The 54,854-nt window shown below is 41.2% G+C and overlaps 1 protein-coding gene across 1 annotated transcript; it reads left to right on the forward strand.

The window, feature by feature from the left end:
• Positions 1 to 18,253: 18,253 nt before the first annotated feature.
• G3BP1 (G3BP stress granule assembly factor 1) lies at positions 18,254 to 49,634 on the forward strand. Its single transcript, XM_065873186.1, has 12 exons — positions 18,254 to 18,497; positions 33,367 to 33,479; positions 35,486 to 35,567; positions 36,041 to 36,214; positions 39,041 to 39,131; positions 40,069 to 40,162; positions 41,352 to 41,553; positions 43,363 to 43,464; positions 43,917 to 44,028; positions 44,247 to 44,375; positions 44,749 to 44,858; positions 48,544 to 49,634. The coding sequence occupies exons 2-12, from the start codon at positions 33,385 to 33,387 to the stop codon at positions 48,748 to 48,750; spliced, it is 1,398 nt and encodes a 465-aa protein (XP_065729258.1). The 5' UTR covers positions 18,254 to 18,497; positions 33,367 to 33,384; the 3' UTR covers positions 48,751 to 49,634.
• Positions 49,635 to 54,854: the final 5,220 nt, after the last annotated feature.

The following is a 54,854-nucleotide window of genomic DNA, read 5'->3' on the forward strand; positions in this document are numbered from 1 at the left end:
AAGAGCTCATTCATGTAATTTTATTTTTTTTTAATTTTTATTTTTTATATAGCAGGTTCTTATTAGTTATCTATTTTATACATATTAGTGTGTATACGTCAATCAAAATCTCCCAATTCATCCCACCACCACCACCGCCGCCCCCAGCCACTTTCCCGCCTTGATGTCCATACGTTTGTTCTCTACATCTGTGTCTCTATTTCTGCCCTGCAAACCTGTTCATCTGTGCTATTTTTCTAGGTTCCACATGTATGCGTTAATATACGATATTTGTTTTTCTCTTTCTGACTTACTTCACTCTGTATGACAGTCTCTAGATCCATCCACATCTCTACAAATGACCCAATCTCGTTCCTTTTTATGGCTGGGTAATATTCCATTGTATATGTGTACCACATCTTCTTTATCCATTTGTCTGTCGATGGGCATTTAGGTTGCTTCCATGACCTGGCTATTGTAAATAGTGCTGAAATGAACATTGGGGTACATGTGTCTTTTTGTCCGATTCATCCTTTTTGCCTGCTTGTGAAAATCTGGACCCATTAAACATTGTTTTTTCATTGCCTGATGGCAGGATGTCAAGATTTGCCAGTAAAGGCTCTGGAGAGACACTAGAGGAGAAAAGCTTTTCCTTTCTGATTCCAGTGTGCTCGCTTTCCAGGCTCTTGCAGGATGTGTGACTGGCCTCTGCCTAGCTTCTGAGGATGGCTTCCCCAGCACCAGGCTCCTGCTGTGTATAGGGACCAGCAGCACCTAGCAGCCAGCACCTTCTCCCAGTACCTGCCCTGCTTATGCACTTTCATAGAGTAACTACAGTGAGATGATTCTCTGTGAACAGCTTTCTCCAGCATCCTAGAGGGCAGTTTTCCAGCTCAGAGGGTGAATTTCTAGCAAGTTCCACCAGCATGGTACCATAGCCACTCCTCTGCCATTCACAAGAGTTGGATCTCAGCCTGGGTGTGTGGGGTGCAGGATTCTTCTTTACTATTTTAGCCTTGTGAGCAGTGGCTTCTCCCCGAATCTGCTACTCCTATATTCTTTAGAGTTCTGTTTACTTCCTACTAGCCAATCCTTCATTACTCTAGCTCCATTATAATCTTTAAACTCTTCTATTTCTAATTATGGTGTGGTTTCCCTCTCCTGATTGAACCCAGACTGATTCAGGGAGTGACAACTTGCCTACTTCAGTTTAGGAAAGAGGATAATGTTTCCACCCTTAGTCTAAGTTCAAGGAAAACAGGACATCCCTGGTGGTCCAGTGGTGAAGACTCTGCCCTTCCGTGGTTAAGAATCCGCCTGCCAATGCAGGGGACACGGGTTTGATCCCTGGTCTGGGAAGATCCCACATGCCGCAGAGCAACTAAGCCCGTGCGCCACAACTACTGAGCCTGCTCTCTAGAGCCCGCGAGCCACGACCACTGAGCCTGAGTACCACAACTACTGAAGCCCATATACCTAGAGCCCTTGCTCTTCAACAAGAGAAAACACGACAATGAGAAGCCCGTGCACCGCAACGAAGAGTAGCCCCAGCTCGCCGCAACTAGAGAAAGCCCGCGCGCAACAACAAAGACCCAACGCAGCCAAAAATAAATAAATAAAATAAATAAATTAAAAAAAAAAAAAAAAGACTCTGCCCTTCCACTGCAGGGGGCACGGATTTGATCCCTGGTCCGGGAACTAAGATCTCACACGGCCAAAAAAAAAAAAAACCTTAATTTTTACGTTCGAGGAAAACAGAAGGGGTAAGTCTAAACCAGGACCAGTCGCTGACTCACACTGACCCTAGATGACCAGGCCCACCAGCATGGTGAGTAGAAGGGGCATGGATATTACAGCCCGTCCTAATCTGCTCAGGCTGCTGTAAGAAAATACTGTTATCACAGACTGGATGGCTTAAGCAACAAAAAGTTATTTCTCACATTTCTCACAGTTCTAGAAGCTGGGAAGTCCAAGATCAAGATGCCAGCCCATTTGGTTTCTGGTGAGAGCTCCATTCTTGGCTTGCAGACAGCTGCCTTCTTGCTATGTCCTCACAGGGTCGAACTAGCTAGCTCTTGTGTCTCCTTCTCCTCTTACAAGTGCATCAGCTCTACTGAATTAGGGCCCCCCCTCTTTTAACCTTTACCACCTCCTCACAGGCCCTGTCTCCAAATACACTCACATTGTGTGTGTGGGGGGGCTTAGGGCATCAACTATGAATTTTGGGGGAACACATTTCAGTCCATAGCAAAGCCATGTATACCAGAGTTTGAATCTTAGCCCTATCATTTACCAGCTGTCTATCCTTGGACAGATTACTTTACCTCTCTAAGGCTCAGTATCCTCACTTACAAAAGGGAGCAGTTTGGGACTTCCCTGGCGGTCCAGTGGTTAGGACTCCGCGCTTCCAGTGCGGGGAACACGGGTTCCCTCCCTGGTCAGAGAACTAAGATCCCGCGTGCCGTGCGGCACGGCCAAAAAAGTAAAAATAAAGTGTTTAAATAAAAGGGAGTAGTTAAGATAACTATATACTTTTTTATCCAAACCTCTAGTTGGTGAAAGGGGATACCGTTAATAATGTTGTCAGGACAACAGGCATATACCATGACTGTTCCAGGGCGTATGCTTCCCTCAAAGAAACCTACACTGAAGTATTGTTTGGAGGAATATATATGGTAATGTATGCATATTGTCTAGCACATTGCTTGGCACAGGGTAGGCATCAAAAAATATTAGAATTCTTCTAATTGCTAAAATCTCTGCTGGCCTCCCTGGCACTGGGTCTTCCCCTACTTGGCAAAATGCTCACCTGTTAACCCTCCACCCCCTCCCTACCTGCCAGGTGTTTCCTAAAGGAGGGAGGGAGGGAGGGAGGGTGAGAGGGAGGGAGGGAGACCAGTGAAGGTAGCACTGGGGACAACTGTTTACTGAGACTGGGGAAAGCCAGATCACTGTAGGAGGCAGAGGAGGGAGTAAAGGAAAGACAGAGGAAGAGTGAATAGCTCAGAGGATTGGGGAGGAGAGGGTTAAGCAGAGAAAGTACAATTTAATGATAAGCAGCATTATGAAAACTCCCTAGAGATAGCAAATGAAGACCTATCAAAGAGGAGAGGGAAATGTCCAGGACTATCGTTCCTATATATGAATATATACATAAATTCCATTTATTTACATGAAGATAAAGCCTGAAATGAACTACAGCCAGTGTTACTAGAAGTTATCTAGGATGGGTGCAGGATTACAGGCAAAATCCCAATGTACATATTATTTTTAAAATTTCGAATAATACAAAAAGATACGGAGGGAAAAGTCAGTCTCTGTCCTACCCTAATCCCCTCTTTTAAACAAAAGGCATACTATATACAGTTTTGCCCCTTGCTTTTCTCACTTTACAAAATATCTTAGAGATTGTTCTTTACTAGTACATGTCAATTCCCTTCATTCTCTTTAGCACTACATGGTGTTCTACTATTCAGTTGTACCATAAGTTATTTAGCCAGTCCCTATGGCAGAAACCTTTGGTTGGTTGATCCAGCACTCATTCCCAGTCGTTTTACTCTAGCTACTGTAGAGGCTGGAATCCCTAAATACTTGCTTTCCCATCCTCTCTTGCAGCCAAGTGCACCCACATGATATGACTTAGGCCAGTGAGTCAAAAGCAGACTGCTGGGAGGCTTCTGGGAAAGCTCTTGCTTTCCTCACAAAGGGAACAGATACCACTCCTTTTCCTTTCCTGCCTAGAATGCTGATAAGATATCTAGAGCACACGTGCACCATCTTGCAACCTTGAAGAGAATCTAGTTCTGACTGTGTGGTCACTGAACTGATGCCAGCTGCAGCTTGGGCCTCCGCACTTGTTATGTCAAAAATGTAAGCCCACCTTTATTTTTAGCTACTAGTACTAAGACTTCCCGCTGACACATTCCAGATACAGTCCCTTACCACTGGACATATAGGTTGCTTCTGCTCTTTTATTGCTAATAACAGTGATGTAATGAATATCCATATCCATACATCTTTGCTTAAAATTTTGTATAGAATTCCTGGATGTGAAATTGCTATTCATTTTTAATTTTGATATAGCCAGATTGCCTCTCAAAGTTTTATTAACTACATTCTTCCCATCTCCAGATCTCTGTGTATTATTCTTACCCTTTCCGATATTATAGATCATTTTTATTTCCTTTTAAAAACTTTGTCATATTTTCAAGAGTGAATGTGTATTAAAAGAAACACAGGGAAAAGTATTTTTAAAAAGCAGACTTCAGGAATTCTGAGTTCCAGACTGCCCAGCAGCAGTCTCATTACTAGCCTTGTCAACTTGGGTAAGTCATTTCATCACTAAGCCTGTGGGCTTGGGAAAGACTACGGTCATGTGTACTGGTGGGTTCTCAGACAGTGATTGGAGCCTTCTTCCAGGGATACCCTACCTCTAGACTCCACCTACTGGAGTGACCCTTTGGTGGATGCTTTCCAGTCAAGCTTTGGAAAGAGAGGCTTTTATAGCTGCTGCCTACTCCCTCCAGGAGACCAAGTGTTTATTTTCTGTGTTATAATACAGCTTTGCACTAGCTGCTTCACTGCTTTATCCACTAAGGAACCCTTAACCTAAGATCAAAGGTTCTGATCTGAAAGGGCCTGCAGAGAAACCCAGGCATGAGAAGAGACGGGCTACAAAGCCAAGGGAGCTTGGGCTGCAGGCTTGGGAGAGGGAGCATAGCATCTGGCAGAGTTGCAAACTGGCTCAATCTGGCCTGTAGACATATTTTATTCAGTTCCTAAAGTATTCAAAATATTTTTAGAGTGGTTAACATTTAAGAACATTGAGTGTGGTTGCACGATATTGTGAGTATACTACGTGCCATTGAATTGTACACTTAGAAATGGTTAGATTGGTAAGTTTTATCACAATTAAAAACAAATCTATTTGTAGAATGGCATGTGAAATTAGTTGCTTCTTTATTACAAGAACTAAGAAAAGCATTTAAAAAATTAACATTCCAAATAATGTTTAAAAAAGAATGAATTTAGTTATAGTACTCTTAGAAAGAATATTTCATTACATTTTTTAAAGCGAGAGCAAAACGTTTTTATACCATTAATAAAATGTTAAGAAAAAAAAAGAATGCTGAGTGATGTCACGTGATGACCCAGATTTTGAGTATCTCCTGAAAAACTGGAAGATCTGGAAACCTATCTATAATTGGCAGGATAGGTCAGGTAATGCTGTGGTAACAAACAATCCCCAAACCTCAATGGCTTGAAACAGATTTATTTCTTGCTCATGCCATATGCCCACTGCAGGTTGGACACCTTGGAGGAATGGCTCTGTGCAAATTGTTTTTGCCCAGGGATCCACATCGAGACTATCCATATAGGACAACATTGAATATTGGAGTGGGGTGGGGAGGTAAGACCTTGGCAAAATAATCACAGGCTCCAAAGACTGCCTGGAAGAGATCTCTGTCACTTCTGCTCACATTGTTTTGGTCAAAGCAGAGCACATGGTCATGCCTATTTTTTTTTTTTAATTATTATTATCTTTTTGGCCATGCTGCTCAGCTTGTGGGATCTTGGTTCCCTGACCAGGGATTGAACCCACACCCTCAGCAATGAAAGTGTGCAGTCCTAACTGTAAGGTCGGATCTTAACAAACGGCACCGCGAAACAGAGGAAAGCTTCAAGTGAGCTTTATTAGGGAGTGCTCCCGGGCAAGGGTCACTGGTCCGAGAGAAAGGGGCCAGAGAAGTCGCACCCGGGCGAGGGTTGGGCAAGATTTTATAGGGGAAGAAGGGAAAGGGGTGTGGTGAATCTGGGAGGGCTGGGCTGGGTTCAAAGTCCCCAGGTCAGTTCCTGGAACTGGGTGGTCCGGAGATTTCGGTCTGATGCAACCTGTGAATCTGATCGTGTTCCCCTGCCTCGGGCCAGTTGGCCTTACATCCCGACATCTTTGGTGTAATGGGGCGGCGTTCTGATCTCTGGCTACTTCATGCCGAATGGGAGCGTCGAAAGGGAAGTCGGGCGACCAGAGGTCCGAGGCTTAGGGGAGACCAGTGGGGGGTTCTGTAGGAAGAAAGGTGTAAGAGTCGAGGAGCATTTGGTTTGTGGCCACCCGAGAGACTTCCTCCATGCGCCTGCGAAGGAACCTAAGAAAACAGGGAGCAAACGTGAGCAAGATACAGATGAGAATTAAGGGGCCTAAGATTGGTGTTAGCCAGGTATAGAGGGTGGATCGCCACCAATCGGGAATTGGGGAGGCGGACTGTTGGTGTTTGCGTTGGAGTTCTTCTCTTACGCGATGGAGGGCTTTTACGTTGTCTTCGACGAGTCCTGTTTCATTGATAGCAGCATTCCTCCTGTAGGAAGAGGCATGTACCTCCTTTGTCGGCCGTCAGGAGATCCAGGGCTCGTCGATTTTGGAGGGCAACTCGGGCTACTGAGGTGATCTGGCGCTGGAGGGAGGTGGTGCAGCCGGCAGAAGCCTCGATGGCCAGCTGGAGTTTCTGTTCTAGGTCACGGGATGTTGAGACACTGTGTGTTAGGGCTCCTCCCCCGATTCCCGCAGCGACCAGGGAGGAGGTGAGAGAGATGCCTGCGACGAGGAAGAAAGATGGCCCTTTGGCCCTTAGGTTGAGGGCCCACGTGAGTGCTATCAGTTCAGCCCTTTGAGAGGTTGTCCCTTCTGGGAGGCTGTTAGCCTTGATAATAGTTGAGATAGTTACCACCGCATAGGCTGTCCGTCGGCGTCCGTCAGGACCGAGTATTGAGCTACCGTCCACAAAGAGAGTGCGGTCCGAATTTGAAAGAGGGGTGTCAAAGAGTCCCTCTCTTGGTGGTTTGAAGGCTTCTATGACATGAGGGCAGGAATGGGATGGAAAACCCCCGGTGCCAGAGATAGGCAGGAGGGAAGCCGGGTTCAGGCGAGGGGAGAGATCAAGAGAAATAGCAGGGTTTTCAATGAACAGGAGGTGGAACTCCTGGATGTGGGAGGGGCCCAGGAGGGAGAGAGACTTGTGGCCTAGGAGGTCGACCAGCCGGTGGGAGGAAAACACGGTTAGTGGGTGGGCCAGAGTCAGTGTGAGTGTTTATTTGGTCAGTTCGGCTGCCGCTGCTAGGGCCCAGAGGCATGGTTGCCATCCCCGCATTGTTGGATCTAGCTGTTTGGAGCGGTAAGCCACGGGGCGGTAGGCAGGCCCTACAGGCTGGGCAAGGAGTCCAGTGGCTATTCCGGCCCGTTCATCCACAAAAAGGTGAAAAGGTCGGTTTGGGTTGGTCAGAGAAAGGGGAGAAGATATCAGAGCATTACGGAGGGTGAGAAAGGCCTGTCGAACGGCGGAAGGAGAGGTGAGGGGTCCTTGAGGGGTTTCTTTAGCGGCTAGATATAAGGGTTTAGCGAAGAGAGCAAAGTTAGGGATCCAGACTACTGGGTGGAGAGGAATTATGGCCTCATTGATTAGTCGGAGGTCCTGGACCAGGCGATAATCCCCAGAGGCCTTGCGGACAGGCAGGATGGGAGTGTTGCAGGGAGAGTCCGTGGGGATGAGGAGTCCCTGGTTTAGGAGTCTGGTGATAATAGGTTGTAGGCCCCTAAGGTGAGTCTCAGAGATGGGAAATTGGGGCCTTGATGGAAATTTGGAGGGGTCCTTTAGGCGGATGAGGACGGGGGAATGGTGTGTTGCTAGTATGGGCTTAGAAGTATCCCAGACTTGGGGATTGATTGGGTTCGGTGTGATTGGAAGAGGGGGATAGGAGGGGGAGGGTTCTAGAGACAGGCCGAGAAGAGGAAGCAGGAGTTGGGAGGAGGGGACCTTAGGGTCAAGTCTCACCAGCTGGAGGGAGGCCCCTAAGTGGAAAAGGACATCTCGGCCTAGCAAGGGAACTGGGCAGGATGTTATGACTAAGAAAGAATGAGTAAAAGGGAGTCCTTCGATATGACATGGGAGTGGACCGGTCTGGAGTGGGAAGGATGGTTTGCCATCAATACCCATGACCGAGATCTGGGAAGGAGAAACTGGCCCGGAATAAGTAGGCAGGACCGAATAGGTAGCCCCCGTGTCCACCAGAAATGAGATGGACTTTTACCCGCTACCTGTAGCGTTACCCTGGGCTCGGCGAGGGTGATGGGGGTCTTCGAGTCCGGGCGCGGTCAGTCGTCAGCCAATCCCAGCAGTTCGAGTGGTAATACCTTTGGGTCGGCCTGCCCCCCGCGTGGAGACGCTGAGGGAGGGCCAGTCGTAGGGCAGTCACTCTTCCAGTGGCCCGTTAGCCCACAGCTGGAATAGGGCTTAGAAGGGGGTTGGGGATTGGGACATTGTCGAGCCCAGTGGCTTTCTTTTCCGCATTTGAAGCAGGGCCCCGGCGGGGTTGCCTTTTGCGGACCGCGTGGATGCTGTGATCCATGGGAGATGGCCGGCCTTAGGGCGGCTACAAGAGCTTGGGTTTGGAGGATCACCTTCTGGTGCACCCGAGCCTGTCGGCTGGATTCTGCCAAATCCTCACGGCCATTGTAGACTTTTAAAGACCATCTTTACCAGATCTTGAATAGGGGTTTGAGGGCCGTCTTCTGCCCGTTTTAATTTCTTTCAGATGTCCGGGGCTGATTGGATGATAAAATGGGTGGCTAGGACCGCTGCCCCTGCCGAGGTGTCGGGATCCAGCCGGGTGTAGAGAGTTAAGGCCTCTGTAAGGCAATTGAGAAAGATAGCTGGATTTTCGTTAGGTTCTTGGGTTATCTCTTTTAGTTTTTCAAAATTGACTACCTTATGAGCGGCAGCCTGCATGCCAGCCAGGAGGCGTTGTATCATGAGGTCGCGTTTACGACGGCCATCTTGGCCATCCTGTTAAGTCCAGCCTGGATCGGTGCCAGATACGGCAGTCGCTTCGACAGGCATGGAGTTGTCGGTAAGGTGAACCTGATCTGCATGGTTTCGGACAGCAGTTTGAATTCTTTCCTTTTCGTCAGGGGTTAAGGTAGAGGACAGAACCACGAAGATATCGTGCCAGGTTAGATCGTAAGCTTGAGATAGGTAGTGAAATTCTTTGATGTAGTGGGAGGAGTCGGTAGAGAAGAAGCCTAATAGTTTTTCAATTTGAGAGAGGTCCTGGAGAGAGAAAGGGACATGGACTCTGACCAGTCCTTCCGCTCCTGCTACCTCCCTCAGAGGGCACAGGAGATTTGAATCTTGGGATTCGTGAGAGCGTGTATGTGCACTAAAGGGCGAAGCAAGGGTCGTGGGAGGAGAAACCGTTGAGGGAGGCGGGGGAGCGGTTGGAGGGGCCGGAGCGGGTTCGGGAGGAGGAGGGACCGCTTCAGGGTAGGGTGGAGGTTGGAGAGGAGTTCTGGAGTGGGGAGAGGCGAGAGATTCGGGAGGGTCGGTTAGTGGGGAGGAATCCAAGGGGATTGAGGTTTTGGATGGAGGAGATGTTGGTTTGGCAAGGAGGATTTGAGAGGTAGAACAATTGATGCAAAGGGAGGGGCGGGAGCGCAAATACCAAAAAACCTGGACATAGGGGACCTCAGACCATTTGCTCATCCTGCGGCAGTAATTATCTAGATCACGGAGGATGTTAAAATCGCAAGTCCCTTCAGAACTGAGTGTCTAGAGGATATTGTGGCCAGGCCACAGTGGAAAGGAAAAGAAAATAAGCCGTCGGCGACGTAGATCTTGGGAGAAACCGAGGGCTGTAAAATTGGCTAGGAGACACCCCAGGGGCGTCTTAAAATCTGGTTTCGATTGTGAGGTTCCCATGATCCCCAGTCTGTCCCTGAGTGAATGGAGAGGGAGAGAGGCGTCCCTGGTCTCAGTCTCCAATTCACGGCAGGTCGGAGGGCGGTCAGGCGATTGGGACGTCTCCACAGTTGCCCGAGGCCCGGAGAGAGGACGGAGGAGTCCCTGACGCGGCCGCAAGTAAGACAGGGAGTCCGGTGGGCAGGGACTCTGGGGGTCGGAGGGAACGAAGGGGACTTACCCCGTTTTCTGCTGGATCGGGTGGATGAGTAGAGGTTCCCTGGTTGTCTCCTGGAGGAGCGGCCCGCGCGGTAACCCGCGGGGCTTGGTACCCCCCTCCCGGGTTTCGGCACCAAATGTAAGGTCGGATCTTAACAAACGGCACCGCGAAACAGAGGAAAGCTTCAAGTGAGCTTTATTAGGGAGCGCTCCCGGGCGAGGTTCACTGGTCCGAGAGAAAGGGGCCAGAGAAGTCGCACGCGGGTGAGGGTTGGGCAAGATTTTATAGAGAAAGAAGGGAAAGGGGTGTGGTGAATCTGGGAGGACGCAGGGTATTCCTTATTTGGTGGTCTTTTCGGGTATTCTGGGGGACGGTTAGTCCCGCCCCTCGAAAGGCGGGAAGGCTGGGCTGGGTTCAAAGTCCCCAGGTCAGTTCCTGGAACTGGGTGGTCCGGAATGTCTCCAGGGCAGTTCCTGGAACTGGGTGGTCTGGAATGTCTCCAGGGCAGTTTCTGGAACTGGGTGGTCCGGAGAATTTCTGTCTGATGCAACCTGTGAATCTGATTGTGTCCCCCTGCCTCGGGCCAGTTGGCCTTACACTAACCACTGGACCGCCAGGGAATTCCCATTCATGCCTGTCTTTAAAGGCTACAGTAAAGTATAATCTTGCCAGGCATGTGGAAGGAGGAGAAACAGCATTGTCAGAAAACAACACTAATGACTGCTAGGGACTGTTTAGACAAGGCACGAACTCTTTGGGTCACCACAGTCCCCAGCATGCTTTAGTGGACTCCCAGCACTACAGCCAAAGGTCAGAGGACATTTGTCACACCGTCCTTTTGTTCCTTTATTTTCTGCCAAACTACTCTAGGCTTCCAGGATTTAAAGCTGTGTTCAGTGAGATAATCCAGACAAACCTGGGTTCAATTCCTGGCTGTTTTGGACAATTAACCTCTTCAAACCTCAGTTTATTTCCCTGTAAGATAAAGATAGTAATTAGACCTATCTTCATAGTGCAGTTGTGAAAAATAAGACAATGCTCACAAAATAGTTCACTGCCTGGTACACAAAAGCACTCAGAAGCTATTCTTAGGGTTATGACAGGTTATTTTTTAAATTACACAATATATGAGAAGTTTCTTAATGTAAAAAAAATTAAAAATAATACAGATAAAGTAAAAGTCTCCTTCAAGCTCTTAGGTCACTATCTTCCACAGAGGTAGTAACTATTATCAGATTGCTCTACATCTTTCCAGATATTTACCTATGCATTTACCAACACTGACAAACACATGCAAATAATAGTTGAGATTTTTTAAGCATATATGACATACTGTACATAATTCGTAAGATGCTCTTTTTAATGAATATGCTCTGGAGATTTATGCTATATAATATTGCAATATATACTTAAAATATCAATATCTATGTATATAAACACACATATATACACATATTATAAACCAGGTCAATCTTTAAAATTACTGCATAAAATTCTCTAGTATGGATTTATTATTGTAAATTTAAATATTCCCTTATTGAGAGATGTTTCGATTATTTTTCAATATTACAAACAACTTTATAATGAACATCTTTGCTCACTGTATACATGTGGGAGAGTTTCTTCAGAAGGGATATAAAAAAGTATAATCTCTGGGTCATAGAGTGTATGGATTTTAATTTTAATGGATACATTCAAATAGCGCTTGGAATGGTTATGCTAATTTATATTTTCTACTAGTAGTATATGAGAATAACTACTTTTCCACACTCTTGTCAACATTTGATTTTAGCAAATTATCATTTTCTCAATTTGACGAGTGAACAGTTATTCAACTTCTTTTTGCCTTGGTTTCCCCCTGTGTTAAAGTGAGCAGTTTGAGGATTAAATGAGCTGTTGTATGTATTTTATTATTGTTCCCTTTTTCCTTATTGGGCTTTGGATTTAGAGTGCTATTATCCTGAATTTGAATACCAGCTCTGCCACTTCCAAGCTATGTGACCTTGGGCCAGTCATTTAACCTTTCTGAGCCATAGTTTCTACTGCTGTAAAATAGAGTTAATATTTTATGATGTTTATGAAGAATTTTTGTGAGGAGGGACTCAAACATGGTGCCTAGAGCACCATGCCTATCATATAGTACGTGCTTGATACATGCTACGTTATTTAGACTTCAAGTTTTTGTCCCTCTTCTAAGCCGCAGGAAGTGAGGACACCTAGGTCTATAGATCGTACTCGAGTGTGCTCCTTTTGCAAAGAGCTTTGGCTGCAGATTACCAGGATTTGCCATGGATTAAATTCTCAAACCACCTGGAAAGCTGTCTATGCAGCAGTACCTGGTGCTGTGCCTGAGAGAATGAAAGAAAATCCCAGCCTCTCAGGGGTTTCTGAGAAGGTCCTGTCCCTTTTCCCTACTTGGGGCTGTATTATCCTGCCCTGGGCAGTACTGACAAGTGGGTAAAAGAACATGGACTTGAAGTCAGAGAGTCCTACTTTCTAGCTCTCGCTGTGTGACCTTGGGCAAGTTGCTTACTCCCTCTGAGCTTGTTTCTGAGAAATGGGAAATAGGGTTGTTGTGACTATTAAATTAAATGATCTTTGTAGAGAACATTAGTAGGGTGCCTGGCTGAGGCACTGGTCAGAGTTTGAGGAGGTGATGTGTTTGCAGACAGTCAATGCCAAAGGAGAGAGGGATCCAATTAGGCATGCATTTCTAAGCCAGTAAAGGGTCTCTTTGGATCTTTGTATGATTTTTGTAAGGTAAGGAGAAAAAGGAAAAGAGGTTAGCAGTCTGGGAGGGAGGCAGATTAAAACATTAATGCTTCATTTCCAAAAGCCCTCATATACCTAAAGGGGTAATGTAGTATTCCATCTGTTTGTTTTAAAGATCAAAGTTTTCATATGTGTAGTTCCTCATATCACTATTAAAATCTATACTCAACATTGAATTTTTGAAAAATACATGCACATGTTTAAAAAAATTATAAAGTACCAAAGGGTACTTTCAATGAATGAAAACTAAGCCTTCTTCCAAATCAGGTCCAATTCATCTCCCTGTTAGCAATCATTGACAGTTTCTTATGACTCCTTCCAGGTATTACCTGTGCATGTACAGCAAAACCATACAGGATTGTGCATGGATAACTGTAGCAATACAGAGTATCAATAGAAATAATTGCCCCATTAATAATGGCCCCCTACCCTGTTTTCTTTTTTTCCTATCTTCATTTATTGATATCTCTTGGAGATCTTTATAACCATACACATAGATCTGCCTCATTTTCTCTATGTTTGCATGACAGTCCACTGTAAGAGTGAAACAGGAGGGAAGGGGGCAGGGCACAACTTTTAGAAGAATGACGTAGCCCAAGGACATGACATAAACTGATTAGAATCAAATAGGTCCAAGATGGCGGATGAGCCGACTTTCCACTAGACCTTGAGCCTCAGCATACGCTCATTGTAATACATCAGCAAGCTAAATGACACACCCACAGGCGCCATGACAGTCCCAAGGCTGACCCTAAAGGTCGAGAAGTGGGTGGTGGCCCAACTTCTGGAAATCCCCACCCCTTCCTCAAAATAGCTGGAATACTCCTCCCACTCATTAGCCTATGAAATTACCCACCCCTATAAAAACTGACAACCCCGTATCCTGGTGCCTTTCTCACCTTCTGAGATGGCCCACACTCTGTGGAGTGTGTTTCTCTCTAAATAAATCCACTTCTTACCTATCACTTTGTCTCTCGCTGAATTCTTTCTGTGACGAGACATGGAGAACCTGAGTTTCATTAAGTCCTGAGAACAGGTGTGTGGTCTCAGTTAAAAGACCATGGGTTCAAGTACCAGTCTGAGTTGCACGGTTTCAAGAGTGCAATGTATTGTTGTATTGTATCTACCCAGTCCCATATAGCTCGACATTTGGGTTGTTTCCTGTCTACTGCAAGTAGTGCTTCAGTGAATAATATTACACTGGGTCTTTGTTCATAGGTGGAAGTTTAACAGTTAAAGGTACATACAGGCACATATATATATATATATTTTTTTTTTTTTTTTTGCGGTACGCGGGCCTCTCACTGTGTGGCCTCTCCCGTCGCGGAGCACAGTCTCCGGACGCGCAGGCTCAGCGGCCATGGCTCACGGGCCCAGCCGCTCCACGGCATGTGGGATCTTCCCGGACCAGGCACGAACCCGTGTCCCCCGCATCGGCAGGCGGACTCTCAACCACTGCGCCACCAGGGAAGCCCAGGCACATATTTTTAATCACCCTTCCTGAGTGATTAGCTTTGTTTGGGAAATACTGATTCAGGTGATATTCTTAGGAGCATTCCTTACCCAATACACCACCCATCCATTCTCTCCACAAAAGTGTATTTTCTGGGGTCTTGCCCATGCTTTTTTCTGTTACTAAACACAAGTCCGTGTGCCAGATGCACAATGAGGCTAAACAAACTGAAATGTCGGAGTTTGGAGCACAGAAAGGTTTATTGCAGGGCCATGCAAGGAAAATGGGTGACTCAGGCTCAAAAACCACCGAACTCCTGACGGCTTTCAGGGACAAATTTTTACAGGCAAAATTTGGGTTGAGGGCTGTAGAGTGTGTGACTTTTTTCTGATTGGCTTGGTGGTGAGGTAACGGGAGAGTTTGTTCTTACTTAGTTGAGGCATGCATCGTTAAGGTGCCTGGGCTCTTCGCTGTGGAGTGCAGGTTTCTCTAGTTGTGGCATGCGGGTTTCTTCTCTCTCTAGTTGTGGTGCGCGGGCTCCAGGGCACATGGGCTCTGTAGTTTGCATCATGCGGGCTCTCTCACTGAGGCGTACAAGCTCAATAGTTGTGGCTCTCGGGCTTAGTTGCCCTGCAGCATGTGGGATCTCAGTTCCCCGACCAGGGATCCAACTGTGTCCCCCTGCACTGAAAGGTGGAGTCTTTACCACTGGACCACCAGGGAAGTCCCAGTTCCAGGAATCTTGTGCTCAGCCTGAAGTTATCATCTTCCACCTGGGCAGAGGGGCCTTAGTTCCTGCAGAAGAACTCAAAGATATTGTTATGTATCTTCCTTCAGGAAGAACTAAGACCCTGCCCCAAGGCTGCACTATTGTTTCTTGACTTCTCCTTTATCTCTGCATTCCCTCCCTTCCCTGACTAGCAACTGAGTTCCCCTTTGGAACTCAAGGAAGGTCAAGGAGGCCGAAGTCTTTTTCCAGCAAATAAGAAACGAGACATGGAAAGGATTTGTACCAGAGAGGGCCCCACAGAGTCTCACTCCATTTCATTTCCACCTCCATTCTCAAACCTTTGGGAGAATTGGCAGAAACAAAAAGTTGAAGTTGTGTTCTGGAGGGGTTTGCAGAATTTGTTTGCCAGTAGAAAGACTAGTAGGAGGCCGGGTACTCTCCCTTAGATGACTACATCAGGGCTCTCACCGCTGGCACTATTAATTTGGCCCCCTTCATCATGGGGGCTCTCCTGGGCTTCCCAGGCCTAGGCCTCCATCCATTAGATGCCAGTAGCCCCTCTATCTAGTTGTGAAAAGATCATGTCTCCTGGGGGCAAAATCTCCTCCATCTTGAGAACAAGCGCTCCAGACACTTCCATGGTGGTAAATTACTCACTGAACATTTACTAAGTATCCAGCATCTGGATCCTGAGGTAAATGACCACAGGAAGATGCCAGCTTGTTCTCTCCTGTGGAAGGCAGTCACAGCCACCTGAAGGGTCTTGTCCACATTCTCACTCTGGTAATCCATTTCCTCTTCCTTTCTTCCTACCCACTATTAGACAGCAAAACCATACAGGATTGTGCATGGATAACTATAGCAACGCAGAGACAACACAGTACATGAACACAGTCACATTGTAAAACTTTCCAATAATATATTATCCTTGTTGCTCCCACCCTAGGGGAATCCCTAAGGGGAATGGCTTGTTTTAAATTTAGAATTCTTCCCCGGTGCACTTACATATCTATTTTAACATACAGAAATCAGGCGTTTTGGTTTTTCGTTTTTAACATAAGTGGGAATTCACTGTGTGTTTTGTTAAACTTGATTTTTGTCAGTTAACAATCCCATTAACAACTGGAGACAGGCTCATATCAGTGTAGTTCGACCTTTCTCTTTTAAACTGCTGCATAGTATTGTATACTATGGGCATATTACCGGTTAATCAGTTTGCAAATTGATGAGCAATTACGTTTTCAGTTTTTAAATATCATAACACAGCTGACAGTGCTGTAATGAACACGTAGTACGTGTCTCTTGGTAAAAAGAAAACACATGGCTATCAAGCAAGAAGGGAGATATACACAATTTTAACAGACTGCCAAACAGCCCTACAAAAAGAGCTGTTATCACTTAAAATTCCCTCCAAATGTGATTAAGAATAGCTTTGACCCCCATCACAGGCCACCTGGGTTAAATTACCAATCTGAATTTGAAGTGTTGCCAATCCGCTCTCCTTAGCGTTTCAATTTGTAAAGTCTTGTTGTAAAATGCAAATTTCTTAGTTCACCCTTTAAGAAACTTTTCAGGGGCTCTCCAACGCCCTCAGAATAAAGTCCAAATTCCTTAGCAAGACTAACGTAATCCTGGAGGTTCCTTACTCCAGAAAACCTCTAGCAGCTTCTCTCCTCTGAGCCGAGTTCCCTCCAGTGCCCCCATAGCCCCAAACGCCCGTTCCCCAGTTTTGGGAGCTCCCGGCACGGCGCAGAGGCACTGTTTGTTGAATGGGTGACAGCGGCAGGAACAGCATCTCGGTCATCTCTGACCCCAGCCCCTGGAGCTCAATAAATGCTTATTGAGCAAGGCCAGTGCGGGAGAGGGGCTTGGGGGGCCAGAGGGACGCTCCTACTTTGCTCCTGGAGCCGCACCTCCGACCCCACCAGGCTGCTGCCTGCGCCCCATCGGCCCGAACAGAGAGGCCTCAAGTGCTTCATTTCCAAATTTGCAAAACAACGAGAGTCCCTTCCGCAGGGTCACATGCCTGGAAGGAGAACCTACAGAGGCGGTCTCTGTATTTCCATATAAAATGCTCATGTGATCAACAGAGGGCCCAACAAAACAGTAAGAGTCCTGGACAGGACCAGGCTTATCCCCTAAAGTAATTTGGGAAAGCTTCAGGCTGTCTCATATAATTCTTTTTTTTTTTAATATAAACTTATTTACTGATTTTTGGCTACGTTGGGTCTTTGTTGCGGTGCGCGGGCTTTAGGCACGTGGGCTCAGTAGTTGTGGAGTGCAGGTTCTAGAGTGCAGGCTCAGTAGTTGTGGTGCACGGGTTTAGTTGCTCCGCGGCATGTGGGATCTTCCCGGACCAAGGCTCGAACCCGTGGCCCTTGCATTAGCCAGGCAGCTTCTTAACCACTGAGCCACCAAGGAAGTCACCATATAGCATTCTGACAATCAACCTTTTAAAGACTGCAACGACCTGAAGAAATAAGCCCTCACAGCCACAGCAACTGGAAATCTGAATGACAATGGTGGTGACGCCCAGGATGCTGCAGGAAGGCCCAAGCCCATCGGAGAATTTACAAACTCCCGTTTCTCGGTGAACACCCACCAGCCAGCCTGCCGCAGCACTTGCCGAGAACAGCAGGGTAGAAATGGTTGTCCTCAAACTCAACGGTTTTCACCTGCGACCTTTTTACAGGCTCTTAGGTAAACAACGGGAGTTACTTTCTCCTCTGGCTTTCGTTGAACAGTTGTTCCACAAGAGTGCTGACTAATGGTGGGAGCCAGCAAGTGCCCTTAGGCGGCCTCATGGAAATAAAAAAGTTGGTATAAGAAAGAAAAACAAAACAAAACAACCAAACAACGGGAAACTGTACCACCTGGCTCCAGTGATACCAAACTGTGAGGAAAAGGCGGGAGAGGGGTCCTCAGGGATCGCACCCAAGAAGTGAAGAAAGAAAAAAGGACAGAAGCCTGAGCCCAGACAGCCTCAGAACCGCCCCAGAGGGCACGGCGTACCCGGGGCTAGGTCTCCTCGGTGCGGTCCAACCTCTGCGTCAATCAGCTCTTTCCCGCGCTGTGATTGGTGGGCTTCCTTGGCCACCCTGGCGCCCACCTCCTAGTTGCTTGGGGTTTACTTCCCCAAAGTACACGGGCCCCACCTTGTGGAGCAACCGCTCCTGCATGGAAAGCGGATCTCCGCCCTGGGGAAGACGTTGTAACGAATGGGAGCACCCTCAAACATTTATTGGCTACCGTGGATATCGGTCAAAGAACTTCCCACCCTCCTTCCGACCGTACCTTTCAGTTATTGGTCTCTCTTAGTGCCAATCCGTTACTAGGGAAACGAGCTCCTCACAGTCTCATAGGCATGAGTCAAAGCCAATCAAGAGCCACGCCTTCATCCTGAGTCAGTACCCAATTGCTGCTCGAAGAGCCCAGGGTGCGCAGTCGGGATTGGCCACCAGACTGCCCGACCTGGCCGCAACAAGTTAGGCTGAATCGCCCTTATATAGCCCGGCGACGGAACACGCGTGTGTGCGGACGCAGTTGCGTGAGGGGTTTTTTGCGTTTTGCGGTGCTGTGGAGCAGAGCCTGTTCCTCTCCCGCTCAGCCGTGCAGGTACGCCGAGGTGTGGGCGGGGCTGGGCGGCCCCGGGACGAGGACGAGCTGGGGCTGTGGTGAGAAGAAGGCGTCCTAACGGCGACCGCGCGAGGCGCGCCTCCCCCCCCCTCCGCAACGGCCGCAGGCGCGCGGCGGACGCACGGGCGCGCGGAGGCTCTTCGCCCCCCGCCCCCACCGGCCCGGCGCGCGTGGCCGTGGCCGCGTCCGCCGCCTGCGCGTGCCGCGCCCAAGGGCCACGGCCGGCGAGAGCGAGCCGCGGCCGCCGCCCGGGTCCAGGGGTGATCTCGGGGGCCTGGGGCCCCGCGCGGCCGGCTCGGTAGCTTTTCCCGCCTGCCCCCCCGCTCCCCCTCCGCGCGCCAGCCGAGTCCTTCCTCCCCTGGCGGGGGTCTCCAGCTTAGCCCAGACCAGAGGAGGCTTTTCTTTGGGTGGGGGACACGAAGGTGCGATGAGAATTTCTCGACTCGGGAAGCAGAAGTGCTGCTTCTAGGTTTTAGTAGGAGTAACGCGGGGAGCAGCGAGTTCGTGGATATTGAGTGATGATAATAGCTTAACATTTTTCCAAGCCCTCGCTGTGTGCCAGGCACTGTGCGGAGCAACTTGTGTGTGCCTTCTTTACTCCCGAAATGCCCCGTTGAGGTACGTACGGTGCTTTCCCTCTTTTTACAGCGGACTCGAAGGCCCAGAGGTGGAGTGACACGGTCAAAAGCACACAGACCGTAAGGGGCAGGTATTTGTTTGAACCTAGGCGGTCTGACTCCCAGTCCCCGGACCTGTTTTATTCTTTGTCCCAGTGCCCTGTGCGGCTCTAGGGCATCTTTGCCCCCAGAACGCTAGTCCCTGGGGTCAGCATCAGCCTCGGAAGGCCGACTGCAGCGGCATTTGTACTTGGGCCAGTTGAGGGCTTCCCGGGAGACGAGGGTTGGACGTGGGATTATTTCAAAGGAAAAGAAAGGGTTTTGGGGGCTTCTTTTCTACAGATATTCCTACAGGTAGCTGATGGATGTGCTGCCCTAAAAGCTTTTGGGAAAAGCGTAGAGTAAAATGAATAAGCCCCAATGATCCTGGACAGTGTTCCTCGTCAGATTTGAAACTTAGAGCCTGATGATGGGAAGTTCCCGCCAGCAGGAAGTTAGGCTCTGATATTAGATCTTGAATCTTATTTCTTCCTTTTTTAATTGGAGCAGGCTTTTGAGAAAGACCCTCGAGAAGACAGTTGAACTTCCTCGATTTATGTAGTTGAAGAGAATGAGGTTGCAGAGCGATGAGTTTCAAATCTGGCCATGACGTACAAGTGAAAATTTGAAATTGGAGTGGAAAGCTTGGTGCCCAGTTACAGTACAAATTTGACCTCTGTGGAGCCTCAGCTAGGTGAATTAGGGGTGATTGAGAGGTGTTGGAAATCTTACCCTTATGGCAGTTGGGAACTTCTGTGGATGAAAACTTGTCTACATACATTTATTTAGCATTGTGTGTATGCTCTTGTTATATGCAAACGTAGAAGACACCTTCAAAGACTTGAGTGTAAATTTTTCTAGTAGAGTTATATCTGAGATTTTTTTAAAACCAGTTTATTCCTTGACTTAATGAAATAATAAATGTTCCTGTGTTGCAGGTCCGCATCATTACTTTGCATCACAAATGTCTCTACTTGAGCTAAAGCTACATTAAAAGTTTTGGAGCTAGCTCTTCTGAATTAATTTTGATTGGAATGGCTGTCGACCATTTTCCTTTCTCTCTCTTTTTTTTAAAGAAGTTTATCTATTTTGTTTGTGCAGACACTTTTTAGAATTGGTCTTTGTATAAGAATTGTTTTTGCTGCTAGAGGGAACACATAATTTACATCTTTGTAAGTAAATTAAAAAGCTGTGAGGAAACAAACATTTGTTTCCATTTACCCGGTAATTTCCATATTTCTTAACAGAAAGTAGCAGTAGATACAGGATCAAAATAGCTTATGGACAGGTTCCAACACCTTTGTTGGTGTTGCCATGAATGACACATAGCTTTAGAGTATAACATTGTTTTCTTTGGAACTGCCTTCTTGTAGCAATTCCAGTTACCTGCATTTATATACACCAGTTAGCTATTGAATTAACATTTTCAGTTATCAAATGTTAAAACACTAATGATCTACATTTAAACTGTTAATGAGTCCACTGATTATTCCTTGAGGTAAAATATATCAGAATGAAAGTTCATTGTGTATTATTTGAGGGAAATTTTTGTTAGTTTCCCCTTCAGATATTTAAAAAAAATACTGTTCTTGGCTTCAGGCAAATGGTTATCGGTTGGGTAGGAATATGAAACTTGGTATTTCACAGATTGGTAGCCCAGTTGATCGCTTGTGTATTCATTGATCAAGAAGAAATGAATTGAAGCAAATTGATAATACAAAACTTGTCTGCCTGTCTTCAATCCAAGCTAGAGGTTACTTTTGCTGTTAAAATCCTTTGAATCTAAGCTTTTGTATCTCTTCTAACTGGTAGAAAAGTAGGTAGTTCTTTGTTCTTTTATTTAACTCACTTTAGTTTGCTGTTCTCAGCTGACAGTCTGCTAAGGGAACATCAGGAGATTTGGTAATGTTTCTTGGTGACCTACTTCACAGCAGTTTTTGGTAATTTACATTTTTTTTTAAACTTGTTTCAGTACTTTGCCTAGAAAGTAAAGGGCAGAAGTTTGTTTTAAATTTTTATAGGTTTGTGAATTGTATATGGTTCTTAGGACGGATGGGGCGGTGTTAAAAAATGAAATTCGGTATAAAGCCTGAATGTGTGACCTAAACCAGTTTTTCTTTTTGCCAGTTTTTACTAACATTACCCACTTGATCTTTCAACATTTTGCAGTTAGATTTGTTTCTTAAAATACTTCAAAATTCAAATATGCATTGTATATTCATTTAATTGCACTTTAAGACTTCCTTGGACAAAATTTACTGACTCGAAAGAGGGAGATGATTGTTAAAGTAGGTAGCTAAGAAAAAAAGGCACCCCCCCCCACCATCAGTTTTTAACACCTAGTGGGACCTTTAGTACAGTACTATCCTTCCAGCCATGGAGTTAAAAAGATTCAGCAACTGTAATCACACTTGTAGTTGGTGATCACGCTGTGGTGAAGAACTAAGTTTGTTTTTAAATCTCAAAAGTCAGCTTTCTGTTTGTTTATTTATAGTATTCTTGGTCACCCTCTCTGGCTTTGGTTGGGAAAGCTTAATTGCAAGCCTGATGATAAGGTGAAGAGGGTGAAGAGTTAGGAAAAATCTGCACATGAAGAGTGGGAAGGGGGGCTTAACAAAGCAGAAAGTTATTAAAAGTTCTCTTGTAGGCTGTGGCCTTTGTAAATAAAATCATATCTTTAGATTTTAAGTGATAAGATTTCCACTTCTGCATTCTGGCCAATCTGTTATGTCATATTGCTTGGCTGTTTAGCCTGGGTGCTGTATTTCGGGTATTTAATAAAAAGTAAATATTAGAGATGGTAAGATATGGTTCAGAGGATAAAAAGCTGGCTTCCTAGATGGGACACACTTCAGCTTAGTAGGAATGTCATCCTTGGTGGCTGTTAAGTGGCTTTGTGGCAGCGTCATTGCTTATTTGTATAGCTGTTTATGTATTTTTAAAGTGCATTCACACATCTTAGGTTTTCTCATGTTTTTGCATATAAGACCTGGAGCTCTGTAACCTAAATAGTTGTCTAAACTATTTTGTAAAGCAAGTGGTGTAACTGGTAAGGATATGTGCTAGATATATTTCCTTGTTCAGAAACTTTGAAGGTTTTAGAATTTCCTTATTCAAAAAATCTTCGAAGGTTTTAGAAGGCATCAGTGACACCTACCTGCCTTTCCAGGGTTTTTTGTTTGTTTGTTTGTTTGTTTTTGCGGTACGCGAGCCTCTCACTGCTGTGGCCTCACCCCTTGCAGAGCACAGGCTCCGTACGCTCAGGCTCAGCGGCCATGGCTCACGGGCCCAGCCGCTCCGCAGCATGTGGGATCTTCCGGGGCCGGGGCACGAACCCGAGTCCTCCGCATTGGCAGGCGGACTCTCAACCACTGCGCCACCAGGGAAGCCCTTCTTTTTTTTTTTTTTTGTTTGTTTGTTTGTTTGTTTTAACAACTGCGCCTCAAGTATATCCCATGTTTATGGACTATCTTGAGCTTACTCCTAGGGATTCCTGGCATACATCCACCTATGCTTTATGAGATCTAAAGCATAGGAAATTCATGTTTTCAAGGAATTTCATACATGAAGCATTAGTATATAGTTAACAGTATTTTTTCATCTTGGTGAGAAAGGACAGATCGTTGCTTAACTATAAACCTAGCTGACTAGCTTTTAATGCTGGATTGGGGAAGGGATGTTAAAAACCAAGAAAAGTTAGTGAATTAATTTTGTCAGTTCTTGAATTTTTTTCTCCTGAGGAAACATGTTTTTTGAGGTAATTTTGTATTTACAGACAAGTTGCAATGCAGACATGTTTTGTATACCCTTTACCTAACCACTAATGTTAACGTCTCACCTAATCATGGTACATTTTTCAAAAATAAATTGACATTGATAAAGTATTACTAACAAAGGCTTGACCTTATATGGATTTCCTTAGTTTTTCCACTAATGTCCTTTTTTTCTGTTCTAGGATCCAATCCAGGATACCACATTGCAAGTTAGTCCTCCTGTCTGCTTGGTTTCTCTTCTCTGACCTGTGACAGTTTCTTGTATTTTCTTTGTCTTTAATGACCTTGACACTTGATCTCAGTTTGGTTATACTTGGTGTTGAGTAGACTGAGGTTATGGATTTTGGGAAGAATACCACAGAGGTGACTTAGCCTTCTTACCACATCACGGGGCACATAATACCATTCCTAGTTGAATTTAACCTTGATCGCTTGATTAAAGTGGTGTGTACCAGGTTAGTATTTTTTTCCTTTCCATATTCTTTTTATGAGAAGCTAGTCACTAAGGGAGGAAAATCTTTGAATATATGGACATATATTAAAGCTACCGCTGTAGTTACTAAACATTTGGGGGGAGACACTTTGAACTTAGGCAGATATTCTGTTTCTCTAAATTCCCCCCCCCCCTTAATGTTAGCATTCATTAGTGGATCTTGCCTGCAGCTCTTAATGGTGCTATTCTCATGGTGATTCTTTATTTCCCTTGTTTCTTCTCCGTCATTTGAAATTCTTAGGTAAGAAAGATTTGTCTCTTCTCCCCATTTTTTTAATTCTTCATTTTCCCATTTTTTAACACTATTTACCCATTAATTTTTAAATTTTTAGTTATATCAGTATGGGCTCATGGATATTCTTTGGGGTTGTAATCCAGTGTTCTCCTAACTTATTTTTGGTTTTTTACTTATTACTTTATTTTTTGAATTGTTCCAGTTTTGACTCTTGTGTTCTTTTGATGTTCCCGTATTTTTTTTTTTTTTTTTAAGCATTTTCTTTCTTTATCAGGTACTTCAGGCTCATGTTGTATTTTGCCTGTCCTGTGTCTCCAAGAAGTTGTCAGGAAGAATTTTGCAGGAGGGTGACAGGTGGTAAATGTCAAGAGTTTGGAAAGTAGATTGAACTGTGGTAGATGTAGTGATAGTTAATGCTGCTCTTGCTCTGAGCAAAAGCGGCTTGGTTTCTGTAGTTTTTTCTCCGGTCTGGGAAAGCATTTTTATTTCTCATAACTAAGCCAAATTTCAAACGTTTGAGTACATAGCATAACTTTGCAACAAAACTTGCAACATATTCATGTTAGTACACAGAAACCCTCGCTGTTTATTTTTCCGTAGTGTTTCAGATAGGTTATTACAAAAGAGTAAAAAGATCCCTTAAATGTCATTGTACTCAGAATTGACAGTTAACATTTTGAGTCACTCTTCTAAATTTCCTTTTTTTTCCTGTACAGGTTCCCGTTCTGCTCTCTTCCCCTGAGATGACCTTTTGTCTTTCCAAGCTATTATATTGGTGGGTTAAAAAACAGCTTTATTGAGGTATAATTGACATACAATAAATTGCATATATTTCAAGTGTAGAATCTGATAGCTTTTGGCATTGTTTATACCTATGAAACCACCGCAATCAAGATAGTGAAAATAGCTATCATCCCCAAAAGTTTTCTCATGCTCCTTTGCATTCCCTCTTTCCTATCCACTCTCCCTCCTCTTCTGCCCCCAGGGATCCCTTATCTGCTTTCTGTCACTGAAGATCAGTTTATACTTCCTAGAATTTTTATGTAAATGGAATCATACAATATGTGCTTTTTAAAAAAAAATTGCTGAGTAATACTGTATGTTCTGTCCTGTAAATATACCACAATTTGTTTATCCATTCACCTGTTGATGGACATTGGTTTGTTTCCAGCCTTTAGCTATTACAAATAAAACTTCTTAAGAAACCGCCTAACTTGTACAACGTGGTTGTACCATTTTACATTCCTGCCAGCAATGTTTGAGGGTTCCATTTCCTCGATGTCCTGGCCAACGCTTTACTATCAGCCTTTTAAGTTGTCATTCTGACAGGTGTGTAGTGGTACTTTACTGTGGTTTTAATTTGCATTTCTATAATTACTAATGGTGTTGATGTTCACCATTTTTCATGTGCTTATTTGACATTCGAATAATTTCTTTGATGAATTGTCTCTTCAGATTTTTCGCTCATATTTTTTTAGTTGTTTTTCAGTTTTGAGACTTCTTTAATGTATTCTGTATACAAGTTGCTTTGCAAATAGTTACCTCAGGCTGCTTTGCCTTTTCATCCTCTTGATAGTGTCTTTGCAAAGTGAAAGTTTTTATTTATTCGTTTATTTTGGCCATGCCGTGCGGCATACGAGATCCTACTTCCCTGACCAGGGATCAAACCTACATCCCTTGCAGTAGAAGTGCGGAGTCTTAACCACTGGACCGCTAGGGAAGTCCCTGGAAGGTTTTAATTTTGATGGAGTTCACATTATCAATCTCTGCTCTTATAGATCACGTTTTTAGTGTGTCCAAAAATGACTCACTGTCATTCAGATTTTCTTTAGAAGTTTTATAGTTTTAGGTAAAACCTAAAACTATTAAGTAAATTTTAATATTCTGAGTCTTGAATTGAGGTTCTCTTTATTTCTATATATGGATGTGCAGTTGTTCCAGCACCATTTGTTGAAAAAAGTATCCTTTTTCTACTGAATTGTCTGCACTTTTGGAAAGCAGTTGTCCATTTATGTGTGAATATATTTCTTTATTCTGTTTCATGGATCTATTTGTCTGTTTTTACATCCAGGCTGTTTTAAAAATAAATTTACCAATGTATCTATGAACAATACTGCTATTGTTTTGTGTATACTAAAAACAAACATTTCAAGGCTATCCTACAGTACTTATTTGGCAAGTGACTTTTTGTTTTCTTTAAATCCAAGCTGATTTATTTATCTTTTAAAAATTTATTTATTTATTTTTGACTGTGCAGGGTCTTCACTGCTGTGTGCAGGCTTTCTCTAGTTGCAGAGAGAGGGGCTACTCTTTGTTGAGGTGCGCGGGCTTCTCATTGCGGTGGCTTCCCTTGTTGTGGAGCACGGTCTCTAGGCGTGCAGGCTTCGGCAGCTGTGGCGCACGGGCTTAGTTGCTCTGTGGCATGTGGGATCTTCCCGGACCAGGCTTGAACCCGTGTCTTCTGCATTGGCAGGAGGATTCTTAACCACTGCGCCACCAGGCAAGCCCAACTTATTTTGTTTCTGAGATCTAGTTCATGCTGACTTTATGACTGCTATAAATAGGGTGACTTTATATCTTGGTTTCCCAGGAACACTCCTAATTCACTCCAGTTAAGCTGGCGTAATTATTAATTGTATCACTTTTTAATCTTTTTTTTAAGTAAGTGCCCATATGATAATCTTACATACAGCCTGCTCCGTGATGTGAATAAACTGCAACTTAATCCATTACCCCTTTGATGGATATGTGAATTGTTACCTGTCTTATGTTTCAGAAATAGGGTGGCATTTACTTTCTCTGTTTATATCTTGTGTAAATGGGTGAGTTTCTCTTGTTTATATATCAATCTACAAGAGAATTGCTGGATTCATCAGATTGGTTTTAATTTTGTTAGACAACTGCAGAGTTGTTCTCCACCGTGGTTGTACCCGTTGACACTCAGCAGTTTTGCAGGTTCTTTTTTCATTACTTCCTTTCCAGTGTTTGATATTGAGTGATATTTTAATACTTTGGAGGATCTCCTGTGAGAAGTGATAAGTTTTAATATGCATTTTACTAGTTACTTAATCTTTTGTTGTTGCCCGTTTACTTTCCTGAGAGTTGCCTGTTCCATTTCTTTGCTTGTTTTTCTCTCAGGTGTTCTTTGTTTTAATGATCTGTGTGGGAGTTCTGTATCCATTCTGCATATTAATCTCTTAGAGTATGATGCTGTGCTTTTTCTTAATTTACAGTGGGCACTTAACAGATCCTGAGTTATTAAGACATTTTGCTATTTTGCTATTATTAGAAAGAGTAAGCTCAACTATTTAAAAATTCAGGTGGATTATAGTTGGTCTTAATGCTTTCCTGTTCTTGGAACATAAATTCTCACAGCTCTATTAGACTCAGTTAAAAGAAGCACCTTTAACATTTCTCTGAATTTCAGCAAAATTGATGTGGAATTTCTTTAAAGTTGCCATGCAGTCTAGTTAAATTGGGCTAAGTGAGTATTTTGAAAGTTAGGGAAGTATTGAATAGTTCACAGATCAGGGTCAACTAGTAAAAACAAATCAGTGATTATGTTAGTACATGAGGTATTGACATTTCCGTGTGTGTTTTTTTTAGAATAGCACTCATTGATGTTGCATGCTTTACAAATAAGGTAAGAAAAGTATAAAAATTATATTCTTCACTCCTTGTAGGTAACTAATATCAACTCTGTTGCCTCAAACTTTTTTTTTCCTGTTTTGTAGACTACCTTAGTCATACTTTTATTGTTTGCTTTGATGGACCCTAAGGCCAACACGAAGTGATGCTATTGGAAAAATTATACTGTTAGAAGCCGGAAGCGAACCTTTCCTAAAACTAGAAAACTTATCAGAAAATATTCTGATATAATCCTTTAAAAAAGCAAAGTACATAGATATCATAAGACAGATTTAGAGATGAAGCCAAGAGCTTTTTAGGAGGTTGCTCCACTCTAAGACCTTAACCCTGAAAGTTGGGAGAAAGTAACCAGATAGAAACTTCCTGCTTCATGAAAAAGTTTAAATTGGACCATCTATACTTGCTGCTAGTAAATACAGGGAGATGTTCTGTGGTCCTCAGATCTGGTAAAGTATCCCACTTGGACTAATTAAAATCACACAGTGTGGAGTTAGTTTATGGAATTGTGAACTTAAAGGGATTTTTTTTTTTAGTTTTTTTTTTCCTTTTAAATTTATTTATTTATTTTTGGCTGCTTTGGGCCTTCATTGCTGCACGTGGGCTTTCTCTAGTTGGCGGCGAGTGGGGGCTACTCTTCCTTGTGGTGCGTGGGATTCTCATTGCTTTGGCTTCTCATTGCAGAGCACAGGACTCTAGGTGCGTGGGCATCAGTAGCTGTGGCTCGCGGACCCTAGAGTGCAGGCTCAGTAGTTGTGACCCACGGGCTTAGTTGCTCTGCGGCATGTGGGATCTTCCCGAACCAGGGCTCGAACCTGTGTCCCCTGCATTGGCAGGCGGATTCTTAACCACTGCGCAACCAGGAAAGTCCCTTATAGGGATTTTTAAAGATCATTTTGTTTTAAGAGCTAGAATATGTAAGATAACAGGTCATAAATTATTGGATGTTGGTACCCTTTGTTGCGTTTTTCTTTTTCTTTTATTCTGAAAGTAATTCATGTTCATCCCAGGACATTCCAGCAATTCAGAGGTCTATGAATTTTATTCTTTTTAACATGTACATAGTATTCCATTAAAATGTTTTATATATATTATATGGAACAAAATATAATTTTCTGTAACACAGGTAATGAAACGGTGAATACTTTTTAAACCTTACGTTGTATGTGTTTACACCTTGTGTTTTTTATATAGTACTTTTTGTATGGTTTATTTCATAATATAAACACCCTCTCCCCCCCCCAAAAAAAAAGGAGTGGTTAGTATTCTCAGTTTTTAGGTTGCTAATGTGAGATAAACATTTTGACTCGTATTTTCTTGTAGTTTTTCCTCAGGGGCAATATTCTTTATGACTCTGATGGATAAAAATTGTTTTAGAAATACTTCAGTTCAGCAAACTTATTTTCCTAGCCTAAGAATAAAATAAATTTTTAGCAGTGTTTAACAGAAAAGTAAAACTTAATGCTTTATTTATGTTTTTCTAAAGAGAGCAGAAATTTTTATATCTAACATAGCATAAACGTACCTAAAATTATTGTAGCTTCGTGATGCATGTTTTAAAAGTTAAGATATTAAGATGTGCACGTCATTTGGTTTTACAGTTTAATTGGGCCAGTTACATTCTGTGGGCACACAGGTGACTCTGTGGCATTCGTGAGTAGACCACTGCAGTCATCAAGTCAACCTAGAAGTTCACTAAAAAGTAGTTTTACATTAAGTGCTTGGGCTTCCGTAGTCCAAGGTACTCTAGAAATTCCTTTTTTTTTTTTTTTCTCTGTGGTACGCAGACCTTTCACTATCGTGGCCTCTCCCGCTGCACAGGCTCCGGACGCGCAGGCCCAGCGGCCATGGCCCGTGGGCCCAGCCGCGGAGGCCCCGCGACACGCGGGATCCTCCCGGACCGGGACATGAACCCGCACCCCCTGCATCGGCAGGCGGACTCCCAACCACTGTGCCATCAGGGAAGCCCTAGAAAAATTCTTATTCTCTCAGGAGATAATCCTCTTTTTACTTTGCTAGCAAAATAGTTAAATAGTCTTCTGGGTGACAGAAAATGGTGGGATGTAGAAATGTTTTCTTTGACTATAGTTAATGGTTATGATAGTAAAAGTAACAGCTAACATTCATTGCTTACTACCAGACACTTAATTCTTACAGTTATGATTTTAAATTTAAAGATTAAAGAACTGAGGGCACCAGAGAGATTGTTACTAGCTCAGGAGCACAACTAGTGGTAGAATTTTGCCCAGTGAGAATTGGTCAGAGAAAATTTGAAGGTTTCCTTTTGTTGCATCTCAAATACTCATTTACTGTTTTAAAATAGAGCACTCAGTTTCAGAGTTCATTTGTTACATATTGCTGGTCTTAGATTTACCAGTTCAGTTAGAACTGGTAAAGTGAAGGTAGTGTTTACTATCTTTGCTTCCTTAAGTATTTCTAAGTGGCCAAGTTTTTCTTTACTTCTTGAGGTCAAGAACTGTTCTGTTCTTCCCCTTTCCCTAAACTAGGACTTTTTCAGTATTTCTTGAAAAAATTTTTAAGGGGAGGTATAATTTTTAAAACGTATTTTTCTTGTCCCCTTTGTAGAGTACAATTTTGGCATATTATGACATTCAGAATATTACAAACTTGGGTATAAAATTAATGGAAAGTAAACTTTAGTGGAAGTGAGTGATTTCCTCCTTCCCCCTGTATTCTTCCTAGGTCCTGTTTCTTTCACCACTGATCTTTCTAGACCACAATGATTTAATTTTATATCATTTTTTAGGAATATTACTTTTGAGTGATTTGTAATATATACCCCAAAAGGTTTATCCTGTAGATCTGACAGCAGTGTTGCAAGGGAGTGATCTCCAAATTGGAATTACTTGGAACATTTAATGAACTTACTTTGTCTTGGGAGAGTGGCATGTATCTTTTAGGAAGTCTTCCAGTCTTCACATCAGCATGGGGAAGGGGGAATTGCTGTTGATAATTAAAATAATAAGACTATCTAGTTTGTCTCTTATTTCTGATTTTGGTACATGCTTCATAGTCCAACCAATAATGTATCCGTTGGCATATGCTGTTATATAAGGAACAGCCAGAATCCATAGTATTATAAATTTGTAAAACCTCTTCTAAAAGGACACAGTGTTTCAGGAGTACTTAATAAATGAGGGAGGATCTCATGTATTTTTAGCATGTATTTTCATTGGTATGCATAGTTTCTAATTGTCATAGTGGATCAGTAACTGGTAAAACATCAGCTTTTCTGAGATGATGCCACTTGATTTTGTTTACTTTCATTATTTTAGATTTGACAGAATTGAGAGTTCTAATGAACGAGGGTGAGATTAAAGACTTTATTCTCAGGAGGGTATGATGTTAGTTTACATATTTCTTATAGCTTCTGTTTTATGTTTGGACCAGAAATAAAGGTGGAGATTTCAGGGTGGTGATTTACCAAATAAAATTTTTCTAATGAGAATTGATTGAGTCTATTTGTATAGACTAAATCTTTTGGGCTCAAATTGCCAAAATTTTCTGCATTTTCTTTTTTACTGGGAATGGTGATCAAATAGACAAGGTTATTCCCAAAACTTTCAGTGTATGGTCTTAGATTACTGAAGAACTTCCCTAAACATTTTGTAGTCACTGGTGCTATTGGGTGGTTCAGTACTCTTAATTATTCTAAGACATTTTATGATGTCTTCAGGATTTTTTTTTTAATGTGGAAGCATTTTTATTTAGATTTTTTGAGGCATAATTTACAAACCACAAAATTATAGAATTTAAGGGTTCAGTTTGAAAAGTTTTTTAGTTGTATACAGATAGCCATCACCCAAATGCATACAGTCCTCTCACCCCAGCCAGTTCCCCTCCAGTCCTTCCCAGTCTGTTCCCTGTCAGGCAGCTTCTGTTTTTTAAGCATGGTAGGTTAGTTTTCTCTTTGGCCTTTTCTTAATCATTGAAAAAAAAAAAATGTATCTACGGTCATAATCTGAATTCTGGACAACCTGATAGTTCAGTCTGACAAATGGATGATCAGAAGTCTGTTTTGCTTGTATAAAATTCTAATCTCCACTTGTGTTGAGAATGATGAATGAAAGAAAGCTTTTTATTCCTGAGTGTGTCAGATACTCTTAAGTTTTAGGGCTAGAAAGTTGCATAAGAAATTGTCTCTACTCGTAAGAAACTTTATGACTTCAAAGAAGCTTGTAGCCTTCTTTCAAAATGTTATTTTTATCTGACCATGACTTACGTAGAATTCTTGACGCTTTTGGCTATTTTAAGAATCAGTCCTTTTTTTTTTTTAAATATTGAAGCAATATAGTTTCTTTTCACTAAAATGCTATGTGTATTTACACACATGGAATATTATTTTTTTCTTTTTTTCTCAATTATTGAGATATAATTGACAAAGATTATTTTTAAATACTGCTACCATTTCCCTCGAGCTGATTGGTTGATATTTATTATAGAAGAGCTTAAAGGAGAGACTTGAGCTGGAGTTTCCACCTTAATGGAACCATAGTGTGAATAAGCCTTGGGAGTGCGCAAGGCTATTTGAGGTAATCCTGGAATAAAGTACCATCTGTTTGGAACATTTTAAAATGCTAATTGAGAACCTAGTTTGCAAAATATTCAGTTATATTAAACTGTTAAACTAATAAAGAAACTCGGTTAATAATACGGATTTCTCTGACAAGCTTCAGAAGTATAACAGTTAAAGAAAAAATTCACAAATGAGGTAAAGATCAATTTACTGTATAAATATGTTAACTTTCTTGGCTTTATGGCAATGACCTGAAGTAAAACACTGATGATAATGGTAATCAAACTAAGTTTTTTGTTTTTAATTTGAATTATCTAGATAATCTCAAAGGGAAAGGAGAAGTTCCAGATGTGGTCTTAAGTTTTTATTTTTCTTACCTTTGATATATAACCTGGAGGATTTTCATCATTTTTCATGGAAAGATTGGATGTGGGAAGTAATATTTGATAAAATATTATTTAGAAATTTATATTATAATGAGACTATTTGACAGTATCAAAGGATGCAGTTAGGTTGATGTTATTAGTCTAGTTTCTTAGATCCTGGTGAAACAAGTAATAAATGGTCTAGGTATTCAAGAATAATGCAGTCATGCACTAGATGAGGATAATCATCTCTATAGATTGCTTGTACAGGAATTGACCAACCAAACTCGATCCATTTTGCCCATTCTTCAGGAAAACTGAAATACAATTTCTCTCATTTTTCCTTTATACTGTAGTTAATTATACGTACCTCTGTTTGCCTTTATGTTTATAAAGTTCGGGATGATTTTATCTCCTCAAATGAAAACTTGGATTATCTCATGCCAAATATTTTTTTGAAAGGGTTTTTAAAAAAATAATAACTGAAAGTAATTGAGAACTTACTGTGTGCCAGGTGCCTTAACACTCCAACATACTTTAAGTCATAATTTTGAGGTGGTAGGGATTATTTTGTTGAGTAAAAACATTATTTGTTAACTTTTTTGCCTATTTTTTTCATTTTAGAATTTTTTTTCATTTTTAAAGATAGTAAAAATTTCTCTGATTTAGTTTGACTAAAAATGTGATAGTATGTGTCTATATTGTCAAATATATATTTATCACCCTTAAACCTAATATTGCCATAGTAGTATGTTGTAATATTACAAGTGGAACATGCTTAATTGATTTTATTGGCTTGGGAAAGTTATGATAGGTTGCATGTTGGCAATATGTACCTTTGAAGTTCTTATATTAAGTTTAAGCAAATTGAATATTGGGAATAATGATGAATTAATTCTTCGTAGTGATTTTTTTTCCCCCATAGCATTCATCTGATTACAGTAAATTTGAATATATAAAACCTCACTGGTCTGTGTGGGTTTTGTTTCTTATAGTGTTTATTCCTTTTAAAAACCAAGAATTGCTGAAGTGATCTTGTTGGTCAATGAGTCCGTCTCAGCTAAATGATTCAGTCTTCTCCCCTGACCCTTTCTCCCCTGTACTTGATCTTTCAGGTTGAACATATTTGACTTTTTTTTTCCAGGTTGAATTGACCAAAGCAATGGTTATGGAGAAGCCTAGTCCCCTGCTGGTCGGGCGGGAATTTGTGAGACAGTATTACACACTGTTGAACCAGGCCCCAGACATGCTACACAGGTGAGACCTTTCTTTTCCTGAGCATCATCTAATGCTGTGTTTTAGTGTGTGGGTACTAATCCTTAAGATTCTCTTATTCATCATGCACCTTCTAGGGTTACTGCATAAAAGTGCTTTGTAAGTACCAAAAAGTGATGGTTGTTCAAATTATGTAATAGTAGAATATACAAATATTATTTAAAAATTAGTCTAAGTTACCTATACATTATCAGAAAAGTAATGCTTGATAATGTAAACGTATAATAATTGTGCTTTTGATTTTGTTTGCCGTTTTGCTGTTTTTGGTGAATCATGAATTATTTAGTAAGAATGTATTGAAGAAGATGCAAGAGTGTTCCTGTAATGACATACTTTTGTGTTGATATGCTAACGATTTTTCTATGTAGGTGCAAATTTTTTTATCAAACTGTGTTTTAGCTTTTTTACTTGATAATCTGTGATCATCTTACAAGGGTAGTACATGTATCACAGTAATTTTGTTACCCATGAGGTTTTATTTTCCAGAGGTGTCGTAACATGTTTTAATCCCCTAATGATGAATATGTAAGTTGCTTCCATTATTTCCTCTTACAAATAGTGCTGCATTATACAAAGCTCTTAAGTTTGTTTATGTAGACTTATTAGAATATTTTTAGAAATTCTAAAATGTGTATTTGTTGGACCAGAACTATTTTTTCTTCTGTGTCTTGCCAGTTTGCATATTGGATACCACATGATTATTAGGTGAAAGAGAATGTTTTTAAATTCATTTTGAGTCCTTCTGAAAATGGAAAGAATCACTTGTGTTTTGTTTTTTTTTAAGGCTTTATAATTTCCAAAACACTTTTACCTTTTTCTTCTTGATCTTTATAAAAACGTCTTAGTAAGGCATTGTAGGATAGTTAACTTCATTTTACAGATAAAGACACTAAGGGGTTAAAAATTTGTTGGTACTCACATACCTATTAAGTGATAGAACAAGTCCTAAACCTTTCTTTCCCCCTCTTTTGTTGTTCTTTTTGTCAATTGTATTCTGTGCCTTTAGAAGTTACATACATTTGGAATTTAAAGTGGAGCAGGAGTTGAAACAAACTAACCAAATACATTTCTTGTCAATATTGTTATTTGCTGGTTCTAACACATCTGTTTTTCACATTTCATCTCTGAGGTACATTTTAGATACAATGAAAAGTGGATTAGCCAGCAGTGAACTGATTCTGGCTGATGTGCAGCCTTTTAATAACTTTGAAAGTTGAAAGGTACTTTTGAGATCCTTAAGGCCCCAGATCTGTCCCTTTTTTGGAGGAAAAACAATCAGTATGTAGAATGACATGTATGGGTTTATTTGTGAAAAATTGTTAATTTGGAGTACAAGTGTCAGGAAATCCTAAAAGTAATTATCCCCAAGTTAGGGTATTTTCTCTGTGTCTGTGTGTGTGTTGGGATAGGGTGTTGTTGGCGCTTCCCTAATTCAGTATTGTTGTAATGAAAACAAGACAATTTTGAGGATATAGGTGAATTAAAGCTATGAAGATTTAAGTCTGAAGCTCTTAATGCATCAGCAAAAATTGTTAAAACTACTCCTAAAACCCATCTGCCTGAGTTACTGGGTTTTTAATGGGAACTCATCACATGCATTCTCAGATATAAAAGGACTCTCTAAGTCGGTAGAGAGTATAGATGTCCTCTTGTATATCAGGACTACCTGTGGTCTCCTTGAGTGAAAACAGGAACTTTTATTTTAAGGTGCCTTCCTGACGTGAACTACAAGATCCTTCCCAACATGATCATCCTTTCCTGAGACCTGAAACTTGTGACTCATAAAAATTCCTTGACCAGATTCATTCCCATTCAGCAAATGTTGTGACATGTAGGTGATGCATATATTATGATTGCATACAAAGATGAAAAAGAAAATACATTCCTGCCTCCAAGAATGTACTAGTCAGACAGATGGGTTCAAACATGAACAGTAAATACCTGGTCTTAGGATACTTGAAGATGACAAGTATCTTTCTATTTTACAGATTTTATGGAAAGAACTCTTCTTATGTCCATGGGGGATTGGATTCGAATGGAAAGCCAGCAGATGCAGTCTATGGACAGAAAGTAAGTAAAACAAGCTTCGTGTAGGCTGTTGAGCAGCTAGAAAATAACCCATAGAATTGAGGTGGATACATGCTTGATACGTTTGTTGATATTTAAAGATGAAATTTCTCAACTTCTGTTTAGAAATTTAGGTATTCAGTAACTACTTGGTTTATATGATAATCATTGAAAAGCTTATAATGTCACTTTTGTTCATTTTGTATGATATATTCTGAAGTTCTTTTATGTTAGAAGATGATAGGTTTTAGCATGGGGATCATCTGTTGTAAACATTTTAGTTATGTTAATTAAGGACAATAATTTTAATAATTAAGGTTAAGGTGTCATTGGGAATATACTATATTAAGACAAATTACAGTGGGGTCTGTGTAGTTTGTAATTTAAATGTGCACGGTAAATGCTCTATCTTTGTTGTGTTAGAAAGTTTTTTGTTGTTCTTCGAGATTCTGCATTCTCTTTCTTCGATTCCTTAGGAAATCCATAGGAAAGTGATGTCACAAAATTTCACCAATTGCCACACTAAGATCCGTCATGTCGATGCTCATGCCACCCTGAATGATGGTGTGGTGGTCCAGGTGATGGGCTTGCTCTCTAATAACAACCAGGCTTTGAGGAGATTCATGCAGACCTTTGTCCTTGCTCCTGAGGTATGAAAAAAAATAACAATGAAAGGTTGTACATGTTTTTTTAAAAACTGTTCATTTTGAAGTTTTAAATATACAGAAAAGTTGAAATAATAGTGCAGAAGTACTCTTTCATATATCTTACCTAGAGCCACATTTGTCCACACATTTATAATTCTTTTTCTATTTACCTATCATTTTTAATTCTAAACTATTTTAAAAGTAAATTGGAGGACTTCTCTGGTGGCACAGCAGTTAAGAATCCACCTGCCAATGCAGGGGACACGGCTTCGATCCCTGGTCTGGGAAGATCCCACATGCTGCGGAGCAACTAAGCCCGTGCGCCACAACTACTGAGCCTGTACTCTAGAGCCCGCGAGCCACAAGTACTGAGCACATGTGCCACAGCTACTGAAGTGTGCACGCCTAGAGCCCGTGCTCCGCAACAAGAGAAGGCACCTCAGTGAGAAGCCCGCACACCACCACAAAGAGTAGTCCCCACTCACCGCAACTAGAGAAAGCCTGTGTGCAGCAACGAAGACCCAGCGCAGCCAAGATTAGATAAATAAATAAAATTAAAAAAAAAAAAGTAAATTGGAGATATTATGCCCAGTCATCCTCCAGTACTTAAGTGAGCACTTCTTTTTTTTTTTTTTTTTTTTTTTTGTGGTACGCGGGTCTCTCACTGTTGTGGCCTCTTCCGTTGTGGAGCACAGGCTCCGGACACGCAGGCTCAGCGGCCATGGCTCACGGGCCCAGCCGCTCCGCGGCATGTGGGATCTTCCCGGACCGGGACACGAGCCCATGTCCCCTGCATCGGCAGGCGGACTCTCAACCACTGCGCCACCAGGGAAGCCCATGAGCACTTATTAAGAATAAGGACTTCTCTTCCATAACCATAGTACAGTTATCAAATTAGAGTATTTGTAATACAATTATCCATCTATAGTCCATATTTAAATTTTGGTCATTGTCCCAGTAATACAAAGAATAGTAATTTTTTTTTCCTTGTCCAAGATTCAGTTCAGCATTATACATTGCATATAGCTGTCATGTCTCTTTAGGCTCCTTTAATCAGCTATAATTCATTAATCTTTTGTTTTTCAAGACGTTGACATTTTTAAAGAGGACAATCAAATTACCGTGTAGAATGCATCAGTTTGAATTGTCTGATATTTCCTTATAATTAGTTTTAGGTTATACATGTCTTTCAGTGCCTCACATTAGGTAGCACTTGATGTCATTTAGGCCCATTATTAGAATTACTTAGTTAAGGTGATGGTCACCAGGTTTTGCCACTGTAAAGTTAGTGCTTTTACTTTTCTCATTAGTAAGTAAATTGTGGGTGCTTCTTTGAGACTGTGCGTATACTTTGTTCTTCATCAAACTTTTAGACGCTAGTTCTAGCATTCATTGATTCTTGCCAGAATCAGTTGCTACTCTGATGGCTACAAATAGTGATCATCTAATTCTTTATTTATTAGTTGGCATTCTACTGTAAAGAACTTTGCCTTTTCTTCTATCTGTCATGGGGTCTTTATTTAATGGATTTAGTTAATTTTTTATTAATTTCCGAAGTGTCCTAGGATCTGCTAAGTGTGAACCCCTTCAAGCGGGTTTCTGTTTTTTTGTTTGTTTTGGGGTTTTTTTTGCGGCGGGGGGGGCAGTTTGTGGCACAGATGTTTCAGGTTCACCTTGCACTCGCCCTGCTCCAGACACGACCCCAGTTCTGGAGTCAGCTGTTACTTCAAGGAGCCCTGTTTTTTTTTTTAGTTATCATGCTTCTCATGAAAAGACTACAGGCTTATGTTGATTAATTGCATTTGTACTGCCTTCTCGACTGGTCCAGAATGAACAGAGTAAGGAATCCTATCTTTGTGAGCGTGTGGAAGGGGCTCCAAGAGGACCTGCTGACTAAAAGTTTTCTCTAGCATTACTTGTCAGACACTTTTCTGTTGAAGGGTAGTGAATCTAAAATCCCTGTCATTTTATTGTTTGAATATAAAATAACTCAGTTGTCTATTTGAAAAATTACATGAAGTCGTTTTAGTCATGATTTTTAGAGGAAGGCTTAGATTATCTATAGTGTTAAAATTGTTGATGGACTTCTAAATATTCAAGGAATCATGGGATGATTATTAATTATTCTAAATTTAGTTCTTTTTTGCCTTTAAAGAGGAAGATCTTAACATTACCATAGTATAATGGATTGTTACATAAACTGTCTCATTTAATATTCAAAGCTCTAAAGTATAAGTTGGTATCCTTCATTTTGCAGATGAAGAAACAGCCTTAGAAATTGAATGACTAGTAAATGACATAGTTGGATTTCAGTGTAGTTGTGTCTTATACCTAGGGTAGGCAAACCTTTTTAGCTACACGTTTGAGTGCTTGTGTCAATATTCTTGGATAGAGATTTAGCGAATTTAAAAATATCTGTTGCAATTGGTAATATGTATTTATTGTTCAAGAAATGATTTGAAGTCTGGGCTTTGGCATCTTAAATACTTAGAGTTTGTCAGTTTTGGATATTCACCTGGTGGTATTTTAAGCACACAGTATGTAATGTAAAGCAGGGATCCTTTCAGCCTTGACCTTATTGGCATTTGGGACTGGGTGACTGCTTGCTGTGGGGCTGTCCTGTGCGGCATAGGGTGTCTGGCAACGTCCCTGCCATCTCCTCAGTAGTTGTCAGCTCTCCTCCCTCACGGGAAACCTGAAATGTCTCCCAAAGTTGCCAAATGTCTCCTGGGGTGGGCACTATTGCCTTTAGTTGAGAACGATGGTGTAGGGTGATGTGGAATTTTAAAAGTTTGCTGAATAAATGAAAACTTTCTGTTGGCATTGCAGGGCTCTGTTGCAAATAAGTTCTATGTTCATAATGATATCTTCAGATACCAAGATGAGGTCTTTGGTGGCTTTGTCACTGAGCCTCAGGAAGGTAAGTTACTTGTCTAAATTTTTTTGGATGGCATCAGATTGACCTGAAGAGAGTGTAGGTTTCTTGAATGTTTTCATAATTCTCTGTATCTTTCATTAGTAACTTTTGTCAAGGCATAAGAAGGGTTGGAGATTTTAACCTACTTGAGGCTGATAGGTTAGTCTACTTCACTGATATTGGTAGAAGACATCAAACTCCTAAATCAGAAGTAGACAGGTTATTATAGCAACAATAGTAGCATCTTAGCCGTAGTTTCCGTAGGACACTGCAGAAGTTTAGATGATACTTGCAGTGCAGTGGGGTGCATTACTAGAGTGGAACCTAAGTTTCAGCAACCAAAACCTTATAATGGGGCAGCACACATGCCTGCCCGTTGCTCTGGAGAGAGACGCTGTTTTCTGAGAGTGTTGCTGTATAAATATTCTTAAAAGGTAGTCTGGAACAAAGATTAGCCATTGCCTCACTTGTAAGATATGCAGAAACACAGCTACCCATGGAGAATTGTCTCTGAATGCTAAGAGTAATTAGTATTTTAGTGTTTTCTGTATGACTCAGAATTCTAAGTGCTTTGTATTTATTGTATAATACAACAGCCTTACAGATAAGTATTTTAGGAACTATTGTTCCCTTTTAATAAATTAGGGCACTGAAATGCACAGAGGTCATTTGCCTGATGTCATATAGCTAGTTAGGTGGTAGAACCTTCGTTGGATTACTGGCAATATGACCTCAGACTCCATGCTTGTAACCCAGACATTACGATGGCCTTAAATCTGTCCTTAAAGCCTACGTCATGATTTTACCCAATTTTCTTTATCTTTTTATGTATCTGTACTGTTCTTATTTCACTGCCTTTTTATCATGATGAACATTGTGCAAGTGAATACATTTGTGAGTTAAGTGAGCACAAATATGTTAAATTTCTTTTCTCATTTAGAATCTGAAGAAGAAGTAGAGGAACCTGAAGAAAGACAGCAGACACCTGAGGTGGTACCTGATGATTCTGGAACTTTCTATGATCAAACTGTCAGGTAAGGAAAACTTTGTTCATCCGTCCAGAGCTGCATGAGAATTTGAGTTGTTAGTCTTTCTGTTTGTTGGAGGGCAGCCATAATGCTCAGAATTATCTCAGAAAATAGTGATAATTTCCCAGAAGAAAGGTTTTGCTTTTGGTACGTAACATAAATATATAACTTGTTTACTATAGGTTGTAGTCTGAGGACTACTTAAATAGTATCCATCAGTTGCTTTTCGGTTATCAAGTATTTAATACATCAAGGCATAGCTTTAAGTGCTTTTTTTGAGATGCAAGGTGTACAAGGACTGAGACATAAATTGACAAAAATTCAGACATGAGTTAAGTAACAATAAAGAACTTCATTTATTAGCTCAGGCAAATGTGTGATTGTATCTTAGGTTTTTTTTAATCTGCAACTGGAACAGAAATATGTTGGATAGCAATATAAATTAATATTTACTTGTTGCCCTGTGATACCCTTAATGTTAATATTCAGTGCTTAAAGGATACTTTCAAATGTGTCTCAAGGTGTGGTGATGGGACTGACTTTACTCACCTGGGTTGCTGGTTGAAAATGAAGATTTGTTGTCCGACCACAAACTTACCAAATTAGAATTTCCGGTGGGGGGAGGCATCTGCAGTTCGTTAAAGTGACTTATGTGGAAGTTTAAGGACTATTCTGAATCACAACTGATGGTTTTTTTTTTTCCCTCCAAAATTCCTTGTGTGTTTTTGTGGGAAAAAATTTTGATACTGAAAACCACATAACATAAAATTTACCGTCTTAACCATTTTTAAGTGTACTTTATGGTAGCGTTAAGTATATGCACGATGGTGCAGCAGAATCTCTAGAAATTTTTATCTTGAAAAAACGGAAACTGTACCTTTCCACCTCCCCATAGCCTATTAGAGTTTTGTGATACGTGGTAGGTAAATTGTAATAATTTTGGGATTCTGAGAAACACTGCTCTGGTTCATTTTGATCTGTTTGATGCATTTGCTTAATCAGAATTTAGCAAATCTGACTGCAGTTAAGATTTGCTCACTGAGGGCTGAAGAGTTGTCTTGTTTTAATACGCAAATACATAATTCTTAGATCTTTTTGGGGAGGAGAGAGCTATGTTTTTTAGGTTCAGGTCTCTAGGAATTTCTTGCTAAATCAATGGAAGCAGAATGATATTTCTCAAATTTTACCATGAAAGCAATGACTTAGAAGAACATTTAGAAGAACCTGTTGCTGAACCAGAGCCTGATCCTGAACCAGAGCCAGAGCAAGAACCTGTGTCTGAAGTCCAAGAGGAAAAGTCTGAGCCAGTATTGGAAGAAACTGCTCCTGAGGATGCTCAGAAGAGTTCTTCTCCAGCGCCTGCAGACATAGCCCAGACAGTGCAGGAGGACTTGAGAGTATGCAATGTGTCTTCATTTTTATTCCACTTCTATTTTTAAAAATCTCTCTTCTTCTTTATTGTTGCTTGGTTGCCTTCTGTAGGTACATTTTCGTATTGGTTGTTCAGGGAAGGGAAGTTTCTTCCATATTGAGCCATACCTCAGATAAGAAGTAAGATGCATATTGCTTTCTAAAATCAGAAGTAGTTTTTTCCCTCCTCTAAGGAAACTTGAATACTTTTTAGGCCAGAAATTTCAGGTGCTGTTTTATCACTGCATCAACAAACCTTCTTTTTAATATTACATCTTTCAAATTGCAGATTATTGTGTGCTTGTTAAACAAGTCATAGTCTATCTTTGAAAAATAACATGGCACAACAGACTTTTCCTGCCCTTTTCTATGAAATCTAATTGAGGACAACTTTACAGTACAAGTAGAAACAAATTGCTCAAGTATAACTACTTTTCTAATCAGAATACCTGATTTGAAAAGTTTGAAGATTTTCAGTTACTGTCCCTGAGTCACATCAAGATGATAACTGAACTAACAGAACCTTTACAGTTGATGCTCCTTGAAGGAATATGTTTTAGTGCTGTATTTATGGGGCCAGGGTTCTTGTAATGCCGTTTCTCTAACAGTTATTTCAAGTGTCTTTGCGTTAGGCATTGTTCTAGGTATGGGAACTGTCAGTAAAGTAGATAGAGCTCTTGGTCTCTGGAAGCTTCTGGGTGAGTAGGAAAGAGAAATGGTGAAATCACTTTAGCTTGCAGGTGGAAAAGTAGGTTGGCTGGATTGAGAATGGATGACAACTTAGGTGGCTTAATTATAGTAGTTCTGGAGAGAGGTAATGACATCTTGGATTAGGGTCATGGCAGTGGAGATGGAGAAGAGATTTAAGATGTAAATGATAGGATTTGGTGATTTTGGTATTGATTGATATAACTCAAGAAGATTCTAAAGTTGGTGTAGTTGGGTTATAGATTGAGAGAATCATAGGAGGAAGAGCTGGTTTTGGAATGAGAATTTTCTTTGATTCACAAACTTGAAATTATGTGGAAGTAGCCTCTCATACTTTGCTGATACTTGATTAGTCCTAAGGAATTTTAGTACTAAATTTTAAGTAGAGGGGAAAAGGAATCTCAAGTTACTTATAAATTCCATCTTGCCTCTGAAAATGAGATGCGCATGTAATAATACAAGAATTCAAAAGCTAATACCTTTTTTAAAAATAAATTTTATTTATTTATTTTTTGCTGTGTTGAGTCTTCGTTGTGTGTCGTCTTTCTCTAGTTGCAGCAAGCGGGAGCTACTCTTGGTTGTGGTGCGTGGGCTTCTCATTGCGGTGGCTTCTCTTATTGCGGAGCACGGGCTCTGTGTGCCCAGGCTTCAGTAGGTGTGGCTCGCAGGCTCTAGAGCGCAGGCTCAGTAGTTGTGGCACATGGGCTTAGTTGCTCCGTGGCATGTGGGATCTTCCCAGCCCAGGGCTTGAACCCTTGTACCCTGCATTGGTAGGCGGATTCTTTTTTTTTTTTTTTTTTTTATGCGTTACGCGGGCCTCTCACTGTTGTGGCCTCCCCCGTTGCGGAGGACAGGCTCCGGACGCGCAGGCTCAGCGGCCATGGCTCACGGGCCCAGCCGCTCCGCGGCATGTGGGATCCTCCCAGACCGGGGCACGAACCCGTGTCCCCTGCATCGGCAGGCGGACTCTCAACCACTGCGGTAGGCGGATTCTTAACCACTGCACCACCAGGGAAGCCCAAAAGCTAATACCTTTTATATTGTTGTGATAAGTAGTGTAATCAGCTGATGTTGGTGTGTTCCCTTAGACGTTTTCTTGGGCATCTGTGACCAGTAAGAACCTTCCACCCAGTGGAGCTGTTCCAGTTACTGGGATACCACCTCATGTTGTTAAAGTACCAGCTTCACAGGTGAGTTTCTAATTAAGCTTTCATATCAGGCAAATTTACTTGTATTTTCGTGTAATGTGATTTCACAGAGGTTTAATGAATAAGGCAGAGGAGAAGGGTACAAGGTGATTTAAAAAAAATTTTTTAAATTAAATTTTATTTTTTTATACAGCAGGTTCTTATTAGTCATCAGTTTTATACACATCAATGTATACATGTCAATCCCAATCACCCAATTCATCACACCACCAGCCCCCGCCCCTGCCGCTCTTTTCCCTTGGTGTCCATACGTTTGTTCTCTACATCTGTGTTACAAGGTGATTTTTAATGTGGTTTTTTTTTTTTTTTTTGTGAGAGAATGAGGGAATTGTCATTTTCTAGTTTAAACCTTATTGTTAGCTAGGATACTTCAGAAGAATAAAAGGTAAGCTTGCTTTGTTCTTACACAAAAGTTAACATTACGCATTTTTTAGCCTCGTCCGGAGTCTAAGCCTGAATCTCAGATTCCACCGCAGAGGCCTCAGAGGGATCAAAGGGTGCGAGAACAGCGAATAAATGTTCCTCCCCAGAGGGGACCTAGACCAGGTGAGAGCTCAGAAGGGTGGCTTCTTTAGTCTGAGCCTGTTGAGGGTGAGAGCTTGTTTTGGGAGGGTAGTTGATGTTTGTGTGTACTTAGATTTTAAAAAATATGTTGTGGAGTTAATGGAATTGCCTGTATTTAGGGGTAGAGAGAACTGTTGAATGGAACAGTCATGTAAAGGTGTCCTCTTTCTCATTCCTTCCTGCTTTTGTTTCCTCTTCAGTCCGTGAGGCTGGTGAGCAAGGTGACGTTGAACCCCGAAGAATCGTGAGACACCCTGACAGTCACCAGCTCTTTATTGGCAACCTGCCTCATGAGGTGGACAAATCAGAGCTTAAAGATTTTTTTCAAAGTAGGTTATTGAGTTTTAAATACTAGATTCATTTAATACAGTGCTATCCAATAGAAACAGATGAGCCACATTTATAATTTTAAGTTTTGTAGTAACATTTTAAAAGGCAAAAAGAAACTGGATAATTTAATTTTAATATTTTATTTAACCCACATCATCTTAATATGTAGAAACATGAGATACTTTCCATCAGCCTATCCTAAGTCTTTGAAATCCAGTGTGTATGTTGCACGTAGGGCACATCTTACTTTGGAGTAGCCACAATTCACATGCTTTGTAACCATGTGTTACTAGTGGCTTTCATTGGACAGTGCGCGTGTAATACTTAAAGGAAATGTTCTAAGTTATATGAGAACCTGTGTTCCACTTGCAGATTATGGGAATGTGGTAGAGCTGCGTATTAACAGCGGTGGGAAATTACCCAATTTTGGGTTCGTTGTGTTTGATGATTCTGAGCCTGTTCAGAAGGTGCTTAGCAACAGGGTAAGCAGTTTTTCATCTTGATTTTCTGTATCTTTGGTCTTTTAATGTGTTCATCCTTAAAACTACGTCTTATATGTAAAGCGCAGTTTATTCCAACATGTCTGGGTAATATTTTCCATCATGTTTAACCATTATTAAAAGAACTGCCTGGGAGTTACAAAAACAAAACTGCTGTCTGAATAATGTACTTTTTGAATATGTGCATGATGGAGAATGAAGTAACTATGGTAACCAATGCGCTGAGATTTATGCAGTTCCTTTCTTTGGTAGTGGCTTCTGGTGTAAGTGATGAATTAAATATTATGTTACTTTTAGCTAAGATAACTTAGAATCAGTTTGTTTAGCGGGTATATTTGTAGTCTTCATATATAACTGTTTGGGTATAACTATGAGGAACTTCTTTTGTTCTGTAAGTTGTCTGGGTTTGGAGTCACCCTACCTTAAGGCACTTTTATTAACAGTACTTTCTCTAATAATAGAGGGATTTGTAGAATCAGAATCTTATTTCTGTGTTCTTAAAGAGACCATTCCTGGGCTTCCCTGGTGGCACAGTGGTTGAGAGTCTGCCTGCCAATGCAGGGGACACGGGTTCACGCCCCAGTCTGGGAAGATCCCACATGCCGCGGAGTAACTAAGCCCGTGTGCCACAACTACTGAGTCTGCGCTCTAGGGCCCGTGAGCCACAGCCACTGAGCCTGTGCACCACAACTACTGAGGCCTGTGCACCCTAGAGCCTGCGCGCTGCAGCAACTGAGCCCATGCGCCACAACTACTGAAGCCCGTTTGCTCTAGGGCCCATGTGCTGCAACTACTGAGCCCGCGTGCTGCAACTACTGAAGCCCATGTGCCTAGAGCCTGTGCTCCACAGCAAGAGAACCCACTGGAATGAGAAGCCCGCACACTACAACGAAGAGTTGCCCCTGCTCTGTGCAACTAGCAAAAGCCTGCACACAGCCATGAAGATCCAGCGTGGCCAAAGACAAATTAACAAAACAAAACAAAAAATTTCATTAAAAAATAATACAGGGCTTCCCTGGTGGTGCAGTGGTTGAGAGTCCGCCTGCCGATGCAGGGGACATAGGTTCGTGCCCCGGTCCGGGAGGATCCCGCGTGCCGCAGAGCGGCTGGGCCTGTGAGCCATGGCTGCTGAGCCTGTGCGTCTGGAGCCTGTGCTCCGCAGTGGGAGAGGCCACAACAGTGAGAAGCCTGCTACAGCAAAAAAAAAAAAAAAAAAAAAAATACAGTGTGCAACTCATTGGCATTTAATACACATTGTTGTGCAACCATCACCTATCTAGTTGCAAAACATTTTCATCAAAAGTAAGTCCCTTACTCATTGAGCAGTTTTCCCCCATATCCTCTCTCCCCAGCCGCTGGCAACCACTAATCTGCTTTCAGTCTCCGCCATTTAAAACTTACACATTTTATTAACCATGTTAGTTAGAAATGTTGTAGATCATTATTTCCCAGAGGTTCTCCAGAACCTCTGATGTTCTCCAGAATGTTAATGGGTATATTATAAAGTTTAATGTTGTGGTCATAACATTAAGTTAGCCTTAATCTGAAATGTGCATTGTCTGTTAAACTGTTGGACCACTACTTTTGTGAAGCATCTCCTGCAAAACCCTGTGAAGTGTGGAGAGAATATGGCTTATGTCACCCAGGACACAGAATACTGAACACAGAGATGTCCAGTAGCCTTTGTTGGTAAATCCACCATTGAGCATACAGTAGACCCAGGGGCCACACTTTTTGGTGCAGCGTTGACTTTGTATTTTCTTAGATGGTATGATACTCCTGTGGGGCCAAACAAGGTCAGGCCCGATAGCTTGCTTCCAGTTAATTATCCAAGATGAGGGCTTTGGTGTTTCATTTAACCCCTGTGGGTAAGGCATGGCATCATTATGCATAGAAATTTTTGAGGTAAATTTCCTCAGAAAGTGGGCTGTATGTCTGCTACCTTTTTTCATTCAGATTGCTTCTATCATTGTGATACCTCCATAGAGGTATCTTCCATAACTACCTTTTAAAATATCCGCAGTCCTAACCTCTCCTTATCTTTCAGACTTTAAATGATTTTATTTTTCCCATTGTATCTAGAACATTACCAGGAACAGCACTTCACATTAATGTGTGTGATTTATATGCTGTGTATATAAAAAATATATATATATAAATATTTGTAAATCTGTGTTAAAATACTTACAAATGTACAAATATAAGTATATATTTAATCAGAATTTAAAATTCACTTTAGAGTCAGCTCAAAAGAGGCTCCCCCGCCCCACCCCCATGCAGGTTTCCTTACATGCACTTTCAGATCATTCCTGTGAACTCTGGTGACTTCAGATGTAGCTTGCCTTTCCCTCACCTCACTGTATTGGTAGAAGTCTACCGTACTCCCTTCAGAATTTTTTTTAGACTTTTTTTTGTTTTGGTTTGTTCTTAATTTTTAAATATTTATTTATTTATTTGGTTGCATTGGGTCTTAGTTGCGGCAGGCGGGCTCCTAAGTTGTGGCTTGCTGGCTCCTTAGTTGCAGCAGGCAGCCTCCTTAGTTGTGGCTGTCTGACTCCTTAGCTGTAGCATGCAAACTCTTGGTTGCGGCATGCATGTGGGATCTAGTTCCCTGACCAGGGATCGAACCCGGGCCCCCTGCATTGGGAGCGCAGAGTGTTAACCACTGCGCTACCAGGGAAACCCCCTTCAGTAATTTTTTATGAGTACAGAAATAGCTCGTAGAATATGACCGTGGTGTCTGACCATGCTGTGTTGGTTCAGAGCTCATGCTTTCCTGTCAGAATGCCTTGGTTTACACTGCTCTTCTGTCTCTCACTAGCCTTGTGACCCGTGCAGTCTTGTTCCTTAACCTCCCTGGCGCATAGTTTGCTGGTCTCTATAAAATAGGTGTGCTAACAACCTTGAAAGGGTTGTTGTGAAGATTAAATGAGATAATAAAAGTGAAGTATATAGAATACTTCTCTGCATAGTAAGTACTGTTAGATATTTATTTTAAAAAATATTACAGTAGAAAACCACTGAGTACCAGCAAGGAGCGTAAATTGAGTTCATTGGAATCTTGAGTAACCCTTTGTTTGCTGTACTTCTCTTGGCACAAAAGAAAGCCCAAGACATAGTGGGAAGTATCTTTTTTTTCCTGCACTAAGATCTGGTATCTTTATTATCTTCAGTATTTTCCCAAATTCTGTTCAGGCAAATAGCATTTTAAGATTATATTTAGATGAAATTCATGACGTTTTTGAGACGTATATGTACTTTGCATAAACGTGTGCCGCAAAGTCTTTCCACATTAGGTGACGATGGGATTTTATTCTAAGCCTCCCAATCCATGGAGAAGGTGGCAATTTTTATTTATATTCTATTTAAATAATTCTGTGGGAATATAAGATGTGCTTTAATAAGTACAAAGAGAGTTACTCTGCTGCACTCTTTAAATTGACTTTTTGACTTTTGAACTAGCTTACATACCTAACTGCTTTTCCATGTATCTGTTAGTGGGAAAATTACGTGTTCTGACTTTGAGACAAAAAACTGCACTGTGAGAACGCAGGTGGTTTGTAAGCTGCTGGTTCCTTGTTTTGTCTTGGTTTTATAGCTTTGTTTTGTCTTTGGTAGTCAGTAGCCCATAAGCACTCTGTAAGTCTGTTCACCTTGGTTCTTACAGCCCATCATGTTCAGAGGTGAGGTCCGTCTGAATGTGGAAGAAAAGAAGACTCGAGCCGCCCGGGAAGGAGACCGCCGAGATAACCGCCTTCGGGGACCTGGAGGCCCTCGAGGTGGGCTGGGTGGTGGGATGAGAGGCCCACCCCGTGGAGGCATGGTGCAGAAACCAGGATTTGGAGTGGGAAGGGGCATTGCTCCAAGGCAGTGAATTGCTCTTCACCGATCTTCAGGCAGCAGTACAAACCCTAGCTCCCACAGAATGGTGATTTCTTCAGCCAACCTTTTGGTATCTTGGAATCTGATCCTAGTCTATGATAAACTGCTTAAGTTTATACAGTTCTACTTTTTGTGTTACTGGTGTGTGCTCCTTCCCCTCTCACCCCCACCCCTCCACCTTTTAGTCCTTCACTTCCAGTTTTGTGGAATGATATTTTAGGAAAAGTGGATTTTTAAAGAAGAAAAAAAAAAGACTGCGTTTCCTTGCTTTATTTGCATATAGACTGGATTTTTTTTTAACAGTTTCCCCAAAGGAATGTGTCTTGCTTATTACTGACATTTGGTATGTTTCATTCATTGGAATATTTCTTACTTATTTTCTACATGTTTCAAAAGCCTGTGAGAATTACAGGATTTGATAAACATTTTGAAGGCAGGAAGAACCCAAATTGTCTCTTCTTTGAGAGTCATAACTACCTTCTGGTGTGGAAAAATTGCCGTTGGAAATATTGACAATTTAGATTCTCTCTGGTATGGTTAAAAACTGAATAAAAGGTGTTAGTAGAGTTTTTCTTTGGATACGTGGTTGCAGAACAGTTCCAAAACCTGTTTTTACCATTGAAATTTAAACTGTGAGATAGGTTTTAAATGTCTAGAATGCAACTGATAAGCTTTTCTTGAACTGTTAGATTTTTTTTTTTGAAGTAGAGTTTTTTCATGTTTAATTTGTATTTGTTAAAAAAAAAACCAAAAAGACCCAAAAAAATTTCAAAAATCTGAATAACACAAAACCAGAGCAAAACTGTTGTGCCTTCTATTTATCTTTGATTCCAGTCTTGGCAATTGTTTAAAAGAAAAATAATAAAAAAAATAAACTTAGATTTGTTCTATTAGGTTCAGAGTATGTTGGGAATTATAGAATCCCTCTTTCACCCTGTATGTCTTGTGTTCATTTGTTATGCCTTATTCTGAAATTGAGTCTCAAACTGGAATGCTTTTGAGGTCAGATGCTTCTGTAGAGGTCCTTTGACCTGAGTAGTTCAGCATTTATATTAAGTTTTATTTCAGTGTCTCTTCAGAATCCTAATCGTGGCCCGTAAGAAAGAATGTGACTTTAATATTGGACTTTGCTGGTGTGCTTGAGTGTGCACTAGTTTTTTTTCTTAAATCATAGCCATATGGTAAATTTTCTATTTAATGTTATGCTTCCCTTTTATTGGTGGGCATGCAGTGGGTGTTTCTTGGAAATGGGTGTTTCTTGGAAATGGTTGTTTCTTGGAAATGGCCAATTTTTTTTCTTTGTGGTATGTGGGCCTCTCACTGTTGTGACCTCTCCCGTTGCGGAGCACAGGCTCCGGACGCGCAGGCTCAGCAGCCATGGCTCACGGGCCCAGCCGCTCCGTGGCGTGTGGGATCTTCCCGGACCGGGGCATGAACCCGCGTCCCCTGCATCGGCAGGCGGACTCTCAGCCACTGTGCCACCAGGGAAGCCCAGAAATGGCCAATTTTTATTAAAATGTTTCTGGAAGAAAATTTAATCTGGCAATATAGACTAATACTCATTTTGCATAGTATATTACTGTTGAGTGCTCTTAGGGAGATGGGTGAAGGTTTTGTTTACACATTTGTGAAGCAAGCCTTTGCATGATAACTTGTCATTAATCGAAGGGCAATGAGCTTGTCAAGTTTAACTTATTTGTTTTCTTAACAGTATTCATCTTTAGGACTATTGTTTGAGGATAGAATATTAGTAGGAATAGGAATGTTTGTTTTGCTGTTACTGGGAAACTCTAGGTTTGCTGAAGGGTGTAGCCTTAATCTAAAATGAAGTTTGATGTTATCAGTTGACCCTCAGTACCTCAAATATTTGAAAATTGGCAACATTTCTTTCACATAAAGAAACTTTTATAACCGAGTCACATGGCTGTGTTTTGGGTCAGTTTAAATAACTAATTGGTAACCACTTCATTTGGCCCAGGCCAGTGATAATTGGAAGAAATTCAGCTTGTACTTTCGTAGCTTATATTAAGCTTGTGGTAGAAAGAAGAAAATTTAGCCTGAGTTATTTTTGAGAAAAAAATTAAGTTGCAGTAAGTGTTTGGTGATAAATTATAGATAACCTAGAAACCATTTTTCATAAGTGAATACTAAACCGTACATTTCAAGAAGTTCTTCCTCCTTAGAACAGAGCTTTAAGGGCACTAACTAGGTGCAGTGTTTCTCAACTTGGGGCTGTTACTATATCCTAGAGGACATGCAGAAATGTGTGGGATTTTTGGTGGGTTGGGGGTAGAGGGAGATGCATACCCTGCATCTAGGGTTTGCTGGATGGGGGCCAGTGGTGCCAAGTGCCCTTTGAAAATGAAGCAACCCCATTGAGAACACAGGTAGTCCCTACTCCTGTAATTCATGGTGGGTGGAATGGTGGACTAGGGCAACTGCAGTGAAAGTTGTCCTTCCTCTGAAATAGAGCCTCAGAAAAATAAACAAATTAGCAAGTAAATCTCTCTCAGGAATTATAGTAACAACTACTGTAAGTAATAATCTCAGCTTTCCTTTATCTGTACCAATTGTGTTTTTTTTTTTTAATTTGGAGAGGTAGTAGCAATGTACTAGATGCTGCTTGTAATTTATTGCAGGGGATTACTGCATAATTTCAGAAAAGAAAAGGTTGCTTCAATAATTTCAAGTTATCATAATTGGGATATTATGGTGTTTTGATTAGCATTGGACTTTATAAATAGGATTTAGCGTCATGGTTAACACTATTAAGTATCCAGCTATCATCGATTACATTATTGCTGATGGAATAAACATGTCACCCTAGATACACATATATTCACATATTTCATAGTTAGAAAGTGAAAATAAAATAGATTAGGGCAAGATTTTCTGTAGACAGCATCAACTCATCACATTCAACGTAATTTTTCATCTGTAGGAATGGCCCAACATGCAGTTCTTTTCTGAGTTTAAAACCCTTCACCCATGAATATTTTAGCTAGGTAAGACTAGTTTGGTTCAGTGGGTCTCTTTTAAGATCTGTTGAAAATAAATAGATCTTGGTTGTACAAAAATAATTTTGTTTGCTTTTATGCTGAGGTTGGGCTTTACTTGTGTCTCCTGTGTTCTCAACTTTTTGAGCTGTTGCTGTGGAGCAGTGAAATGGATAATGCAAAAATAATTATTTGGCTTTGGATGAGTAGGTTACTCCCACAGTGTTAGTTGAATTGCACTTTAGTTTTAGGTTAGACAACTAAATTTTCACAACTATAACCCTGTGGGTTAGGTGCGATTTCTCCCAAAGTAATAGATGAAGAAATGACATCAGAGACCTCAAAGTCATCCATGTAGCTTAGGAGCAGATTGGCTTCCAAAACTCTTGCTTTTTCTCTAGAACCATAATGCCTACCTATTTATATTTGAATGACATTAGGGGCATAGGGCATGAAATAACTACAGTATAGAGACTTGAGTCTGTAAACATTCGGATCAAGGTTAGCATTACTGTTCTCCATTTCCTTTAGGGTAAAGTAGATGCATAAACATTGATTTTGTAGGGCTTTTCAGACTGTATGGTAACAGTAATATTGAGTTACAAGATTATTTTCTCATCTGGTTTGATAATACATTTGATACAATTTAATCTAGATATGGAAGTAATATTTTTATCAGCATCATACAGATGAGTTTATAACAGTTGTGTTTTGCTTATAACTGCCATCCTCTGATGCTTTTCTTCATCCCTTTTATATTTGAAAACCTTTGTAGAGTTGAATGATTTAGTGGAAAACGTGGCACTTTATAGAAAACAATTTGTTCGAATCCATATGAAAATTTCTTTCTATGAGGTTTAAATTTGTAGACCATTGTTCATGTTGTGGCTTATTTTAAGTAAACGATTGCATTTGTCAAATCTACTGATCTAAAAATATCTTTTATATTAAAGTTTTATTTTTGTGCTACTTGAAAGAATCTCTGCAGGAACTGCATACAAATTAGATAATTGTTGAACTTTCAGTTTAGCAATTTTGAACCTTGTAAAAGAAGCAAGTTCAGCATTTATTTGAAATTGGGGTTCTAGCTAACTGCCTGATATACCACAGATGGGCAGTGGACAGTTAGAGGTACTTTCGCAAATGTTTTAGAGACCTTAAAGAGTGTGTTAGCAACTTAGCAATGTCTTATGTGGGATGGGGTTGTAGGTTAAAGTTGTTCATCAAGTAATGGCCATATTGTACTAGATAATTAAACAAGGATTTGTGGTTTTAAGGTAGTTAATACCTTTTAGAATTTGTGTTTACTTTAATATCGAGGTTCTGGGGACCATAGATAGGCTTGTGAACTCTTGCTAGACTGAATTAAAGAAGAAATGGTGGCACGTGTGAGATAAAACTTTTATTTTCATTCTTTTTAGTAGGTATGTATCTAACTCAGGATGATGCTGAAATTAGACGGCTTTGCTCATGCTTTCATGAAGCAGTCTTTCATAATGGCCTGAGTGAGTTGAGTGAGAAGTTGATTAAAGGTGGCCTACAGCCCTTAACCAGTTTTGCTTATGATTATGCTTATGTATTGGCTTAGAATCAAAGTTGTTTTCCTTTTTTTTTTTTTTTTTTTAATTTATTTTTGGCTGCATTGGGTCTTTCTTGCTGCGGGCGGGCTTTCTCTAGTTGCGGCGAGCAGGGGCTGCTCTTCGTTGCGGTGCGCGGACTTCTCATTGCGGTGGCTTCTCTTGTTGCGGAGCACGGGCTCTATGCACGCGGGCTTCAGTAGTTCCGGCGCGCGGGATTCAGCAGTTGTGGCTCGCGGGCTCTAGAGCGCAGGCTCAGTAGTTGTGGCTCATGGGCTTAGTTGCTCCGCGACATGTGGGATCTTCCTGGACCAGGGCTCGAACCCCTGTCCCCTGCATTGGCAGGCAGATTCTTAACCACTGCGCCACCAGGGAAGCCTCTATCTTTGATTGCATGACTTTTGAAGTTGACCTCTCTTCCAGTTTCCACTTGAACCTGGTAGCTTTTTTTAGTTCCCAGTGAGAGGAAAATAAAATAGTATTGGAAATCATTTCTCCTCTTACTTCCATAAACCATGTGACCTGAATAGTTACAGAAATCCATATGTGTTTATTACTTCGAAATATGTCCAGTGTCACAGATTCCTAAGGGACTCGTATCCAATGTGTTTTTGTTTTTTAAAAAAGTAAGCGATGCTTACCAAAAATTCACTGTTGAATTACTTTAGCAGGTATTTATTTTTCGGAAACCCATTTATGGGAAGTTTGCCTGTATTACTGGTTGTAGTTAGAGGGATGGTTGTATCATTTAATATGTATATAAACAGTTTTAACTACTGCTATATTAACCACTTTGGTTACTGATAATCTCCCTAAGCTTTGTTGTCACCTGTTTGACTTTGGGTTTGGTTTAAATTCTTAAATGTTTTTATGAGGAGCGTATGTACCCTGATTTGGGCCTTTTAAATGAAGACATAAGGAAGTAGGAAAGAAGAAGGGACTTCGTTTCTTTAAAGATTCAGTGTACACTTTAGATTATGCAGAACACATGATGTTAAAAATAAATTTGTATAGGTAGATGTTGGTTTTGAAGAAGAGTGGGGTGGGCATGGAACTTAGCTGATGGGATAGGAATCATTTACGGTTTATATAAAAGAAAAAAATCATAATTTTAAGTGAGAAACATCAGAATAGTTCCATAAAGTTTTTCTTCCCGTACTGATGGTTACCACAAGAAACAGGAGACTCCTGTAATTCTTAGAATATTAGTGCTGGAAAGGACTAAGGTGATTTGTATAACCCCATAAGTTTTCAAAAGATAGATGGCCCAGATTACTAGTACAGAGTTTCAAGTCAGCTTAAAGCACATTCGGGAATTGCCAGTCCTGCCCTATGTTCGCTCTGTAAGCCAGAGCTGTTAAAGGGTAGGATGTGGGGAGAAAAGGGAAGGAGCCACATTTTATATGCTTACTCCGTTGCTTCATTAGCTCCATTTTCATACCCAAGTTTTCTGTTTTCTTAGAACTGTTTTAATGCCCAATTCTACCAGGGCCTGTTGTCAATAAGGACATTAACTGTGTTCC

This window comes from Phocoena phocoena, chromosome 3, assembly GCF_963924675.1.
Source record: "Phocoena phocoena chromosome 3, mPhoPho1.1, whole genome shotgun sequence".
NCBI lineage: Eukaryota > Metazoa > Chordata > Mammalia > Artiodactyla > Phocoenidae > Phocoena > Phocoena phocoena.

What these genes read in the sequence shown, in the direction of transcription:
- G3BP1 (XM_065873186.1), top strand. Translation starts at nt 33,385, where the DNA reads ATGGTTATGGAGAAGCCTAGTCCCCTGCTGGTCGGGCGGGAATTTGTG. An exon ending in CCAGAGGGGACCTAGACCAG is followed by an intron (nt 44,029 to 44,246) that starts GTGAGAGCTCAG and finishes TTTCCTCTTCAG; the next exon opens with TCCGTGAGGCTGGTGAGCAA. An exon ending in AGAAGGTGCTTAGCAACAGG is followed by an intron (nt 44,859 to 48,543) that starts GTAAGCAGTTTT and finishes TGGTTCTTACAG; the next exon opens with CCCATCATGTTCAGAGGTGA.